This window comes from Hylobates moloch, unplaced genomic scaffold (genome assembly GCF_009828535.3).
Source record: "Hylobates moloch isolate HMO894 unplaced genomic scaffold, HMol_V3 SCAFFOLD_1, whole genome shotgun sequence".
Classification (NCBI taxonomy): domain Eukaryota; kingdom Metazoa; phylum Chordata; class Mammalia; order Primates; family Hylobatidae; genus Hylobates; species Hylobates moloch.
This window is the reverse complement of record NW_026652276.1, coordinates 113415222-113487116: the sequence shown is the minus strand read 5'-3', so window position 1 is coordinate 113487116 and position 71895 is coordinate 113415222. Positions and strand designations below refer to the sequence as shown.

The following is a 71895-nucleotide window of genomic DNA, read 5'->3' as shown; positions in this document are numbered from 1 at the left end:
CCCTTTCCACCCCTGGTCAGCTTGGGCTCTTCAACACATGAAGGCTGGAATGGCTAAGTTGCCCAAGAAGCAAAGATGGCGGCCCACTCCTCTTTCTGGTAGCTCCATCCCAGGGAGGTGCAGTACTGCTACCAGTGGTTGGCTGGAATTCTAAGCCAGTAGTTTTTACCCTGTGGGGCACTGTGGAAGTGGGTCCTACAGACCATCACTGCTCAGCCCCCTGGATTTTGCCTCTTTCCTATGGGTATGCACAGGGTTATAACCTCCTGTTTGCTGAGTTGCAGCTACTTTTTCTGGGAAGCCTGGAAAGCCAGAGTATCTGAGGCTCTTGAATCTCTGTGCAGGCCTCAGTGGCTGCTCTGCTGAGACTCCACGTAGCTCTGTGTGTTAAATTGAAGGCCTTGATGAAGTGGGTTCATGAGAGTATCTCCTCACCTGAAGGTTGCAGAGATCTGTGGGAGAATCATGGGTTCCTAGGGTCACACAGGCACTCACTGTTTTACTGGGTGAGGAGGTTCCCTTGGCTCCATGTTGTTCCCAAGTGGCCCATTGTCCTGCCTTGCTTTACTCCATTCTCCGTAAGTTAAGTTGTTTCTTTCATTAGTTCCAGTGCAAGTACCTGGATGTTTCAGTTGAAGGTGCTGTATCTATGCACACCTTGCATTCTTCTCTATGAGAGCTACACAGTCTAGCTCTTTCTACTTTTTTATATTAAAATAATTTACTGTATTTTCAAAAGCAAATATTGATGTAATTTAACTCTTACATTTGATGCTATGTCTTCATTCTAGAATTTATGTGAAAGAACATGGTCAATGGTTGCTGCACCAGAGTTAGGAGAAGTTCTTCCGTATCAGATAAAAAGATTTATATACTTACCCATGGAAGATTAAGAGAACTGAAATCTAAGATACATGAAGAAATTCTAAGTGGAAAGGCCACTTAGTGGTTGATTTACAACAGCATTATAAGTGACAGGGTGATAGAAGTGTGGCAAGTGATTAGGATAATATTCTGCATAGTAAGAGAAACAATTTGAATTTTAGAAGGAAATTGCTTTACCATTTGCAAACTAAGGTAATTAAAATACAGTGAATTTCAAAATGCCTTTTAATGACAATGTATGAACTTAATTTATTTTAATAAACCAAAATTATTGTTATTGGGTTAAGGCTGTTTTACATTGAATGTGTATCTTGCCACTGATGTTGACTTATCCCATCTTACCCAAGGTTGTAGGTCAACAGATGGTAACAATATACTATTGTGTGACCGTGGAATAACATCTCTAGTGATTTCTTTGTCAGTCATCTTTAACTTAATTTGGGGAATATGATTCCTACAAATTAACATTTTTGTTTTTCTTGTAACTACAGGTTATTATGATGTTTGTAATGAAGATTATATGAGTATAATGGAGCTATATGTTTCTGAATTCTGAACAACTTTACAAAATTTTATCCTACTTTTTCTGTTGAAAATATGACTTCTCTGGTCCGCTAAACACGTACAGACCTTTAGTTTTGATTTACACCAATTTAAATATACAAATGTATCACTGTAAAATAAACTTCAGGTGTAACAGATTTATAGAGAAAGTATTCATATTTGTTTATGGTTGTGTACCTATTTTGAGAAGAAAAGAAAAATATTAGAATGAAACATAATTTTACATGTGTTGATATCTTACCAGCTTTACTGGTAATTTCAAAGATTTTGAAAGCAAATCTGTTTTCTCTGCTTTGTATTAAATTCATTTATTTAAAATGTTATTGCTCCTAGCTTAGAATCATCCTTTGTAAATTCTTTTTTTGTTTGTCTGTTTTCTTGTTGTTCACCATAGGCATAATATATCATTTTCTCTTCATCTAATTTCATAAAACATTATTTGTATTATCCCCTCAGAGATTATGAAAGTGACTGATAAAATTTAATGGTGTTCATAAAATAATTTTCACATGGAATTTCACACTGAGTGTATTATTGTATGTTATTTATTTAGTACATTTTACATTTTGTTTCAATTAGAGAATGCTATTTAATCCAATTTTCATTTAGTTATTGATCATTTTACTTTATAAAACTGATATAATTGATTTTATTAAATTTATTGGGTCAATTTATTGAAGTAAAGAATTGAACGTTTTATTTTGGCATATATGTGAAATAAACCAACAAAAGCAATACTAGCTATGCAATAGAAGCTACATAATTAGAAATAACTTCTTTTTGAAATCAGCCTGTTGTCTCAGGTGAAAAATTGAAAGTATCTATAGTGGTGACATTCTGCATATGAAGAGAGTATAATCATATCCATGCTGCACAATTGACTCTCACAATTGAAACAAGATGAAGAGATGGACATTTTAGCAAAACTAAGTGAAAACCTTGTAAAATTTTCGGATTATGTTTCTACATTTAAACATCTACTGGGGGAGGTAGAGGGCAATTCTATGCAGTCAAACCTGGAATTGCTGACAGATGTTAAGGGTATTCTCCACATGTATTGATGCCTAAAATGCCCTGAACTCTTTTCATTTAGATTAACAAAAATATGGTTTTAGTTTTCCTCCTCTATATTCTGGCTTAGACAGAATTATCAAGCTATTTCGAGTGGATTTGATTCTAGATCTTTTTTTTTCCTGAAATGGAGTCTCACTCTGTTGCCCAGGCTGGAGTGCAGTGGCACAATCTTGGCTCACTGGAACCTACACCTCCTAGGTTCAAGCAATTCTTTTGCCTCAGTCTCCCGATTAGCTGGGACTACAGGCGCCCACCACCACACCTGGCTAATTGTTTGCATTTTTAGTAGGGACGGGGTTTCACCGTGTTGACCAGGATGGTCTCAATCTCCTAACCTCATGATCTGCCCGCCTCAACCTCCCAAAGTGCTGGGATTTCAGGTGTGAGCCACTGCACCCGACCTTGGTTCTAGATCTTGACACAGCACATCCTCAACTTACTGTCTCCGAGAATAGAAAAGCTGTGTGATACAGAAGAACAAAACCAAACATTTGTTATAGCTCAAGGAGATTTTATTTCTGCCCTGCTCTCCTGGGCTCTCAGAAGTGTAGTTCCGGCAGAAATTACTAGAAGGTAGAAGTGGGAAACGATCCTAAATGAAAATTGGGTGTGTATTAAGACTGTCTTCTTAGGAACTGGCAGAATCAGCCTTCAGTTCTGGGTAGATTTTGGGCAATTGGGTGATATATAGAGTGGTTATGTTTCATCAGGTCCTAAGGCAACCCAGCTTCTGCTAGTAGTAAAACTCAGTAAGATTGGTATTTTTTTGCACTATGAATTGGGTGATTTTTTAAAATAATAATTTTTAAAATATGTCAATTTTGAATTGCATACCTAGCTAAAAAATTTTAAGTTGAAGATGTAAAAATAATTCATACAAGTAATATAAACTATGTTTTCTTATATTATTTACTTATTTAACAAATCTAATTACATTTTAAATAAATTGCTGTCACCTGTTAGCATAAATATTTTTAAGATTTTGCCTCTAAAACAGGTAACAATTTGAACAAAGAGGAAAACAAAAATTCAATGATTGGCATGAAAATAAATCTCAGGAAAATAAAAGGTTTGTATGATGACCTAATTAAAATAATGTAAAGGATAAAAATCTTAATATTTGTTTTTACACATTTTTGCACAAAAGTAGCACTGAGATAGTAATGTGCAGAAAGTACTATTAATTATATTCTTGAGACTTTCTTATTGACTTTGGCACTTAGAGAACCTCCAGCACAGACCCAGGATTCCCTAGGCATTTCTTCCAGGAGAACATCAATGGAAATGAAGCAGAAGGCCATGTCCACAAAGATAAATGGATGCCCATCTCCTAGAGACCAGTGGGTGCAGGTTGCAGAAAGAGTGGGCCCTTCTTGGAGGTCCAGGAAGGGGCCATGGGAACCATCCTAGAAAAGGGGCCTGGAGCTCCACTGAGCCCTCCTGCTGCATGGGACCTCAGAGGGCCCTGGGTGAGGCCAGCCTAGGTGCTCTGTCCTGTCCCTGGCCCTTAAGTCCTGCCTCACCTGCTAGCTTTTTCCACAAAGAAATCAGGATGGCAATCCCCAGTGCAGCCCCACTAGAGAAAGGAGATCAAGAGTGTCAAGGCCCACACCCATCTTGGCACATTAAGTGACTTACTGATTAACTAGTCAATAAGTAAGAGCAGAATGTGTCGCTGTGACCCCCTGAGATCACATTCTAGGAGGTACCCTGGGTGGCACCTGCCTGAGGCTGTGCATTGGAAGAAGGATGGACAGGTTAGCTGGGCTTCAGTGAGCATGTGCCCCAAGCCAGTCTGGGGAGACATGGACTTCGCAAGAGTAGGCAATAAGGGTGGCATACAGCAGACATGCTGAGCTGTCTGGTAAGCACAGAGGGGTAGGCATGAGCAGTCCCTGAAGGGGAGAATGCTCTCAGGGCCCCGAGCTCAGCCCAGAGATCCCCCAGCCTTTTGAAGCACAGGCTGTACCTGGAGCTGCACAAGTCAAGAGGGGCAAAAGCACTGGGCTGAGGCATCACCTTTTTTCTTCACTGGCTCCCATAAGCCTCAGGCTTCCCTAGGCATGCCTTGAGGAAGAAGATCCCTCTTCCTTGGGAGTTTAGGCACAGAAGCAGCCAATCGTGTGGTAAGCCCACCCACAGCCACTTTTGTGGGCCCACCAGGGCAACCTCACTCCAGTGGCCTGTGAAACCCAGCTGGAATTCCAGGATCCAGAATTCACATTTGGTTCTAGAACCAAAGAGTTCAGCACCCAGGCCAGAACAGAAGTGGGCCTGTTAACTCCATGGCACAAGGCCCAAGTCAAAACTGGCTTAACTGTTCAGCTGCACCCAGGCAGTGTGTGTACTGTTCCAAGCAGGTCCGATTCTCTTCCTGGCTCCAATTATTTCACCCGCTACTTGCTGTTTGTACCAGCTCTTTCTCTACCCCCCACATCCAGTGGTTTTTTAAATTCCTCTGAAGACTTCATGAGCTAAGCTTTAAGGGTCACAGTGCTCTAGCCTACTCAGGCTGTGCCAGGAAGAGAGATTCTCTCAACCTACCTTGAGTCTTAAGAGTCACGTATAAATAGTACCAAGTCTAGCAGGAGGGCTGTCACATACTCAGCCTCTTTTTCTGGTCTCCATACCAAAAGATACATTAGAATGACAAGGCAAATAAGACATAGACCTGGCAGTTCTGTCTTTTAAAGGGCAGCCTCAGCCTGGTCACCCTGAACCACAATTTCAGGGTCTGTTTCAGCCTCCCAAAGAGCTGGGATTACAGGCGTGAGCACTCACACCTGCTCAGTGGTAATTTTGGATTTGCTAAATTTCAAAGATTAATCAGGGAGATGTGAGAAGGTGCCAAGACCAGCTCAGTTGGGGAGACTCTAACTCAGCTGTGCTAGAGGAATTAAAGACACATACACAGAAATATAGCGTATGGAGTGGGGAATCGGGGGACTCACAGCCTTCGTAGCTGAGAGCCCCGAATAGAGATTTGCCCACATATAAGCCAGTGATAAGCATTGTTTCTACAGATTATAGATTAACTAAAAGAATTCCTTACGGGAAACAAAGGGATATCCCACTGGAAATGTCCTTAAGGGGTCCTTCATGTTTTGTGTGTGGTTTAGAATCCTTAAAGGGTTCACCTTCTAGGTTTTTTTGAGACGGAGTCTCGCTCTGTTGCCCAGGCTGGAATGCAGTGGCGCGATCTCGGCTCAGTGCAACCTCTGCCTCCCAGGTTCAAGAAATTCTCCTGCCTCAGCATCCTGAGTAGCTGGGACTACAGATGTGCACCACCACACCTGGCTGATTTTTATATTTTTAGTAGACACGGGGTTTCACAATGTAGTCCAGGGGTGGTTTCGATCTCCTGACCTCAGGTGATCAGCCTGCCTCGGCCTCCCAAAGTGCTGGGATTACAGGCACAAGCCACTGCAGCGGCCTAGGGAGTTTTTTTGTTGATTTGTTTGTGTTTTTATATTGAGACAGGGTCTCACTGTATTGCTTAGCCTGGAGTGCAATGGCTCTGCCTCAACTCACTACAGCCTTCCTGGACCTGAGCCTAAGTGATCCTTCCACCTCAGCCTCCCAAGTAGCTGGGACCACGGGCCTTTGCCAACATGCTTGGCTAAATTTTTAAATATTCTTTGTAGACATGATATGTGACTATATTGCCCAGGCTGGTCTGGAACTCCTGGGGTCAACAATGCTCCCACCTTGGCTTCTCAAAGTGTTGGGAGTATAGGCGTGAGCCATTGCACCTTGTAAAAATTTCTGTCGCCCCAGGCGGGTGCAGTTTGCACCATAGTGGCTCATGTGATCCTCCTGCCTCAGCCTCCTGAGAAGCTGGGACCACAGGTGCATGCCACCATGCCTGGCGAATTTTTTTTAAAAAATTGCAATCAGGTATCTCCTATGTTGCCCAGGCTGTCCTGGAACTCCTGGCCTCAAGCAGTACTCCCGGTTCAGCCTCCCAAAGTTGGGATTACAGGCATGAGCCACTGCACCCAGTAGAAAGTTCTGTATCTTGATAGTGGCAGTGGGTACTGAGGTATATCCATTTGCTAAGCCTCATCAAACTGTACAAAGTGAGACCCTGTCTCAAAAAAACCTATACACTTAAAATGATGCATTTTATTGTATGTATACTTCAATAAAGTTTATTTTAAATAATAAAACAACAGTCCATGGAAGTATTTATACAAAGGGGAGGGGGGTCTTTGAAGACATTCAGAATTAAGAGATTATTTTTAGACCTTGCCAAAAAAAAACCACCCCAAAACCAAAAAACCTTTAACCTCAAAAACCACGCAGGAGGGTGGCTGAGGCCAGAGGATTGGAAATGCCTGTTATTCTAATTGGATATTGTGCTTGATAATTGTTGTCGTGGTATTGATATTAAAATATTTAAGTACGGCCGCCCCATCTGGGAAGTGAGGAGTGCCTCTGCCCGGCCACCCATCCTCTGGGAAGTGAGGAGCGCCTCTGCCCGGCCACCCATCGTCTGGGAAGTGAGGAGCGCCTCTGCCCGGCCGCCCCGTCCGGGAAGAAGTGAGGAGCGCCTCTGCCCGGCCGCCCCGTCTGGGAAGTGAGGAGCACCTCTGCCCGGCCGCCTCGTCTGGGAGGTCTACCACAGAGGCCAGAAGCAATGTGGGGGCTGGACGTGGTGACTCACGCCTGTGGTCCCGCCACTCTGGGGGGCCGGAGCGGGTTGATCACTTCAGGCTAGGAGCTCGAGACCAGTCTGGCCAACATGGCAAAACATATGAAAAATACAACAGACAAACCAACCAACCAACCCAGTGACAACAAAACAGGTCTACCCTGGAGTCATACTCTAATTTTTTCTATTTTCCTCCCTTTCTGATCCTTTATCCCACTTTCTTTTTCTTCCTCTTCCTTCTCCTTCTTCTTTGTCAAATAGAGGATTTAGTTATTATCACTGATCCATATAAAGCCCCTCTCTCATTTATTTTCTTTAATTCCCACTCCCCATTTCTATTCCCTGTCTTCCCATTTGCAACCTTCCTAATATGTTTGATACGCATCTTTTTGTTTGTATGTATTTTTAGAAAATGTTTATTGTTTTGTGTGCAAAAAAATTAATAATAAAATAAAATAAAATAAATAAGTAGCAATTAAAATATCAAGTGACATCTCTGTAGATATAAACATTTGTGCGTGTGTGTATGTATATATATTTATTATATATGGGCTGAGCGTGGTGGCTCACACCTGTAATCCTAGCACTTTGAGAGGCAAAGACGGGAGGATCTCTTGAGGCCAGGAGTTCGAGAGCAGCCTGGTCAATATAGCAACACCACATCTCTATTAAAAAAAAATCTGCGGTGAAACCCCGTCTCTACTAAAAATACAAAAAATTAGCCGGACGTGGTGGCGGGTGCCTGTAGTCCCAGCTACTCGGGAGGCGGAGCTTGCAGTGAGCCAAGACCGTGCCACTCCACTTCAGCCTGGGCGACAGAGCGAGACTTCGTCTAAAAAAAAAAAAAAAAAAATCTGGCCCGGTACAGTGGCTCACACCGGTTTACCCAGCACTTTGGGAGGCTGAGGCAGGCAGATCATGAGGTTAGGAGATTGAGCCCATGCTGGCTAACTCGGTGAAACCCTGTCTCTACTAAAAATACAAAAAATTAGCCAGGCATGGTGGCACACGTCTAGTCCACCTGCCTCGTCCTCCCAAAGTGCTAGGATTACAGGCATGAGCCACCGCACCTGGCCCTATATCCAGATAATTTTTAAAACATTTTGTTTTAAAACAAGGCAGGCAGGTCACCTGAGCTCAGGAGTTTGAGACCAGCCTGGCCAACATGGTGAAACCCCATCTCTACTAAAAATACAAAAATCAGCCAGGCATGGTGGCGTGTACCTGTAATCCCAGCTATTCAGGAAGCTGAGGCAGGAAAATCGCTTGAATTTGGGAGGCGGAGGTTGCAGTGAGCTGAGATTGTGCCAATGCACTCCAGCTTGGGCGAAAGAGCGAGACTCTGTCTCAAAAAAAAAAAAAAAACTAGCTGGAAGTGATGGCATGTGCTTTTAGTCCCAGCTACTTGGGAGGCTAAGGCAGGAGAATCACCTGAGCCCAGGTGGTTGAGGCTACAGTGAACTGTGATCCAGCCTGGGTGACAGAGCATGACACTATCTCAAGAAAAGTCTTTTTATTATTTATTTATTATACTTTAAGTTCTAGGGTACATGTGCATAACATGCAGGTTTGTTACATATGTATACATGTGCCTGCCATATTGGTTTGCTGCACCCACTAACTCGTCATTTACATTAGGTATTTCTCCTAATGGTGGCACATATACACCATGGAATACTATGCAGCCATAAAAAAGGATGAGTTCATGTCCTTTGTAGTGACATGGATGAAGCTGGAAACCATTATTCTGAGCAAACTATTGCAAGGATGGAATACCAAACACTGCATGTTCTCACTCATAGGTGGGAATTGAACAATGAGAACACCTGGACACAGGGCAGAGAGCATCACACACCAGGGCCTGTTGTGCAGTAGGGGGATGGGGGAGGGATAGCATTAGGATAGCATTAGTAGAAGAAAAGTTTCGAGTTAGTATGGCAGAGTGATTTAGAGTGACAGCATAAACACTTGGAAACAGATGATTAGGTCAAATTCCCAGTTCTGCATCTTACCAGCTCTGTGGTGTCAGAAAAGTTCCTGAACCTTCATGTGTCTCAGTTTCCACATTTGAGAAATGGGAATAGTAATAGTCCCTATCCTGTGGTTTGGTTATGGTTTGTCCCAGCCAAGTGTTGTGTTGAAATTTGGTTCTCAGTGTTGGAGGTGGGGCTTGGTGGGAGGTGTTTAGGTCATAGGGGCGGATCCCTCATGAACGGCTTGGTGTCATTCTTGTGGCATTTAGTAATTCTCACTCTTTTTTTCTTTTAATTTTTTGAGATGGAATCTTGCTCTGTCGTCCAGGCTGGAGTGCAGTGGTATGATCTCGGCTCACTGCAACCTCCACCTCCCAGGTTCAAGCAATTCTCCTGCCACAGCCTCCCAAGTAGCTGGGATTACAGGTGCCTGCCACCACGCCTGGCTAATTTTTTTATTTTTATTTATTTATTTTGTTTGTTTGTTTTGTTTTTTGAGACGGAGTTTTGCTCTTGTTCCCCAGGGTGGAGTGCAATGGCACAATCGCAGCTCACTGCAACCTCCACCTCCTGGGTTCAAGCAATTCTCCTGCCTCAGCCTCCCGAGTAGCTAGGATTACAGGCATGCACCACCAAGCCCGGCTTTTTGAGCCAAGGCATTTGAGACAAGAGCCAAGGAGTTTGAGACAGACCAGCCTGAACAACATAGTGAGACTCCAAAATGTCACAAAAAAATTTAAAAATGAGCAGGGTATGGTGGTGCATGCTTGTGGTCCTACCTGGGAGGCTGAGATGGGAGGATCACTTGAGCCTAGAAGGTCGAGGCTGCAGTGAGACATGATGGTGCCACTGTACTCCAGTCAGGGCACAGGATGAGATCCTGTCTCCAAAAAACAAAAACAAAAAATTAGGCTGGATGTGGTGGTTCATGCCTGTAATCCCACCATTGTGGGAGGGTGGATCACTTGAGGTCAGGAGTTCGAGACGAGCCTGGCCAAAGTGGTGAAACATGGTCCCTACTAAAAATACAAAAATCAGCCGAGCATGATGGTGTGCACTTGTGGTCCCAGCTACTCTGATGGCTGATGCAGGAGAGTCACTTGAGCCCAGGAGGTCAAGGCTGCAGTAAGCTTTGATGATGCCAGTGCACGCCAGCCTGGGCAACAGATGAGACCCTGTCTCAAAAAGCTGCTACACTGGCACTAAACTACATAATTATGTAATCAAATTATTCTTTCTCAACACACATTGATATATTGATGAATATATGTGGGAGTTTTATTACTGAAGCATTTGTTTCTTTAGTCTGTTTGCTGTGGAATCACATAGCCTTCCTGGTGTGCTAAGATGTGAACTGAAGGCTGCGCGCAGTGGCTCATGCCTGTAATCCCACCTACTCAGGAGGCTGAGACAGGAGAATCACTTGAACCCAGGAGGCGGAGGGTGAAGTGAGCTGAGATCGCGCGATTGCACTCCAGCCCGGGAGAAAAAGTGGGACCCTGTCTCAAAAAAACCAAACCAAACAAAACAAAATGAACAAACGAAAACGCGAACTGATACATTGGGCTGTGACTTCATGAAAAGATATTATCATTGTTTATAAACACAACAATTGTAATAACTTCTAGTGCATATAATTCTCATAAAAATGCAAACTCTATTTTTAAAAAGTTAGCCAGGTGTGGTGGCACGCACCTGTGTCTAACTATTCAGGAGGCTGTGGCAGGAGGGTTGCCTGAGTCCAGGAGGTCTAGGCTGCGGTGAGCTAAGATCGTGCCACTGCACTCCAGCCTGGGTGCCAGAGCACATCCCTGTCTCTAAAACAAGCAAACAAAAAAAATGCGTATAACAAATGATTGAGGCCATTCTGTTAGGAGTGATGCTACATTATGACTAGGTATCAACAAGAATGGAATTATATGCTTATAATTGCACTTCTCTGATGACTGGAATTACTTTACACACATTAGCTTCTGGGTCCATACATATCAAATGTTGTTTCTCTTTTCTCTTTTTCTTTTCTTTTCTTTTTTTTGAGACAGAGTCTTGCTCTGTCACCCAGGCTAGAGTGCAGTGGTGCAATCTCAGTTCACGGCAACCTCTGCCTCTGGGGTTCAAGCAATTCCCCTGCTTCAGCCTCCCCAGTAGCCAGGATTAGGTGCATGCCACCACGCCTGGCTAATTTTTTCTATTTTTAGTAGAGACAGGGTTTCGCCATGTTGACCAGGTTGGTCTCAAACTCCTGACCTCAGGTGATCTGCCTGCCTCAGTCTCCCAAAGTGCTGGGATTACGGGTGTGAGCCACTGCACCCGGACTTCAAACGTTATTTCTCCTCTACTACCCACATTTTTTTTTTTGAGACAAGGTCTTGCTCTGTCCCCCAGGCTGCATGCAGTGGTGTGATGACAGCTCACTGCAGCCTCAGCCTCTCATGCTCAAGCGATGCTCCCACATCAGCCTCTCCTGAGTAGCTGGGACTACAGGAATGTGCCACCACGCCTGGCTAATTTTTGTATTTTTTGTAGAGATAGGGTTTGCTGTGTTGCCTAGGTTGGTTTAGAATTCCTGAGCTCAAGAAATTTGCCCGCCTTGTCCTCCCAAAATGCTGAGATTACGAATGTGAGCCACTACACCTGGCAAAAAAAAAAAAAAGGTAATTAAAAAAACAAAAAGAAAGTATTCTGCTTACCGTGATCCTGGGAACTGGGACCTCTAAGTCCATCAGACCCTTATGTTATAAAGACTGGGAACACATTACAAAACTTAGCCAGGTGTGGTGGCACATGCTGGGAGTCCCAGCTACTTGGGAGACTGAGGTAGAAAGATCATTTGAGAGCTCGGTGTGGTGGCTCACGCCTGTAATTTCAGCACTTTGGGAGGCCAAGGCAGGTGGATCACCTGAGGTCAGGAGTTCGAGACCACCCTGATCAACATAGTGAAGCCTTGTCTCTACTAAGAATACAAAAATTAGCTGGGCATTGTGGCACGTGCCTGTAATCCCAGCTACTCAGGAGGCTGAGGCAGGATAATCACTTGAACCTAGGAGGCGGGGGTTGCAGTGAGCAGAGATCAAGCCATTGCATTCCAGCCTGGGCGACAGAGCAAGACTCCATCTCAAAAAAACAAAAAACAAAAAACCATTTGAGCCCAGAAGTTTGAGACCAGACTGAGTAATATAGTGAGACCCCATTTCTAAAATAAGTGTTTTCAAAAATTAGCTGGGCATGGCAGGAGGATTACTTGAACCCAGGAGTTCAAGGTTATAGTGAGCTATGATTGTGCCACTACACTCCAGCCTGAGCAGGAGACCATAACTCTGAAAATGGTTCACCAGAAGAGATGCTCAGAGGACACCTTTCCAGTTTTTTTTTTTTTTTCTTGGAGACAGAGTCTTGCTCTGTCACCCAGGTTGGAGTGCAGTGGCACAATCTCGGCTCACTGCAACCTTCCACCTCCTGGGTTCAAGCAATTCTAGTGCCTCAGACTCCCAAGTAGGTGGGACTCCAGGCACGCATCACCATGCCCGCCTAATTCTGTATTTTTAGTAGAGATGGGGTTTCACCATGTTGTCTAGGCTAGTGTTGAACTCCTGGCCTCAAGTGATATGCACACCTCGGCCTCCCAAAATGCTGGGATTCTAGGCATGAGCCACCACTCCTGGCCTCTACTTTTCTATTTCTACTCTCTTTGATTATGGGTCTGTGTGATCCAGCTACCAGGGACACCAGTTGTCAGTGTGTACCACATCTTGGAGGGCAGCATCCCAGATCTGCAGAGTGTTAGCTTCAGGCTGGTGCATTCACCAAGCCTTTCAGGGCTGCCCCATCTTCCTACCAGGCTGCCCACTTCTTTTTCTTTTTTTTTTTTTTGAGACAGAGTAACCTCTGTGGCCCAGGCTGGAGTGCAGTGGTGCGATCTTGGCTCACTGCAACCTCTGCCTCCTGGGTTCAAGCGATTCTCCTCTCTCAGCTTCCCGAGTAACTGGGATTACAGGTACACGCCACCATGTCCGGCTAATTTTTTGTATTTTTAGTAGAGACAGGCTTTCACCATATTGATCAGGCTGGTCTCGAACTCCTGACCTTGTGATCTGCCTGTCTTGGCCTCCCAAAGTGCTGGGATTACAGGCGTGACCCACTGTGCCCGGCCTTAATTTTATTTTTTGTAGAGATGGAATCTCACTATGTTTCCCAGGTTGGTCTCAAATTCCTGTCTTTAAGTGATCCTCCCAGCTTGGCCTCCCAAAGTGCTGAGATTACCCATGCTCAGCCTTAATTTTTGTATTTTGGTATTTAGTATTTTTGTATTTTTAGTAGAGACAGGGTTTCGCCATGGTCTCGAACTCCTGGCCTCATGCAAAATGCCTGCCTCGGCCTCCCAAAGTGCTGGGATTGCAGGCGCGAGCCACTGTGCCTGGCCAAATAAAGGGAAATCTTGAGTCTCTTCGTATTAGTCCTTTCTTTATTGCACTCAAAGAATACCTGGAATTGGGTAATTTATAAAGGAAAGAGATGTATTTGCTCATGGTTCTGCAGGCTGTACAGGAAGCATAGTGTTGGCATTTGTTTCTGGTGAGGCTTCAGGAAGCTTCTAATCATAGCAGAAGGTATAACCAAAAAGTATCTGAGACAGGTCTTGATCAATTTAGACAATTTATTTTGGGCTGGGCGCTATGGCTCATGCCTGTAATTCCAGCACTGGGAGGCTGAGGCAGGTGGATCACTTGAGGCCAGGAGTTTGAGACTGGCCTGGCCAACGTTGTGAAACCCTGTCTCTACAAAAAACACAAAAATTAGCTGTCATCCCAGCTACTCAGGAGGCTGAGGCAGGAGAACTGCTTGATCCTGGGAGGCGAGATTGCAGTGAGGCAAGATCACACCATTGCACTCCAGTCTGGGCGACAGAGTGAGACTCCATCTTAAAAAAAAAAGTTTATTTTGCCAACATTAAGGATGCATGCCTGGGAGGCAGGTCTGTGTCTTTCTCCAAAGATTACTTTGAGGGGTTCAATATTTAAAGGAGAAAAGACAGATATTGGGGAAGGAAGAAGACATTTTAAAAAGGTGTGGGTAGATAAGAGACAAATGGTCGCATTCTTTTAAGTCTTCCATCAGCCTTTCTTTTTTTTGTTGTTTTTTTGTTTTTTTTTGAGGCGGAGTTTTGCTGTTATTGCCCAGGCTGGATTGCAATGGCGCCATTTCAGCTTACTGCAACCTTGGACTCCTGGGTTCAAGCGATTCTCTTGTCTCAGCCTCCCGAGTAGCTGGGATTATGGGTGCCTGCCACCACACCCGGCTAATTTTTGTATTTTTAGTAGAAATGGGATTTCGCCGGGCGTGGTGGCTCACGCCTGTAATCCTAACACTTTTGGAGGCTGAGGCAGGCAGATCACCTGAGGTCAGGAGTTTGAGACCAGCCTGGCCAACATGGTGAAACCCCGTCTCTACTAAAAATACAAAAATTAGCCGGGCAGTAGTGGCCTGTGCCTATACTCCCAGCTACTTGGGAGGCTGAGGCAGGAGAATTGCTTGAACTCGTGAGGCAGAGGTTGCAGTGTGCGGAGGTCGCATCACCGCACCCAGCCTGGGTGACAGAGCAAGACTCCGTCTCAAAAAAAAAAAAAAAAATTTGCTCGGGGTTTCACCATGTTGGTGAGGCCAGTCGTGAACTCCTGACCTCAGGTGATCCGCCTCGCCTCCCGAAGTGCTGGGATTTCAGTCGTGAGCCACTGCCCCCAGCCGTCACTTTTGCCTTTGTCTAGTTCAGGGAATCTGAATTTTTCCAGCAGAGGAAACAATCAAATACGCATTTGTTTTAGGTGAGCAGAGGGATGACTTAAGAGGTCAGTAAAGTTCTTGGTGCTCACAAGGAATTTCCTAGCAGGCAAACTGGGTGACAGGTATGTAGCTTTATTTATTTATTTTTTTTTGAGACAGTCTAACTCTGTTGCCCAGACTGGAGTGCAGTGGCATGATCTCGGCTCATTGCAACTTCCTCCTCCAGGGTTCAGACGATTCTCCTGCCTCAGCCTCCTGAGCAGCTAGGATTACAGGCGTGCACCACCACGCCCAGTTAATCTTTTGTATTTTCAGTAGAGACGGGTGTATCACCAGGTTGGCCAGCCTGGTCTCCAACTCTCGACTTCAAGTGATCCGCCCACCTCAGCCTCCCAAAGTGTTGGGATCACAGGCGTGAGCCACTTGGCCTCTCTCCTTGCGCATTAATGTGCCTGCAACCCCAAGAGGGAGCTCCTTGCCCCTTGGTTAGGGTCGGGGCCCCAGAGGCCCAGGGTCAAGGCTATGGCCCCATCCAAAGGACGTGCATCCATGCAAGAGGCTGCATCCGACAGGAACGGAAGAGGCTTCGCTGTGGCCTGCTCGAATTCCTGCTGTGGAAAGCAAGAGGAGGTGCTCCTTGAAGAAACGGGGATACCACGATCTCAGGGGTTCTGTCCTGGCCTGCGTCCCTGGATCATCCGGCCTGTGTTGGGGTGAGGAGCCGACCTCGCCCTTCTTGGCGGGGGCTGAGGGTGAGCGTCCCGCTTCCCCAAAGGCCTAACCCACGGTTCTAGCCGCAGGCGCCACTGGGCAGTGCGGGGCCCCGCCCGCCCCTCCAGGCCTGGCACTCGCCCTCAGCAAAGATGGCGCGGACGGTCTCAGGCGCCTCACGCGACCCGTCCGCCGGGCTCCTCCCGCGCTGCTCTTAGCCCCGCAGACGGCGGCCGAGCGGTGGAGCGGAAAGTGTGATCCGCGACACGGCGGTGGCTGCGCGCAGGCGCTGCGGGGCTGGATGCTGTATCCCCGGGAGAGCCCGTCGCGGGAGTCCAAGGAGCTGGATGGCCTCTGGAGCTTCCGCGCCGACTTGGACAACTGACGCCAGGGCTTCGACGGGCAGTGGTACCCGCGGCCGCTGCGGGAGCTGCGGGACAGGGCCAGGAGGCGCCCGGAAGCCCGGCGGTGGGAGCGGGGAGCCCCGGTCCCCTGCAGGCTTCTTCCCCTGGGCGCCCCGGAGCTGGCGCCCTAGAGGAGGTTTTTTTTTTTTTTTTTTTTTGAGACGGAGTCTTGCTCTGTCACCCAGGCTGGAGTGCAGTGGCGCGATCTCGGCTCACTGCAAGCTCCGCCTCCCGGGTTCACGCCATTCTCCTGCCTCAGCCTCTCCAAGTAGCTGGGACTACAGGCGCCCGCCACCACGCCCGGCTAATTTTTTTTGTATTTTTAGTAGAGACGGGGTTTCACCGTGGTCTCGATCTCCTGACCTTGTGATCCGCCCGCCTCGGCCTCCCAAAGTGCTGGGATTACAAGCGTGAGCCACCGCGCCCGGCCAACTCTAGAGGAGGTTAAAGGTCAATGGGCTTGGGGGCGCAGGCTTGGGGGACGGGGAGACCGGGGGAACTGGGGAGGGCTGAGGCGGGAGAAGAAGGAAGCACTGCTGCCGAACCCCCTCCCGAGACGAACAGTGAGCCCGGGCAGTGTCTTTCCTTTTAATGTTTATTTTTAATTTTAAAAATTGTTTTGAGACTGGGTTTGGCCCTGTCGCCCAAGCTGGAGCAGAGTGGTGCATTACTAACTTCTGAGCTCAAGGGATTCTCCCGCCTCAGCCTTGCAAGTTAGCTGGGGCCACCACGCCTGGCTATTAAAAAAAAAAAACAAATCTTGACCAGGCTTGGTGGCTCACGCCTGTAATTCCAGCACTTTGGGAGGCCGAGACAGGTGGATCAATTGAGGCCAGGAGTTCGAGACCAGACTGGTGAAACCCTGTCTCTATTAAAAATACGAAAATTGCTGGGCATGGTGGTACACACCTGTAATTCCAGCTACTCGGGAGTCAGAGGCAGGAGAAGTGCTTGAACCCGGGAGGGGGAGGTTGCAATGAGCTGAGATCACAGAGCCACTGGACTGCACTTCAGCCTGGGTGACAGAGTGAGACTCCATCTCAGAAAAAAAAAAAAAAAAACTTTTTTCTTTTTTTAAGATATAGGTCTCACTGCATTGCCCATGCTGGTCTCGAACTCCTGGCCTCAAGCCATCCTCCCACGTTGACCTCCCAAAGCACTGATTACAGGCATGAGCTACACAGACACTGGTCTGGCCAGAGTGGCATGCGCTGCACAGAGCTGGGAGGAGGGAAACAGTTTAGACGTCCTGAGGTCAGCTCTGCTGAGGCAGGAAGGTCCCTTGGTTTTCAAGGTTCAGATTGAGGACAGGACATGACATCAGGCCAAGGACACCACCCCTGTTTTCCTCCTGACTTGGATATAGTCATCAGAGAAGTGGGACTGGGTGAGGTCTGGGCGGCGTTTGCCTGGCTTGCATCCGCTTAGAAAAACTTGGCAGCATTCAGTACAGGAGGAAGAGAGAAGAGGGCTGGGTGCCAGCGTGCGTCCCACTCACAGTGTCCTAAGCAAAGCCCTGCATCCCCCCAGACAGCCTTCCTCCCTGTGACAGGCAGTGGGTCATCTGTCTCGGGAGATATTGGGTCCCATCCACTCCGAAGAGGAACTCTTGGCCCCACTAGTCCAGGTGCACAAACTGCCTTGGTGATTGATCTGTCCTCAGCAAGTTATCTGTCTGTTCCGCCAAGAGTCCCCGCTATGTGTCAGGACTTGCATTAGGCCTGGGGGCACAGCTGTGCAGCACACTGGCCCTGGATCTTTTTTGGGGACCTAGAGGTGAGCCCGGCCCTTCTCTCCACAGTCAGGCCCCACCCTGGACGTGCCGGTTCCCTCCAGCTTCAACGACATCTGTCAGGACTGGTGGCTGCGGCAGTTTGTTGGCTGGGTGTTGTACGAACAGGAGGTGACCCTGCTGGACCAATGGACCCAGGACCTGCGCACAAGAGTGGTGCTGAGGATTGCCAGTGCCCACTCCTATGCCACTGTGGTCAGTGCAGCCAGGAGCAGGCAGGGTAGGTGGGTGGGTGTGGCTGCTGAACAGCATGGGACCCCCAGCAGCCACCCACAGCCTGTCTCCTGGGGTGGGATGGTGGGGGGCCCTGCCCTGCCCTGGGGGCTGTGCCCTGTGTAGGGGGATAGGTGGCCTGATCTACCCTCCTGGGATGCCATTCTTCCCGTCTGGCTGGCAGGCCCCTGAGCCCCATGCTGCAGGTTATGTGAGGGAGTGCCTGATAGCAGGGCCCCTCCTCATGCCCCAACCTGCTGCCCCCTCCTCATATCTCCTGTGTCTGCAGTGGGCGAATGGGGTCGACACGCTAGAACATGAGGGGCCAACAGCAGCAGCCTGGTCCAGGTGGGGCCCCTGTCCTCCTGCCCCCGCATCACTATCACCATCAATAATACGCTCACCCCCTCCACCCTGCCACGAGGGACTATCTGCTACATGACCAACACCTCCAAGTGGGTACCATCCTGTCTCCACCGCACACACCTACCTTCCCATCCCACCCTGTGGTCTTCCTGCTAGGGACAGGGTGGCCTTGGCAGAGCGGAGGCCCTGGATCTGAGGAGGCCTGTGAGCTGAGGTCAAGGGCCTCAGGGCAAGGGCCCAGCGAACCACAGTCCTCCCACCCTAGGTATCCCAAGGGTTACTTTGTCCAGATCACAGACTTTGACTTCTTCAACTACGTGGGACTGCAGCGGTCTGTGCTTCTGTATATGACACCCACCACCTACATCGATGACGTCACCATCACCACTGGCATGGAGCATGACAGTGGTGAGGGCTTCTGGTAGGATCCTCCCTCAGTGGGGCCCAGGGTGGCTCTGTTTGTTTTCTGTTTGGAAAGCTTTCCCAGGGAAAAGGTTCTCCCAGCATCTCTGAACCCTCACAGTTTCCCATCCACCTATGAAGCTAAAATCCAGGCTGATTGGGCACGGGCTCCTGAAATCACCTGTGCGGTTGACCTCACTTGGAGAAGAGGGGTCTGGCCTAATATCACACAGCTCAGGGTGGCAATCCTGTCCCTTCCCCACGGTGCTACTGTCACTCCAGCTCCGCTTGCTACACATCGTGCTCAAGGAACAGGCAGCTTCGGAGGGCCGGGCATGGTGGCTCATGCCTGTCCTCTCAGCTCTTTGCAAGGAGGCCCTGGTAGGAGGATCACTTGAGGCCCGGAGTTCAAGACCAGCCTGGGCAACATAGCGAGACCATCACCACAAAAAATAAAAAAATTAGCCAGGCATGGTGATGCATGCTGGTAGTCCCAGCTGCTGAGACAGGAGAATCACTTGAGCCTGGGAGGTCAAGGGTGCAGTGAGCTATGACTATGCCACTGCACTCCAGTCTGGGCAACAGAGGGAGATGCTGTCTTTTTTTTTTTTTTTTTTTTTTTTGAGACAGTCTTGCTCTCTCGCCCAGGCTGGAGGACAGTGGTATGATATCAGCTCACTGCAACCTGTGCCTCCTGGGTTCAAAGGATTCTCCTGTCTCAGCCTCCTGAGTAGCTGGGATTACGGGCACCTGCCACCATGCCTGGTTAATTTTTGTATTTTTTTAATAGAGGCAGGGTTTCACCATGTTGGCCTGGCTGGACTTGAACTCCTGACCTGAGGTGATCCACCCGCCTTGGCCTCCCAGAGTGTAAGGATTTTTTAAGTTTTTTTTTCATTTTTAAAATATATCTTTTTCTTTTTTTGAGATGAGGCCTTGCACTGTCACCTAGGCTGGAGTGCAGTGGCGAGATTATTGACAGTGTTTTGTGGCTGCAGTTCCAAGTTTAAAAGAATTTAGGCTGGGTGCGGTGGTTAATGCCTGTCATTCCAGCACTTTGGAAGGCCGAGGTGGACAGACTGCTTGAGCTCAAAAGTTCGAGACCCACCTGGGCAACATAGTGAGACCCTGTCTCTAAATAAATAAATAAATGAATAAATAAATAAATAAGAACTTAAACAAGAATCCCCCAGCAAAGGTGATGCAGCATAGAGCAGTTTATTGCAAAGAGAAAAGTATTTTGGAAGTTAAGTGCAGAGTAGCCTGGGCACGGTGGCTCATGCCTGTAATCCCAGCACTTTTGGAGGCCGAGGCAGGTGGATCCCTTGAGCTTAGGAGTTCAGACCAGCCTGGCCAACATTAGTTTCGCGTGGTGGTGTGTGTCTGTAATACCAGCTACTCAGGTGGTTGAGATGGGAGTATTACTTGAACCTGGGAGGTGGAGGTTGCAGTGAGCTGCACTCCAGCCTGGGTGACAGAGTGAGACCCCGTCTCAAAAAAAAATAAAGTGGAGTGCAAAGTAACACGGTTCACCCTGAGAGAATTCAGGGCAGGCTGCTCGTAAGGATGAGACAGCACCGGTTATTACTGGGGAAACTCCCTTTCTGGGAGTCTTCCATGATGAATTCCTAAGGAGCTGGGAAGAGGTGTTACTCTAAGCATGGTCTGGGTCGTCCTCTTGGTAGACATGCTCGGTAGCTGTACTTGCTTGTTCACACGTCACGTGTCTCAGCGCCATGATTGGCACGTCCCAAGGACATGGTCACTTTCTTGACCACCTACCCTGCCTCAAGATCGTGGCTCACTGCAGCCCAGAACTCCTGGCTCCAGCAATCCTCCCACTTCAGTGTCCCAAACTGATTAATGTTAGGATCTGATTTTACATATCATATTGAGAATTCTCTAATAAATCAGGTGACGAATAGTGCTACTGGGATAAATTTTATGGAGAAGTAGTCTAGTTTGAAGCTGAGTGAGAGTTTAAGGGTTTGGATTGTTATTCAATGTCAGTTTGAGATGATGGCTTCTTGGTCTATATTCACAAGCATTGTGGGAATGAGACTCATGGTGAAGGTGCATGCGATAGATATTTTTATGTAATATGGATACGAGTTCTTGTGAGGGTTGATTAAGGTAGTAATAATTGGTAAGGTTAAGGAGATTAAGGTTATTATAGTAATGGAAGAATACATGATTATTACTTTTATTTGGAGTTGCACCAATATTTTTGGTCCCTAAGACCAATGGATAGCTCTTATCCTCTAAAACTTGAGAAAGCCATGTTGTTAGGCATTGGGGCATGAGTTAGCAGTTCTTGCATACTTTCTCAGTAAATAAGTTGCAGACTTCTATTAGTAGACCCATAATCTAATGTTTTGATTAAACTATATTTACAGGGTATAAAACCTCTACTAATTTTAGGGTTTAGGGTTAATAGGAGAATAGGTGAAAGGTATATAAGTATTAGTATATTTTCTCATGTAAAGGAAGGTTTAATACTGTTAATGTAATATGTAAGTGTTCCTTGTTGTGTTGTGATAAGCATGTATAGGGAATAAAGGGCTGTGATTAATCTATTAAGTCCTATAAGCATATGGTGATGTTTGATCAGGAGAATGAAGCCGCCATTACAAAGAGTTCTATTAATGGGGGGGGGGGGGGGGTAAGGCAAGGTTAGTAAGATTTGCCGTAAGTCATCAAAAGGTTATTAGTGGGAGTAGTGTTTGAAGCTCTGGAGAGAGTAATATGATTCGGCTATGGATTTGCTCATAGTTTGAATCTGCTAGGCAGAATAGTAAGGACAAGGTAAGTCCATGGGCAATTATGAGGGTAATTGCACCAGTAAAGCTTCAGGGGGTTTGAATGAGGATAGCCATAGTAACAAGTGCTGTATGACTTACGGAGGAATATGCAATAAGTGATTTTAGATCAGTTTGTTGTAGACAAATAGAGCTTATCATAATTATCCCTCATAAGGATGACATGTGGAAGGGGTAGGCTATATATTCTGTCAGGGGGCTGAGGATAAGGGTAAGCCGTATTATGCTGTAGCCACCTGGTTTTAGGAGAACCGCTGCAAGTACTACTGAGCCAGCAATAGGGGCTTCTACGTGGGCTTTAGGAAGTCATAGGTGAAGTCCATATAGGGGTATTTTTACTATAAAAGCCATAATACATGCTAATCATATAAGGTTATTGGATCAGAAAATTAATAGTTCTTGGGTGTTAAATATTATTATTATATTCAGTGAATCTAAGGTATTTTGAGTATAAATAAGTATAATAGGTAGGGGGAGAGATCCCATTAGTGTATAAAATAAGAAATACGAGCTTGCATTGAGGCGCTCTGGTTGGGTTCCCCAGGGGGTGATAATAATTAAGGTAGGGATAAGTGTAGCTTCAAAGAGTATATAAAATATAATTAGTTCTGTGACTGTGAATGCCATAATTTAAAAAAATTATAGGGAAGTCAATATGGAAATATAGAGCTTTTTCCATAGGTGTGACTCATTGGAGAGGTGGTACTGGCTTGCTATAATTATAAGAGGTAGTAGTCAGGCTGTTAAGATTAGAAAGGGTGGTATCAGCGATCAGAAGAGAAAGTTAATGAGAAGTTGAATAGATTGTTGTTGAATTGATTAAAAAATAATAGGGCAATGAAGCTGATGATTAGTCATATTGATTCGGATTATAGAGTTTTTAGAGAGTCATGTTATTGATAGCAGTATAATTGTTGGAATAGTAATTTTTAGCATTGAAGTAAATTTAGGTTATGTACATAATCTAGGCCATACGTATTGGAGATTGAAACTAGTAAGGCGAGGCCCACTGCAGCTTTGCAGGCAGCAAATACTAGGAGGGTAATGCATATTATGAATGCTAGGGTGAAATGTATATTTAAAGTTATAAGGGTATTTATGATGAATAATGACAATAATATTTCTTCTAGGCGTATTAGGGATGCTATCAGGTGGGATCGATAGATTAATATCCCCAGAAGTGATATGGTATATGCTAATATGATATTGATATAAATAGAGGGCATTTGGTAAATATGTTCAATTATAATCTAATGAGTCAGAATCATTTATTTTGGCTTAAACTATCTACCAATTCGGTTCAATCTAATCCTTTTTGAGTTCATTCATAAGTTAACCCTAGGACTAAAATGATAACTAGTATAAGGGCTGTGCTGATTATTAGTGTCAGGTTGCTTGTTTGAAGAGCTCATGGCAAGGGTAATAGGGCGATTTCTAAGTCAAATAGGAGGAATGTGGTAGCTACTAGAAAAAATATTATGGGGGAGGGAATGCGGGCGGAGGATAATGGGTCAAATCTGCATTTGTAGGGGCTGGATTTTTCTATATAAATATTAAGTTGTGGGAGCCATAATGTAATAACTATTAGTGATAAGGCTAATAGGGTGTTGATTACTAGGGCTAGTATTAAGTTAATTACTCTTTTTCAGATGTTGTCGAAACTGATTGATTGGAAGTCAGTAGTACTCTTTATACTAAAAGAGTAAGATCCTCATCAGTAAATAGAAATATACAAGAATAGTCATACCACATCTACAGAGTGTCAATATCAGGCAGCGGCTTCGAAGCCAAAGTGATGGCTAGATGTAAAGTGATATTTTAATTGGCAGAGGAGACAGATAGTGAGGAATGTTGATCCAATAATGACGTGAAGTCCGTGAAAGCCTATAGCTATGAAGAATGTTGAGCCATAAATTCCATCAGAAATAGCAAAGGGAGCGTCAAAGTATTCTGAGACTTGTAGGAGGGTGAAGTAAATACCTAAGGTAATTGTGATAAGTAGTGCTTCAATTATTTGTTTTTGATTATTTTCTATTAGGCTATGATGGGCTCAAGTAATTGAAACCCCTGATGCAAGAGGGGTACTTCCAGAGGGTTGAGGGGAGAAATGCCTGTTGGGGGTCAATGTCCTCCTAGTTCTGGAGTTGGGGCTAGACTGGAATGGTAGAATGCCCAGAAGAATCCAGCAAAGAAAAGTTCTTTTGAGATAATAAATAAATTCCATATCAGAGGCCTTTTGGACAATTGTTGTATGGTGGCCTTGAAATGTACTTTCTTGGATAATATCATGTCACCATTGATATATAGTCAGCGTATTGGTTAGTAGGCCTAAGGTTAAAAGAGTAATAGAGTTAAAGTGAGATCATATAGCTAGGCCGGATGTTATTAGGAGAGCTGAGAGAGCCCCTGTTAACGGCCAAGGGCTGAGTTTGACTAAATGAGAGGTGTGTGTTTGGTGGGTCATTATGTGTTGTCATATAAATAAAGGCTTACTAAAAGCATAAAGACATAAGCTTGGATAAGGGCCACAGCGAATTCGAGAGTGGTCAATAGAATTAGAATAATAAGGGTAATTGAAGCTGTGGGAAGGTTAATAGGTGATAATACTAGTGTGGCTCCTCCAATTAAGTGTATGAGTAAGTGACTGGCTGTAATGTTGGCTGTTAAATGTACAACTAGTGCCATTGGTTGAATAAGTAGACTAATGGTTTCGATGATTACTAGTATAGGGGTAAGTGGTATGGGTGTGCCTTGCAGGAAGAGAGCTAAGGAGTTTTTAGTTTTAAAGTGGAACCTGTGATCACTGTGCCTGCTCATAAGAGGATTGCTATACCGAGATTTATTGATAGTTGGGTAGTTGGTGTAAATGAGTGGGGTAGAAGCCCAAGGAGATTGGTTAAGGCAATAAAGAGAATTAGGGATATTAGTATAAGGGATCAGGTTTGTCCTTTAATATTATGTGTGATTATTATTTGTTTTAGAACAAGTTGAACTAGTCATTGTTGAATAGAAGTCAATCTTATATTAATTATATTAATAGTAGATAGTTATTAGATAATACTAATTAGATAATATTAATTAGATAGTATATTAATTAAATAGTTGGAGGTTGGAAGGAGTGTGGTGGGAAACAAGATTATTAGTGCTGCTGTGGGTAACGAGGATTGTCGGGGCAGTAAATGAGGTGAACAGATTTTCGTTCATTTTAGTTCTCAAGGGTTGTTACGTTTTTGTGTTTCAATTGTTTTTGGTGTATGGGGTGTATGGTAAATGAAATTTGATAGTTTTAATTGAATAATCAACAATAAAGTTATGATTGTTGATATAATAATAGGTCATGTGGAAGTATCTCGTTGAGGCATTCACTGTAGAGAGGTGTGATTTCTGTCAGAAGTAGTCTTTAAAAGGTTAATGCTGGGGTAGCTTTACAGTGAGATTATAGTGTGGATATAGACCAAGTTTTGAAAGTTTTTAATGGGACTAATTCTAAAACAATAGATATAAAACTGTGGTTAGATCCACACATTTCTGAGCGTTGTACATAGTAGAGGCCTGGTCGTGTAGTGGTTAAGGCAAATTGGTTTAAGCGTCCAGGGATTGCATCTGTTTTTAACCCTAATGGGGGAATAGTGCATGAGTGCAGGACATCTTTGGATGAGATTAACATGCGGATGGGAATTTCTACTGAGAGGATTGTTTGGTTATCGAATTCGAGGAGTTGAAGTTCTTCTGGTTTTAAGTTGGCTGTTGGAAGTATATAAGAATTGAAGCTTAATTCTTCATAATCTATATACTCGTAGCTTCAATGCCATTGACGTCCAATTGTTTTAATGGTGAGAGAAGGATTATTGATTTCATCTGTTATGTACAGGATACATAGCGATGGGATGGCAATTAAGATGATGGCAGGCAAGATAGTTGAGACAGTCTTTATTTCTTGGGCATCTATAGTGCTAGTATGAATCAGTTTTGTTGTATTAGAGAAATAATGTATAGAACCAGGAAACTAATTAGGAAAATAATTATAAGAGTGTGGTCATGGAAGGTAAGTAGTTCTTCTATAGTAGGGGATGAAGCGTCTTGAAGACCTAATTGAACTGGATGGGCCATTAAGATATATAGGGCTTAACCTATAACTTAACTTTGACAAAGTTATGAAATAATTTTATTAATATCTTATCGAGAAAGTCATAGAGGTTATGGGATTGACTTGAAACAGTCTCTGGAGGTTCGATTCCTTCCTTTTTCACTTAGGTCTTCATGTAGGTTGGTTCTTCGAATGTGTGATAGGGTGGTGGACAGCCATATAGTCATTCTAAGTTGGTAGATGGTTGCACAATTGTTAGAACTTTTCGTTTTGAAGCGAAGCCTTCTCAGATCATGAAAATTATTAGCGTTACTGCTGTTAGGGAAATAAATGAGCCTATGAATGAAATAGTATTTCATGTGGTGTGTGCATCGGGATAATTGGAGTAATGGTGAGGCATACTGGATAGGCTGCGGAAATGCTGTGGGGAAAAAAGTTAAATTGACACCTATAAATATGATGGCAAAGTGAGTTTTAGCATAGATTTGATTGAGTGTATAACCTGAAAATAGGGGGAATCAGTGGACAAAGCCTCCTATAACAGCAAATATGGCTGTTATTGATAAGACATAATGGAAATGGGCTACAACATAATATGTATCATGTAAAACAATATCTAGTGATGAATTGGCTAGTACAATGCCGGTTAGACCTCCTACTGTAAAAAGGAAAATAAATCCCAGGGCTCAGAATATTGCGGGAGATCATTTGATGTTACCGCCGAGTAGTGTAGCTAATCAGCTAAAGACTTTGACATCAGCAGGAATAGCAATAATTATAGTAGCAGAGGTGAAGTATGCTTGTGTATCTACATCTGTTCCTACTGTAAATATGTGGTGAACCCATATGATAAACCCTAAGAAGCCAATTGATATTATGGCTTACACTATGCCCGTATACCCAAATGACTCTTTTTTCCCAGAGTAGTATGTTACGATATGGGAAATTATCCTGAATCCCGGTAGGATGAGGATATAGACTTCAGGGTGATCAAAGAATCAGAATAAGTGCTGATATAAGATAGGATCACCTCCACTAGCTGGGTTGAAAAAAGTAGTATTAAGATTGCAGTCAGTTAATAGTATAATAATGCTGGTGGCTAGGACTGGGAGAGAAAGGAGTAGGAGAACTGCTGTAATTAGGACTGATCAGACAAAAAGGGGTATGTGATATTGGGACATGGCTGGAGGTTTTATGTTAATAATTGTGGTAATAAAGTTAATGGCCCCTAAAATAGAAGAGACACCTGCCAAATGGAGTGAGAAGATGGATAAATCTACAGAGGCTCCCGCATGTGTTAGGTTTCCTGCTAAGGCGGGGTAGACTGTTAGCCGGTTCCAGCGCCGGCCTCTACTACAGTGGATGCAAGCAATAGCAGGAAAGAGGATGGGAGGAGTCAGAAACTCATATTATTTATCCGGGGAAATGCTATGTCAGGGGCGCCAATTATCAGAGGGATTAACCTCCAGTTATAATTGGTATTACTATAAAGAAAATTATGACAAATGCATGAGTGATAATGATGACATTGTAAATTTGATCATCACCTAGTAGAGTACCTGGTTGGCCCAGTTCCTCTCGAATAAGGAGGCTTAAGGCTGTACCCACTGTCCCTGCTCATGCACCGAATAGCAGGTATGATGTCCCGATATCTTTATGGTTGGTTGAGAACGATCAATGGTTGGTGAACGTAAGTGAAGTGAGAAAAGGTAAAAAGGCTGAGTAAGCATTAGACTGTAAATCTAAAGACAGAGGTCAAGGCCTCTTTTTAGCAGTCCCGAGGTGATTTTCATGTTGCATTGCAAATTCAAAGGAGCAGCTTCAATTCTTGTATTGTATGCCATTTTTCCCCCAACGGTGGGAGAAGTAGATTGAGGCCAGTTGATTAGGGTGTTTAGCTGTTAACTAAATTTTCGTGGTTTAAGTCCCACCAATCTAGCAAGGGCTTAGCTTAATTAAAGTGATTGATTTGCATTCAACTGATACAGAATAGAGTTTTTCAGTCCTTAGGGTTTTTTTTAGAAATTAAGTATAATTTATTTGCTAAGAGCTTTGAAGGCTCTTGGTCTTACTTACTAAATTTCTAGATTATAGATAGTGTTAGTGGAGAGATTGGTAGGAGGATGGTAGAGAAGATGATAAGTGGGAGGAGAAGTAATATGAAATATTTTCGAACTGTCATTTTATTTTTATATTATTGGATGTGGGGAATATTGTCACTGAAGTGGAGTAAACTAAGCATATGTAAATACACAGATTGAGTAGAGTTATGATAGCTATAATGGTTGGGATAATAAGACTTATTTTTTGTAAACTCTTGAATGGTGATTCATTTAGGCAGGAATCCTGTTCATGGAGGTAAACCTCCTAGGGATAATAACATTGATAGAATTATAGATACTGACCATGTTAATTTGTTTCAGGCATGGGATAGTGATAGGGTTGTAATGCTTGAATTCAGGCTGAGTGCTAGGAATGCAGTGGTTGTTAGGTTAAAAATGGTAATGTTTGGTTATATATTAGTACTGCTGTTATTCAACCTATATGAATAATTGAGGAGTAGGCTAGAATTTTACATAGTTGTGTTTGGTTAAGTCCTCCTCAACTGCCCGCTATAATAGATAAGATTGAGAGAGATAGGAGGATGTTCGTCTTTACTGATGGAAAAATTGGATATATAATTGAAATAGGGCCAGTTTTTGTCATGTGAGGAGTAGTATACCGAATGTTAGGGAAGTTCCTTGGGTTACTTCTGGAACTCAGAAGTGAAAAGGGGCTATCCCTAGTTTTATTACTAAGCTGTTATTATTATTAAGGGTGAAAGTTGATTAATAGTATTTATTGTTCACTGGAGAACAGGTTATTGAAGAGAATACTTACTATGAGGACTATAGATGCGGTTGCCTGTATAAGGAAATATTTAGTGACTGCTTCTGTAGAGCGGGGTTTTTTTTAAATTAAGATTGGGATGAGGGCTACTATATTTATTTCTAAGCCTGTTCAGATGAAAAACCAGTGTGAGCCTAACATCGTGATAAGTACCTGTAAAAACAGTAAGGTAAATAATAAGTTGAGCTAATGGGTTAATTAGGACGGGAAGGGTGTAACCAACATTTTTGGGGTATAGGCCAGATAGCTTATTTAGCTGACCTTACTTCAGGACATGGTGTGATAGGTAGCGTGGAGAATTTTGGATACTCAGGGGTGGGTTCAATTCCTATAGTTCTAGAAATAAGAGGATTTCAACCTCTATTGTTTACTCTATCAAAGTAATTCTTTTGTCAGACATATTTCTTTTTTTTTTTTTTTTTTGAGACGGAGTCTCGCTCTGTCGCCCAGGCTGGAATGCAGTGGCGCGATCTCGGCTCACTGCAAGCTCCGCCTCCTGGGTTCATGCCATTCTTCTGCCTCAGCCTCTCCGAGTATCTGGGACTACAGGCGCCCGCCACCACGCCCGGCTAATTTTTTTTTGTATTTTTAGTAGAGACGGGGTTTCACCGTGGTCTCGATCTCCTGACCTCGTGATCTGCCCGCCTCGGCCTCCCGAAGTGCTGGGATTACAAGCGTGAGCCACCGCGCCCGGCCTTGTCAGACATATTTCTTATGTTTGGGGTGGGATGCTGGAAATTAGGATGGGTATTGAGATATGTCATATACAGAATACTAGTGTAAGTGGTAGAAAGTTTTTTCGTAGGAGGTGTATGAGTTGATCGTAGCGGAAACGGGGATATGCTGTTCGAATTCATAAAAATAGATTAAGAGGAGGGTCTTGGTAATGAAATATGTAGTATAGAGTTTGGTGAATATATAGTGTGTAGTGGTCCTAGAAAAAATGTAGTAGTTAGGGCATTTATTACGATAATATTAATATATTCTGCTCTGAAGAAGAGGGCAAATGGACCTGCGGTATATTCGATGTTGAAACCTGAGACTAACTCTGATTCTCCTTCTGTTAGGTCAAAAGGGGCTCAGTTAGTTTCTGCTAATGTGGAGATAAATCATATTATGGCTAGGGGTCATGATGGTAGGAGCAGTCAGAGGGACTCTTGTGTTGTGATGAGTGTATATAAATTGAATGAGCCACTTCTCAGTAGGACTGATAACAGGATGATGGCTAGGGTGACTTCATATGAAATTGTTTGGGTGACAGCTTGTAATGAGCCGATTAGTGCATAGTTTGAATTGGATGCCCATCCTGATCATCAAATAAAGTAGATGGCTAGGCTTGATGTGGCTAGAATAAATAGGAGGTCTATATTAAAATTAATTAAAGGGTCTGGTTTAGGGAGGGGAGTTCACAAAAGAAGGGCGATAGAAAGGGCTAGGGTTGGAGCAGTAATATAGAGGGCAATAGTAGATGTTGAGGGTCGTAAGGGTTCTTTGGTGAAAAGTTATATTGCATCAGCAGATGGTTGAAATAAATAGTCCGTAGGGACCTACAATGTTAGATTGCGATTAACATCATCTATAGTGCAAGGGCACTTTATGAAGTAGGCCCTATTTCTCTTGTTCTTTTGTACAGGGAGAAAAACAAAATTGATAGAAACCTGTTGGAGACCAGCCTGGCCAACATGGCAAAACCCCGACTCTATTAAAAATACAAAAATTCACCAGATGTGGTGGTACACACCTATAATCCCAGGTACTCGGAAGGCTGAGGCAGGAGAATCACCTGAACCCCGGAGGTGGAGGTTGCAGTGGGCCAAAATCACGCCACTGCACTCCAGCCTGGGGGACAGAGTGAGACTTTGTCTCAAAAAATATATATGTGTGTGTGTGTGTGTGTGTGTGTTCATATATATATTATAAAAATATATAAATATATATATAAATATATATAAATATATATAAATATATATAAACATATATAAATATATATATAAATATGTATATAAATATATATATAAATAAATATATAAATAATAATATATAATATATATATATATATAATATATATAATATGTATATAATATACATATATGTAATATATATAATATATAAATATATATATAATATATATAATATATAATATATATATAATATATATAATATATATGTAATATATATATAATATATATAATATATATAAATATATAATATATATAAAATATATATAATATATATATATAATATATATATATAAAATATATAATATATATATATATATATAATATATATTATATATAATATAATTTAAAATAAAAAACCGAGTGGTGGCTGCGGGGCACTCCCGTTTGTGTGGCCCAGGTCATGTCCCTCCCTCAGCCCTGGTCTCTCTTGTCTCCTGCAGGGCTGGTGAATTACCAGATCTCCTCAAGTGCAGCAACCAGATCCAGTTGGAAGTGCACCTTTTGGAGGCAGAAAACAAAGCCGTGGCCACCGGCGCCTGGACTCAGAGCCAACTGAAGGTACCAGGTGCAGGCAGGAGCCTCTGGTGGCCGTACCTGATGCATAAACACCCCCCCATCTGTACTCGTTGGAGGTAATGGTGGTTTGGAACTTGGTTAAGGGAGGTCTTTTGCCCCCATCTGGTCTTCAGCAGGAGCCCAGGACAGGTGAATGGGCAGGCGTGGTCCTCTGAGCTTTCTGATATTTCCCGTCCTTGGTGGGAGGCCCAGTTTTTTTTTTTTTTTTTTTTTTTTCTTTTGAGATGGTCTCACTGTGTCACCCAGGCTGAAGCGCAATGGCCTGTTCACAGCTCACTGCAGCTTTGAGCTCCCAGGCTGCAGCAATCCTCCTACCTTGGCCTCCTTAGTAGCTGGGACTACAGGCACATGCCACCATGCCTGGCTAATTTAAAAAAATGTTTTTGTAAGCCAGGTGTGGTGGCTTACACCTGTGATCCCAGGACTTTGGGAGGCTGAGGTGGGTGGATCACATGAGGCCAGGAATTTGAGACCAGCCCATCCACATGGTGAAACCCTGTATCTACTAAAAATACAATAATTTGCTGGGCATGGTGGTGCATGCCTGTAATCCCAGCTACTCGGGAGGCTAAGGCAAGAATTGCTTGAACTTGGGAGGCAGAGGCTGCAATGAGTTGAGATCATGCCACTGCACTCCAGCCTGGGCAACAGAGTGAGACTGTCTCAAAAAAAAAAAAAAAAAATTTTTTTTTTTATAGAGATGGGGTGTCTCACTCTGTTGCCAGGCTGGTCTTGAACTTCTGGACTCAAGTGATCCTCCTGCCTTAGCCTCCCAAAGCATGGGAACTCCAGGCATGAGCCACCTCGTCTGGTCAAGGGGAAGGCCCAGTTTTGAAGGGCAGGTCCCAGGGTCAGCCAGGGAAGGGCAGAGCCTCTGATTGCCGCATCTCTGCTTGCAGGCCTGAGGCGGCTGCTGGGGTGCATGAGGGGCCTTCTTGCCAGAGGGAGGGGCTCAGGCTGTCGGGGTGCTCACACCTGGTGCTTTGGCTGTCGTAGGTGCAGCTGACTGCACAGACGTCACTGGGGCCTGTGTCTGACTTCTACACACTCCCTGTAAGGATCTGCACTGTGGCTGTCACTGAGAGCCAGTTCCTCATCAATGGGAAACCTTTCCATTTCCACAGCATCAACAAGCACGAGGATGCGGACCTGCGTTTGTGCTCCTGGGTCCTCGTGGGGGCTGCTGGTCACCTTCCACTTTTGCCTTCCGTATGTCCGACAGTTGAGGGCAGCTCAGGGCAATAAGGCAAGTGGCTCCAAACTGCCCCACAGTGGAGCCGGTGCTTGGGCTGGAGAGGGGGCTCCTGGGGTGGCTTTCCAGGGTCCTGGCTCTCGGAGGAAGTGCAGCTTCAACAGGGACAGGGTTCACTCCGCTCTGCTGTCTCCTAGATCCTAAGGAAGGACTTTGACTGGCTGCTGCTGGTGAAGGACTTCAACCTGCTTCACTGACTTGGTGCCAACGCCTTCTGCACCAGCCACTACCCCTACGCGGAGGAAGTGCTGCAGATGTGTGACCGCTATGGGATTGTGGTCATTGATGAGTGTCCCGCCGTGGGCCTGGTGCTGGTGTGAGTCCCTGCCACGCACCTGCTCTGCCTGCCCAGCCCGCGGACCGCACCGTGACCCTCTGTCCCTTCCCTCCTGGCCCACAGGCAGCTTTTCAACAATGTGTCTGTGCATCAACACATGCAGATGATGGAGGAACTGGTGTGCAGGGACAAGAACCACCCCGCCGTGGTGATGTGGTCTGTGGCCAACAAGCCTGCGTCCTACCTGGAATCTGCCGGCTACTACTTCAGGTGAGTGCCCCCTGGCTGCCCTGGGCTGGATCGGGAAGGAGACCCTGGCAGGTGGCAGGCTGGGGTGGGTGTGTGCTGTTTGAGACCAGCCTCCTGTCCCAGCCTGATGGAAGGGCCGTCCATACCCAGACTGTTCAGGGGACCAAATATCTACCCACCCTAGTTGTGGTTTTCTTTTTCTTTCTTTTCTTTTTTTTTCTGAGACAGGGTCTCGCTGTGTCGCCTAGGCTGAAGATCAGTGACGTGATCTTGGCTCTCTACAACCTCCGCTTCCCAGGTTTAAGTGATTTTTTGCCTCAGGCTCCTGAGTACCTGGGATTACAGGCATGCGTGAGCCACTGCACCTGGCCTGTTTTTTTTTTTTTTTTTTTTTTTTTTTCGAAACGGGGTCTCACTTTGGTCTCCCAGGCTAGAGTGCAGTGGTGTGATCTCGGATCACTGCAGCCTCGACTTCCCAGGCTTAGGTGATCTTCCTGCTTCAGCCTCCCAAGCAGCTGGGATTATAGATGTGTGTCATCACACCCAGCTACTTTTTACTTCTTATTTTTTATTTTTTTGAGATGGAGTCTCACTCTGTCGCCAGGCTGGAGTACAGGGGCACAATCTCGGCTCACTGCAACCTCTGCCTCCCGGGTTCAAGTGATTCTCCAGCCTCAGCCTCCCGAATAGCCAGGATTATAGGTGTGTGCCACCACATCCAGCTAACTTGCATTTTTATTTGTTTGTTTGTTTGTTTGTTTTGAGATGGAGTCTCACTCTGTTGCCAGGCTGGAGTGCAGTGGTGCAATCTCAGCTCACTGCAGCCTTCACCTCCCAGGTTCAAGTGATTCTCCTGCCTCAGCCTCCTGAATAGCTGGGACTACAGGCTTGAGCCACCACACCTGGCTAATTATTTTTTTTTTTTGAGATGGAGACTCACACCCGGCTAATTTTTGTATTTTCAGTAGAGACAGGGTTTCACTATGTTGGCCAGGATGGTCTCAATCTCTTGGCCTCATGATCCGCCCGCCTTGGCCTCCCAAGTGCTGGGATTACAGGCGTGAGCCACTGTGCCTGGCCAACTTTTGTGTTTTTTAGTAGAGACAGGGTTTCACCATGTTGGCAAGGCTGGTCTTGGACTGCTGACCTCAGGTGATCCGCCTGCCTTAGCCTCCCAGAGTGCTGGGATTACAGGAATGAGCCATCGTACCCAGCTAATTTTTGTATTTTTAGTAGAGACAGTGTTTCACCATGTTGGCCAAGCTGGCCTCGAACTTCTGACCTTAAGTGATCCACCTGCCTCAGCCTCCGAAAGCGCGGGATTATGGGTGTGAGCCACTGCGCCCGGCCCCCTTTTCTTCCTTATAATCGTGCAGTTCTAACAGCGTTCAGAGGTGGATTTTTCACTTGTGGTAGAGGCAGCAGAGGTTGTAGAAATTTTCTTGAGGCAGACACCACACCCCAATTTTATGGAGTGCTTTGGGCTGAGCCAAGTCTACAGCAGGCAGAAGGCTCTGAGAAGTCGTCCCAGCCTGGGCAAAGGACAATTCAGAGCTCGGGGGCATGGGGTGTGCTCAGCAGGACTGGGTGGACAACGTTTTTTGCAAAAGTGAAGAGTTCAGGCTTTCAGGAGCAGATGCCTGAGGCTTCCAGACAGGCTTCTTTGGGAGGTGGCCAGAGGAGATGCCTGTTTTTCAGGGTAAGAATTGAAGGGAGCTGCCCAGGCTGGAGTGCTTCAGCTAGGCTGTCATAAGGCTTTGAAGCTTCCCATCTGAGAGCCTGGCTGTTGGATAGTGCAGGTTTGGAACTTGAGGCTGGGAGATTCTATTCCGTCATGTGCCAGCCACAGCCTTTGGATGGGCAGAGCAATGATGGGGGAGGGTGTAAAAGAAGAAATAAACTGAGGAAAGAGAAGAGGAAAACAGGCTTCAACAACAGTCTAGGCCGGGCACGGTGGCTCACGCCTTTAATCCCAGCACTTTGAGAGGCCAAGGCAGGTGGATCACCTGAGGTCAGGAGTTCAAGACCAGCCTGGCCAACAGATAGTGAAACCCTGTCTCTGCTAAAAATACAAAAATAAGCCAGGCGTAGTGGCGATTGCCTGTAATCCCAGCTACTTGGGAGGCTGAGGCAGGAGAATCACTTGAACCTGGGAGATGGAGGTTGTTGTGAGCCGAGATCGTGCCATTGCACTACAGCCTGGGCTACAGAGTGAGACTCTTTCAAAAAAAAAAAAAAAAAAAAAAATCTGTACTGTGCAGGCCTCGGGTGGGTGCCAGGAGCTCTGAGCAGGGACTGATCCCTCTGTTGGGTTTTTCTTCCCTTTATCCCTCCTGGTTAACTTGACTCAGCATAAGGGCCATTTCTTCTAAGAGTCTCTCCCTGACTCTCCAATCCAAGTTATGTTTATTGTCTTGTAGACACCAATTCCTGCCACCACTTGTCATTTCCATTTGCAACATTTCTTTCATTGTTTGTTTTTCAGAGTTGGTCTTGCTTTGTTGCCCAGGCTGGAGAGCGGTGGTGTGATCTCGGCTCACTGCAACCTCTACCTCCTGGGTTTAAGCAATTCTGCCTCAGCCTCTTGAGTAGCTGGGACTACAGGCATGCACCACCACGTGCAGCCTGTTTTTAAAATTTTTTATTGAGATGGAGTCTCGCTTTCAGGCTGGCCTTGAACTCCTGTCCTCAAGTGATTCTCCCGCCTCGGACTCCCAAAGTACTGGGAATACAGGCATGAGTCACACAACGCATGGCTGACAAGATTCCTATTCAGCATCCGAGTCTCCTCATAGCTGTCCCCTCTATGAGGAGGTTTACCTCACCTGCCCCAGGCCAAGGGAGCCTTCTCCGTGCTCTGCCCCTGTTGCAGCCTGAACCTGGCTCTCCCAGAGTTCTCACCAGGCACTGTCGTTATTTCTTTGGCTCTCTTTTTGATCGGACTGTGGGCTCAGGAGCGAGAAGGAGTTCTATTTAGTGTTGCTTCCGAGGTACTCTGCAATATCTGACACAGCACGCGCTATATAATACCTATTGAGGGCTTGAGGGCATGGGTGAGATCATAGAGCCATGTTTAATCACTCATTTTGTCCTCTTTTTTTATGTATTTATTTATTTTTATTTTTGAGATGGAGTCTTGCACTGTCACCCAGGCTGGAGTGCAATAGCGTGATCTCAGCTCACTGCAACTTCCACCTCCTGGGCTCAAGCAGTTGTTCTGCCTCAGCCTTCAAAGTAGCTGGGATTACAGGCACCCGCCACCACGCCTATCTAATTTTGTATTTTTGGTAGACATGAGGTTTCACCATGTTGGTCAGGCTGGTCTTGAACTCCTGACCTCAAGTGATCTGCCTGCCTTGGCCTCCCAAAGTGCTGGGATTACAGACATGAGCCACCATGCCCTGCCTCAGCTCTGAATTCTTAAGAAACTCTTGAGAGGGTCTAGGTCAGTGCTGATAGAACCTCTGCAGTGCTGGGCATGGTGGCTCACACCTGGAATGCTAGCACTTTGGGAGCCCGAGGTCAGAGGATCTCTTGAGCCCAGGAGTTTGAGACCAGTCTGCGCAACATAGACGCCATCTCTATACAAAAAATTTAAAATTAATTGGGCATGGTTATGAGTGCTTGTAGTCCAAGCTACTTGGGAGGCTGAGGTGGGAGGATTGTTTGAGCCCAGTAGGTTGAGGCTGCAGTCAGCCATGACTGCATTGCTGTACTCTCACCTGGGTGACAGAGTGAGACCTTGTTTAAAAAACAAAACAAACAAAAAAAACCCTTGCAGTGATGGAAATGTTCTGTATTTGCACTGTCTGAAATGGTAGCCATTAGCTACACGTGGCTATTGAGGTCTTGATATATGACTAGGATACCTGAATTGATTTAGTTTAATTAAAAAAAATTTTTTTTGAGACAGTCTCACTCTGTTGCCCAGTCTGGAGTGCAGTGGCATAACCACAGCTCACTGCTTGACCTCCTGGGCTCAACTAGTCCTTTCTCCTCAGCCCCCTAAGTAGCTGGAACCACAGGCATGCACCCCCATGCCTGGCTAATATTTTGACTTTTTGTAGGACTGGGTCTCACTGTGTTGCCTAGGCTGTTCTTGAACTCCTGGTCTCAAGTGATCCTCCTGCCTCGACGTCCCAAAGTGCTGGGATACCAGACCTGAGCTACCATGCCCAGCCTGGTTTAGTTTAATTTTACATGTATGTATGTATGTATGTATGTATGTATATACGTATGTATGTATGAATGACAGGGTCTCGCTCTGTCACCCAGGCTGGAATGCAGTGGTGTAAACACAGCTCACTGCAGCTTCGGCCTCTGGGGCTCAAGCAGTCCTCCCACCTCTGCCTCCCAAGTAGCTGGGACCACAGGTATGTGCCACCATGCTTGGCTAATTTTTGTGTTTTTTGTACAGATGGGGTGTTGCTGTGTGTTACCCAGGCTGGTCTTGAACACCTGGGCTCAAGCAGTCCTCCCACCTCGGCCTCCCGAAGTGCTAGGATGACAGGCACGAGCCAGTGCACCTGGCCCAAAGACGTATTTTTACCTGTAGTGTAGTTCAGCCTTTAGACTGTATCAGCAGATAGAGGTGGAAAAGTAATGTAAAGCGAATATCAAATTACGTTTATAAATAAAGCAGTTGCTCATTAAGGTTGTTTTTTTTTTTTTTAAACCTCCTTTTTTATTCTGGGTTACATCCTTCCCTGGCTGTCTTTACCCCAGCATCAGTGAGTCCTGCAGTCACTATAGCCCCCTGCGAGGACAGATATTTTGGTCACCATCAAGTGGATCTTTATTTTTATCTAACATTTACAATTCTGCCATTTCTGACTCTTAGATTCTCTTTGCCTTGAATACCAGGATCCACCTCTGATGTTCAGTGAAGAGTACCAGAAGAGTCTGCCAGAGCAGTACCATCTGGGTCTAGATCAAAAACGCAGAAAGTACGTGGCTGGAGAGCTCATCGGGAATTCTGCTGATTTCATGACTATCCAGTGTAAGTGGCAGTTTGGCTCATGGGATAACGTACCCATCCTCATTTTTTCAGGTTGCCTTGCCAATTCTGGCCATTTTGATTATAAGAATATTGGAAACAAAGGAAGGAAGCTGGCTTACTCCATGTAGGTTGCATTGAGAATTTTCTAGGAAAAGTAAGTTGTGCTTAGGAAGTAGGAAAGCAGTCAGGCCCCCGCCTCCCAAATACGGTCAAAAAGCAAACAGGAGAGTCTGCTATAGTGAGATGGAAATGACTAGCTTGCCTTTTTCTTGTCTGTTTCATAGCCAAGGAGGAAGGAAAAATGGGACCTCATTATGGATTTACTTTTGGGACACACACATTATTCCACAGTAGGGTACAAAGCCTAAGAGGCTTAAGGTATTTCAGTCTGTTTTATATTACTTGCAAAAAGCAGGCTGATCGAATACAGGTGAGTTTCAACACGTCTTGAATGTGGTAGCATTTAAAAGTCTTCAGGCTAGGCATGGTGGCTCATGCCTATAATCCTAGCACTTTGGGAGGCCAAAACGGGAGGATCACTTGAGGCCAGGAGTTTGAGACCAGTCTGTTCAGCGTAGCAAGACCCCATCATCTACAAAAAAATAAACGAATTAGCTAGGCGTGGTGGTGTGTGCCTGTAGTTCCAGCTGCTTGCAAGGCTGAGGTGGGCAGATCGCCTGAGCACAGGAGTTGGAGACAGCAGTGAGGTATGATTGCACTACTGCACGTGAGCCTGGGTGACAGAGCAAGACCTGTCTTTAAAACAAAAATTGGTCTTCAAAGAATAAGATCTGTGCTTTCACGTGCAGATGGATGAGGGGCTGCCAAGATAAAATCTTCCAGAGTAGTTGTTCTCAGACTGTCATTCTTTCCCATTATAATTACCACCCAGGAACTTGCTAGAAATGCTAACTTTCGGCCAGGCGCGGTAGCTCACGCCTGTAATTCCAGCACTTTGGGAGGCCGAGGCAGGCAGATCACCTGAGTTTGGGAGTTCGAGACCAGCCTGGCCAACATGGAGAAACCCTGTCTCTACTAAAAATACAAAATTAGCTGGGCATGGTGGTGCATGCCTGTAATCTCAGCTACTCAGGAGGCTGAGGCAAGAGACTCACTTGAACCCAGGAGGTGGAGGTTGCAGTGAGCTGAGAACGCACCACTGCATTTTGGCCTGGGCAACAACAGCAAAACTCTGTCTCAAGAAAAAAAAAATTAATAATAATAATAATAATAATATAATAATAATATAATAATAATAATAATGCCTGGTGCAGTGGCTCACGCCTATGATCCCAGCACTTCGGGAGGTGGCGGCAGTAAGATTGCTGGAAACCCAGGAGTTTGAGATCAGCCCGAACAACATAGACCCCATTTCTACAAAAAAAATTAAAAATTAGCCAGGAATGGTGACACAAGCAAGTCGTCCCAGCTAAGGCTGAGGGAGGAGGATCATTTGAGCCCAGGAGGTCGAGGCTGCAGTGAGCTATGGTCAAAGCACTGCACTTGAGCCTGGGCAATGCAGTAAGACTCTGTCTCAAAAAAATAATAAAGTTTGAAATACTGTAAGAATTACTGAAATGTGACACAAAGACACCAAGTGAGCACGTGCTGTTAGAAAAACGGCACCACTACCCTAGCTCAACACAGGTTGCCCCAGTCCTCTCACATGTTAAGTAATGGTCCAGACATGGTGACTCATGCCTATAATTCCAGAACTTTGGGAGGCTGAGATGGGAGGATTGCTTGAGGGCAGGAGTTTGAGACCAGCCTGGTCAACATAGCGAGACTCCATCTCAGTAGTTTTAACTATTATTTGTATTTTTAAATAAAACAAAACTATGTTAAGAAATGCAATGTCTGTGAAGCACAATCAAGTGAAGTAAAAGAAAATGAGGCCGGGCACGGTGGCTCACGCCTGTAATTCCAGCACTCTGGGAGGCCAAGGTTGGTGGATAGCCTGAGGTCAGGAGTTTGAGACCAGCCTGGCCAACATGGTGAAACTTCGTCTCTACGAAAAATACAAAAATTAGCAGGGCGTTCTGGTGCATGCCTGTAGTCCCAGCTACTCTGGAGGGTGAGGCAGGAGGATCTGTTGAGCCCCAGAGTTTGAGGCTTTATTAAGAGTTACTATGTCACTGTATTCCAGCCTGGCTGACAGAATGAGACCCTAAGAAAAAATTATAAAATGGTGTATTAAGGCTGGGTGCAGTGTGCGGTGGCTCATACCTGTAATCCCAGCACTTTGGGAGGCTGAGGTGGGTGGATCACGAGGTCAGGAGTTCAAGACCAGCCTGGCCAACATGGTGAAAACGCCATCTCTACTAAAAATACAAAAATTAGCCGGACATGTTGGTGCACGTCTGTAATCCCAGCCACTCGGGAGGCTGAGGCAGAAGAATCACTTGAACCTGGGAGGCGGAAGTGGCAGTGAGCCAAGATTGTGCCATTACACTCCATCTAGCCTGGGTAATATATTGGGTGAGACTCCATCTGAAAAAAAAAAATGGTGTATTAATAAGTATGCTAATCTACTAGAGAATGCTGTTAAATGACAAGTAGTCCACAATTCCCACAACCTCATTTTCACTGGAAATTAAAGTTAGGAAGGGTTAAGAATTCTAATCAGTGTACATAACTGACCAATATAATCCAATATAATAAGGGTGAAAGGAAACGACTGTATGAAAAGTATGCAGAGAAAATATGTTTTTAATAAGTAACGGTATGAGGTACGAGGGACATGTTTCCATTAATGAAAAAGAGATGGCCAGGCACGGTGGCTAACGCCTGTAATCCCAGCACTTTGGGAGGCTGAGGCAGGTGGATCACGAGGTCAGAAGTCAAAACCAGCCTGGCCAAGATGGTAAAACCCCATCTCTACAAAAAATACAAAAATTAGGCAGATATGGTGGCAGGGGCCTGTAGTTCCAGCTACTCAGCAGGCTGAGGAAGGAGAATCGCTTGATCCCGCAAGGCAGAGGTTGCAGTGAGCCGAGACCTAGCTACTGCATTCCAGCCTGGGCAGCAAGAGTGAAACTCTGTCTCAAAAACTCCCCCCCAAAAAATAAAACAAAATCCCTCTGGACTTTTCTTCAGGGAAGGCGGGAGAAAATTGTAACTTTTAGTTTTGCTATAATGTTCAGCTAATTTTGAAAAGAAAATAAAATCACAGAGCTAAAGAGATTGTTTCTGATGAATTCTAGTACAAAGCAGAATTACAGTTTAAATGTTTGTTCATGAAACATTGGGCCAAGTGTGGTGGCTCACGCCTGGTATCCCAGCATTTTGGGAGGCTGAGGCAGGCAGATCACCTGAGGTCGAGAACTCAAGACCAACCTGGCCAACATGGAGAAACCCTGTCTCTACTAAAAATAAAAAATTAGCTGGGCATGGTGGCACATGCCTGTAATTCCAGCTACTCTGGAGGCTGAGGCAGGAGAATCACTTGAACCCAAGAGGTGGAGGTTGTAGTGAGTCTGAGGTCCTAAGATTTTATTTTCCTTTTATAATACAAATATGAAATAATAAAAAATATATATTTGTAAGATCTGAGAGCTACAGTGTAAAAGAAAAAAGAACACACAAAAAAATACACACACATATATACACAAACCCACATATATGGTCTCTGCCACTGTTTCCTGGTGCACAGCTCCTGAAACCCTTGGAATCTCTGAAGTAATAAGTGTCTTTGTGGATGCTAATGAGACGACTGATTTCTGGTGACTCCTGAATAGTCTCAAAATGAAAAGTAGTTGCCAGGGGAACCAACCTCGTGATTAGAGGGTAGGAACTTTCAGCCCCCTGCCCCCAGATTTCCAGGGATGGAGAAGAGCTGAAGGTTTTAATTGATCACCAGTGGCCACTGATTTTTTTTTTTTTTTTTTTGAGACGGAGTCTCGCTCTGTCGCCCAGGCTGGAGTGCAGTGGCGCAATCTCGGCTCACTGCAAGCTCCGCCTCCCGGGTTCACGCCATTCTCCTGCCTCAGCCTCTCTGAGTAGCTGGGACTACAGGCGCCCGCCACCACGCCCGGCTAATTTTTTTGTATTTTTAGTAGAGACGGGGTTTCACCGTGGTCTCGATCTCCTGACCTCGTGATCCGCCCGCCTCGGCCTCCCCAGGTGCTGGGATTACAAGCGTGAGCCACCGCGCCCGGTGGCCACTGATTTAATCAGTCATGCCTATGTGGCCATCGTGGGTGGTTCATGCCTGAAATCCCAGCACTTTGGGAGGCCAAGGCAGGAAGATCGCTTGAGGCCAGGAATTTGAGACCAGCCTGGGCAACATAGTGAGAATTCATCTCTACAGATAAAAACATTGGCCAGGCATGGTAGTGCATGCCTGTGGTCCAGCTACTCAGGAGGCAGAGGTGGGAAGATCACTTGAGTCCAGGAGATCAAGGCTGTAGCCAGCTGTGATTGCACCACTGCATGCCAGCCTGGGTGGCATAGACCCCTGTCTCAAAACCAAACCAAAACAAAAAGCAAACTAAAAACCAAATCATGCCTATGTCTTGAAGTCTCCATGAAACTCAAGACAGCAGCTGGGCTCAGTGGCTCATGCCTGTAATCCCAGCACTTTGGGAGGCTGAGGTGGGTGGATCGGTTGAGGTCAGGAGTTCAAGACCACCCTGGGCAACATAGCAAGACCCTGTCTCTATTTTTTTAATTAAAAAAAAAGTAAACATGGGGAAGAGGAAACAGTCAGATATGCATTTGTCTCAGGTGAGCAGAGGGATGACCTTGGGGTCTATCCTTTGTCCTGCAAGCATAAGCTATCAATTTACATTTTCAGGGTGAAATGCAACAGAACTGTTCTAAGGTCAAAATCTTGAGGCCCATAAGGAATTTCCTTGTGGGTAAATTTTGAGGGAGGTATGTAGCTTTTAAAAAAAAATCTTTGTAGCTATCTATTTAGGAACAGAATGGGAGAGGCAGGTTTGTATGGTCCAGTTTCCAGCTTGACTTTTGCCTTTCATTTAGTGAGTTGGTGGTCCTGAGATTTCTTTTCCTTTCACAGTCATTATGCAGGGAAGAGGGTATGGTCTTGACATTCAAAATTTCTTGGGTGAGAAATCTACCAGGGTTTGGTTGAGGCCAGACATTGCTCATTCAGTATCTCAAACCCAGAAAGATGAGTTACTGACATTGAATATGCAAAAGGAAAACAAACAGTTCTGTTGAATTTCTTGAATTTCATCTAAAACAGTTAGGGTTTTTTGTTTTTGTTTTTGTTTTCGAGATAGGATCTTGCTCTGTTGCCCAGGCTTGAGTGCAGTGGTGTGATCTTGGCTTACTGCAACCTCTACCTCCTGGTTCAAGCGATTCTCCTCCCTCAGCCTCCTGAGTAGCTAGGATTACAAGTGTGCACTACCATACCCGGCTAATTTTTGTATTCGTAGTAGATACAGGATTTCACCATGTTGGCCAGGCTGGTCTCCAACTCCTGGCCTCATGCAATCCACCTACCTCGGCCTCCTAAAGTGTTGGGATTGAAAGCGTGAGCCACCATGCCCAGCCAAAAGAGTTCTGTTGAATTTCACCCTGACAACATAAATGAAAAACTTGTCTTCACAGGTAAGGGACAGAGGACAGAACTAAAAGTCATCCCTCTGCGCACCGGAGACAAAAGCATATCTGACTGCTTCCTGTACTTTGTGTTTATTTACCTTATGTAAAAATGCAGATTCACCAAGTGCAAGATGAATGCATAATTGACTATTCTTCCACCCTTTCCTTTCCACATGTAAAATGTGAATTCTGTAAATGCTGATCAAAGACTCAAAAGAACACAATTGCTTTTCTCTTCAGTTTGCTTTCCCTCCCTGCTTTTGTTTTTTACCTTCCCCTACTGCCCACTCTTTCCCTTTATTTATTTATTTATTTATTTAAGACCAAGTCTTGCTCTGTTGCCCAGGCTGGAGTGCAGTGGTGCAATCTCGGCTCACTGCAACCTCTGCCTCCTGGATTCAAACAATTCTCCTGCCTCAGCCTCCCGAGTAGCTGGGATTACAGGCACGCCCCACCATGCCCAGCTAATTTTTATGTTTTTAGTAGAGATGGGGTTTCACCGTGTTGGTCAGTCTGGTCTCAAACTCCTGACCTCAGGTGATCTGCCTGCCTCGGCTTCCTAAAGTACTGGGATTGCAGGCACTAGCCACCAAGCCTGGCCTCTTTTTTCCTTCAAATATTTAAGTCTCCAAGACCCTCTTTGGAAGAAAAGCATCCATCACAAATGTTTCCTGTGGTTTTTATTCCTTTTTCCCTCCCATTGCGCCCTCAACGTTGGCAAAATGACCTCTAAAAATGACTGAGACACGCCTCAGAAATTTTCTTTGATTTACAAATGTTTACCAAATTTGCTTTGATTCAGCAAAACACAATACCTAAAAACAAGGATATCAGAAAAATGTTGAATGACTGGCTGGGTGTGTCTTCTCACACCTGTAATCTCAACACTTTGGGAGGCCGAGGCGGGAGGATCACCTGAGGTCAGGAGTTTGAGACCAGCCTGGCCAACATGGTGAAACCCCATCTCTACTAAAAATACAAAAATTTTCCGGGCTTAGTGGCGAGCACCTGTAGTCCCCAGCTACTCGGGAGGCTGAGGCAGGAGAATTGCTTGAACCTGGGAGGTGGATGTTTCAGTGAGCTGAGATCATGCCACTGCATTCTAGCTTGGGTAACAGAGCGAGGCTCCATCTCAAAAAAAAAAAAAAAAAAAAAAGTTGGATAATGTCTATGTCTCTGAAAAACCAACAGATTAGGAGGCTGATGTATAAGATCGAAGAGTCTATGAATGGGGGGGGAGTGGGGAAGCAAATCTTTATTTCTGCATTGCTTTTTGCGTTTTGGGTGATTTCTGCATTGCCTTTTGCGTTTTGAGTGATTGTGATTGAGAAATGTGGAATGGGTAGAATTAGTCCCATTTGGCAGATGGGTAGACTGAGGCCCAGATAGCTGCATATGGCTTACCACTCATCACACATCGAGTTACGCCTTACAAAAAAGGGATGTTGTTTCTTTCCCTGTGCTGTGCCCTCTTCTCATTTGGTAAATCTGTTTTGATTTTTTTTTTTTTTTTTGAGACAGCGTCTCGCTCTGTCGCCAAGCCTGGAGTGCAGTGGTGTGATCATAGCTCACGGCAGCTTCCAACTCCTGGGCTCAAGCAATCCTCCCACCTTGGCCTCCCAAAGTCCAGGGATTATAAGCAGGAGCCACTGTGCCCAGCCTTCATTCAGTAGGGAGTGAAGGGACCAAGTGTTTGCAGAAGAGAAAGAAAAAGGAAAGAAATTTGTGATGAGACAAATCACACGAAACTACACAGGGGACTCTCAGCTGCTGGGATGAGATATTCTGCCTCCCTCCTGGTCTCAGGATCCCTTATGTTAACCATGTTTCTTGGCAATATTTTACCTGGGAACAGTTCTCTCGAAAGGTCCTCCCAGAGGCAAGGACTAACTAATTTGATGGAATTTGTTACCCTGCATTATGACTCGGTGGGAGATCAGGCCCCTGAGGATAGGGAGAGAGAAAAGCTCTTCCAACTCTTTCCTGATGAGACTCTTCTAACTCTTATGTGAAATTCCTTTGCATACAAATAAAACACCTCTGCATGTCAGGGACCTTCAGACCCCCACTGGACCAGGATGTCCACTGCAGCCCTTCAGCCCTGGGACCCTTCCATATGCCTAAACTTTGACCTCTGGGGAGACATAATAGTTGGGGGGGTTGTTGGTATGCAGGGAAGTTGCACACAAGAGTTGGAAGAGTCTCATCAGGAAATTTCTGGGAATGAGGCTTTCCAAGAGAAGGAGAACTGTGTGATCTGAAAAGGGACCACAGGAAGGAGATAGGTGATGGACTTCAAGAGCACAGAAGCTGACCAGGCCTGCTGGCTCATGCCTGTAATCCCAGTGCTTTGGGAGGCTGAGGCAGGAAGATCCTTTGAGTCCAGGAGTTCAAGACCAGCCTGGGCAACATAGTGAGAGCCCTCCAGCTCTAAAAATAAATAAAAAAATCATGTGGGTATGGTGGTGTACTCCTGTGGTCCCAGCTCCTTGGGAGGCTAAGGTGGAGGATTACTTGAGCCTGGGGAGGTGGAGGCTGTGATTGTGCCACTGTGATTGTACCACTGCATTCCCAGCCTGGATGACAGATCAGGACCCTGTCAAAAAAAAAAAAAAAAAAAAAAAGAAATATCTGGACTTCTGATAACAACTCAGTGCAAGTTTAAGCAATTAGAGGATGAACATCTACCAGGCTTCTTTGTGCCAGCAATATTTTGAGAGCCCCTGTTTATTTCCTGTAATCTTTAGTGAAGTGATATGTGCTGTGTGTAATTGTGCCCCCCTGCAAAAAAATTTATCTGTTGAAGTCCTAACCACTAGTATTTCAGAATGTGACCTTATTTGGAGATAGTTTCTTTTCTGAGGTTATCAACTTAAAATGACATCAGTCGGGTAACCCCTAATCCAGTATGACTGGTGTCCCTGTGCCAAAGTGAAATTTGGACTCACGCACATAGTGTGAAGATGTTGAGAAGAGACACAGGGAAAAGATGGCCGTCTACAAGCCAAAGAGAGAAGTCTCAGAAGGACCCAACCCTGCTGACATCTTGATCCTGGACTTCTGGTCTTCAGAACTGTGAGATCATACATTTTTGTTGTTCAAGCCATCCAGTCTGTAGTCCTGTTATGGCAGTCTGAGCAAATTAATATAATAAGTCAAAATAAAAATGACTGCTGCGGCTGGGTGCAGTGGCTCACGCCTGTAATCCCAGCACTTTGGGAGTCTGAGGCAGGCGGATCATGAGGTCAGGAGATTGAGACTATCCTGGCTAGCACAGTGAAACCCTGTCTCTACTAAAAATACAAAACTTAGCTGAGCATGGTGGCGGGCGCCTGTAGTCCCAGCTCCTCAGGAGGCTAAGGCAGGAGAATTGCTTGAACCCAGGAAGAGGATTTTGCAGTGAGCCGAGATCGTGCCACTGCACTCCAGCCTGGACAACAGAGCAAGACTCTGTCTCAGAAAAAAAACAAAAAACAAAAAATTGCTTCAACATGAATGAACCTCAAAAACATACATGAAGTGCAAGAAGCCAATGTGAAAGGCCACATTTTGTGTGAGACCATTTATATGAAGTATCCAGAATTCATAGATCCACAGGGACAGAAAGCAGACTGATGGTGGCCAGGGACTGGGAGAAGGAGGGAATGAGATGTGACTGCTTAATGGGTACAGGGTCTCCTTTGAGAGTGATGCAGATGTTCTGTAACCAGCTGGCAAGGACGGTTGCACAACTCTCTGAATGTACTAAAGGCCCCTGCATTGTACACTTTATTTTTTCATTATACTCTAAGTTCTGGGATACATGTGCAGAACATGTAGGTTTGTTAACATCGGTATACATGTGCCGTGGTGGTTTGCTGCACCCATCAAACCATCATCTACATTAGGTATTTTTCTTAATGCTATCCCTTCCCTAGCCCCCCCACCCCTTGACAGGCCCCAGTGTGTGATGTTACCCTCCCTGTGTCCATGTGTTCTCGTTGTTCAACTCCCACTTATAAGTGAGAATATATGGTGTTTGGTTTTCTGTTCTTGTGATAGTTTGCTGAGAATGATGGTTTCCAGCTTCATCTGTGTTCCTGCAAAGGACATGAACTCGTCCTTTTTAATGGCTGCATAGTGTTCCATGGTGTATATATGCCACATTTTCTTTATCCAGTCTATCATTGATGGGCGTTTGGGTTGGTTCCAAGTCTTTCCTATTGTCAACAGTGCTGCAGTAAACATATGTGTGCATGTGTCCATTGTACACTTTAAATTGAGTCATTTTCTGTTATATAGATTTCACCTCAGTTAAAACAAAAGAAGAAGATGGGTGGTGTGCACCACTTGCAGATAAGAGCTGTTGGTGGGAAGGGGGTGACCTGAAGAGTCCATGTTCCATTTTGTAGCTTACCTTTATCGAGTAGATAGAGGCTGCCTTTGAAAGGAAGCAGAAGTACATAAAATCCCTGGGACCAGTGGGAAAGAAGAAAAGGTACTAGAAACTAGTTTTTTTTTTTTTTTAAATTTAATCTTTTTAGATGAGGTCTGGCTCTGTCACCCAGGCTAGAGTGCAATGGCATGATCTCAGCTCACTGCAACCTCTGCCTCCCTGGTCCAAGTGATTCTCCTGCCTCAGCCTCCCAAGTAGTTGGGATTACAGGCACCCACCACACCTGGCTAATTTTTTTGTGTGTGTATTTTTAGTAGAGACAGGGTTTCACCATGTTGGCCAGGCTGGTCTCGAACTCCTGACCTCAGGTGATCCGCCTGGCTCGGCCTCCCGAAGTGCTGGGATTACAGGCATGAGCCAACGTGCTTGTCTGAAACTAGTCTTTTTGAAGTGGCCATAGGTGTTGGATACGCCATTGCTGAATTCAGTGGACAGGAAACCACTCGACCACTTCTTCTGTTGTTGCTGACTTAAGATAGTTCCATTTATGATTGTTTGACTTACAATGGTTTGACTTAAGATGGTTCAACTTACGATTTTTCAACTTTAGGATTGTGCAAATGTGATATTTCTTTAATACAAGCCATACTTTGAATTTTGATTCAAAATGATTTATAATAACTTTATTATAAAATAGGCCTGGTGTTAGATGATTTTACTGTAGGCTAATATAAGCGTTCTGAGCTAGGCAGAATGCTAGGCTAAGGCAGGCTAGGCTAAGTTATGATGTTTGGTAGGTCTGGCGTACTGAATGCACTTTAAAAGTAGGATATTTTTGGTTTGTGATGGATTTATCAAGATGTAACTCCTTTGTAACTCAAAGAGCGTCTGTAATTGTGCCCGGCCTCATGTAAGAAAACACCTGCCCCAGTGACCTTCTCAGAATCTGGATGAATCTCTGCAGCAGATGTATTTCTTGGACTGCTTTGGCATTTTTTGAATCCCTTTTCTATGTTGGAAAATTTCCAAGCTTTTGGGACTTGCCTCTTCAAGACGAAAGCCAAGAACTCGTTTCCAGGCATCCTTGTAACTAGGGCACAGTGACACAGATCCAATGTGAATAGCTGAGAACAATTTAGCAGGCAGTGACATGAGGAAGAGGGTTCTTTGCAGAATTGATTCCTGGTGAGGGTGAGAAAGGGTGTCCAGCATTCAGGGGCAGCTGAACAGGGCTCAGGATTGAGGTCGCATACCCCACCACGGGGGAGGGCTTTTTGTGCTGTGAAAGGGGTTCTGGAATTCAATATGGCATGGACATTTGGCCTAGGAGCCTCTAGCCTTGCTTCTGTGAGCCCTCATGGTGAGTCTCAGGCTGCCTCTTTTTTTGACACGGAGTCTCACTCTGTTGCCCAGGCTGGAGTGCAGTGGCGTGATCTTGGCTCATGGCAACCTCCGCTTCCCGGGTTCAAGTGATTTTCCTGTCTCAGCCTTCTGAGTAGCTGGGGTTACAGATCCATGCCACCACACCCGGCTAATTTTTGTATTTTTAATAGAGATGGGGTTTTACCATGTTGGCCAGACAGGTCTCGAACTCCTGACCTCAGGTGATCTACCTGCCTTGGCCTCAGGCTGCCTTTTATGCCTGAACTAGGTGGGGTTTTGCCAATAAGAACCTCTACTGAGACAGCCCACCCAGGCAATGCTGGACAACCTGCTTGCTTTGAAGGCAGTGTTGTGCCAAGACAGGCAGCAACTGGAGGCTCCAGGGTGGCCTTGGAGTGGTCTGTGGTTGGGCCATTTGCAGGAGAGGAGGAGTTTTGTCAGTTGATGAGAACACCCTGTACTCTACTTGGGCAATCTGTCCACCCTTTTCCTACTGTTTTTTTGTTTGTTTGTTTGAGAAAGGTATCCTCTGTCACTTAGGCTGAAGTGCAGTGGTATGATCTTGGCTCACTGTAACCTCTACCTCTCTGGCTCAAGCAATCCTCCTGCCTCAGCCCCTGAGGAGCTGGAACCACAAGTGTATACCACCATGGCCAGCTAATTTTTATTTTTTGTAGAGATGGGGGTCTTCCTGTGTTGCCCAGGCTGGTCTCGAACTCCTGAGCTCAAGTGATCTGCCTACCTCGGCCTCCCAAAGTGCTGGGATTACAAGCATGGGCTACGTTGACTGGCTCTCCTACCTTTTTTTCCCCTGACTTTCCTTTTGCTTCAGACTACATCTAAACCAGATTCCACCTGGACATAGCTTTCAAGACTGGAAAGAATTGATCACCTAGAGCAGGAATGGTAAACACTTTCCATTTCTTCCATGAACTGTCACATTAATCAGGCAGAGAATGTTATCCTGCCAAGCCTGAATATGGTCATGTGGTCTGCTCAACACTGCACTCCTAGCATCAACCTCTAATAGTTTGTCAACACAGACAATCAAATATCCTCACCATCTCTGCGCCACAGCCTTACCTTAAACACCTAACAGTTTGGGCACGGTGGCTCACATCTGTAAACTCAGCACTTTGGGAGGCTGAGGTGGGAGGATCGCTTGAGCCCAGGAGCTCGAGGCTGTAATGAGCCATGATAGCACTACTTCACTCCAGCCTGGGTGACCAAGCAAGACCCTGTTTCCAAAAAAAATAAAAATAAACAAGAAAAACAAAGCAAAACAAAACACCTAATATATTATGATGGGGAGAGAGAAAGGCCTTTACAGTACTGTAGTGAAAAGTCAAATGGACTGGAACCTGCATCCGCCCCTTGGGGCACTATCCAGAACTTCTTGCCATTGTCATTTCAGCAGTAACAACACAGATTTTTATAGAAACTAAATTTATAAAATTTACATAATTAGGGAATGGCAAAGGAAGCACGTGTTCCATGGGATCTGCAGTCCTTATTAAGACAGAGGAGAACAGAGAGGGAGCCAGTTGAGGTGAGGGTTGGCTTGAAATTGGCAGCTCTCTGCAGAAGCCAGAACTGAGTAGATCTGAGGGGCTGGCACTGAAGGGCACAGTTGGGAGGACCCCAATAAGATTTCTCTTGAGACGCCATGGGCCTGTTGGACACTCTGCCCTCTCCTAGTGGAAGGCTCCTCTGCTCTGACCTTTGAGAAAGACATAGAAGCATTGTCCTTGTTTTCTCCAGCATGGAGACAACTTAAGGGCCATCAGGTGGTGGTTCTCAATCTGGGCACAATCATCAATGGGGGCAAGAAAATCCCCCATTACCTGTTGCTGCACAACTGGCATCCTTGACCCATTCAATGTCCTTAGCGCTCCTTTTCCCTTCCCTAAAGTTATAGGAGCAACTCAATGCCTCCTCATGCATTTCCAAATGTCCCTGTTTGAGGCTAACTCATTGACTGGGTGAAGGAAAGAGATGTGTCTGAACTCACCCATGCAGAGACAGGGATGGAATGAGATCTTGAACTCCTTAATCCAAGGCTCTTTCCATTGAGATGTTCAGGTAGAAAAAAAATAAAGTTATTTCTATAGAAAACTATATGTGTTTGTGCACCTATGTGTGTTAAGGAGACATATGTATGCATGACCCAACACAGTGTCAGCCTGAGAAACTCAAGCATTTCCCAAGAAGCTAGACTTTGTACATTTGAAATGGGATGGAAGTCATGCCCTGTACCGTAAGATTAGCTTCTCACAAACACCTAAGCTCACCCACTCCCAAAGTGCCTTTCTCTTCTCTATATAAAGTTAGTTTATATTACAGCAAGGTGTTACCGACATGTTGGGTTCAGTCTAGGTTCTGCTGTACACTGCACAGAAAGCCAATCACTGAGACAATGAGTAGTGCCAAGGAAGAAGGCTTTAATTGGGTGCTGCAGTCAAGGAGATGGAAGATCAGCCTCAAATCCATCTCCCTGACCAACTAAAATTAGAGGTTTATACAGCAGAGAAGAAATGTAATCGTGTGGAAAACAGGAATTAGGGAGAGGAAAGGAAGAGAAGTTGGCCAACAGGAAGCAGGTAATTGCATAGGCAATTATGATGGATGAGGGGTCTGACATCTCATTATCCAGATGTGGTGGTCTCGTGAGTTTCAGCTACTTGATTCTATCTGGGAGGACTGATGGTTGGTTTCCTGAGAAAGGAACTCAGATAAGACAAACATAACTTTCTTGAGTTTTAAGACTGGGAGGGCCAATTTTTATCTTTATTCAAAAGAAACTATAAACATCATTTCTAGGGGACAATTGGGATGGTTTTATAGGGACATTTTTGTTGAAGAATGTCTTTTGTTCTTATCTTTTTATCCATGGTAGTTACAGCTGTTTACACTCAGGACACGCAAACACTCAAGATACTGCCTCTCTGGCTTGTAAGGGACATCAAGTGATATGGTTTGACTGTGCCCCTACCCAAATTTCATCATGAATTGTAGTTCCATAATTTCCACGTGTCATGAGAGGGACTCAGTGGAAGTAATTGAATCATGGGGACAGGTTTTTCCGTACTGTTCTCATGATAATGAGTAATTCTCATGAGATCTGATGGTTTCATAAAGGGGAGTTCCTCTCCACATGCTTTCTTGCCTCCTGCCATGTAAGATGTGCCTTTGCTTCTCCTTTGTCTTCTGCCATGATCGTGAGGTCTCCTCAGCCATGTGGATGTGTGAGCCCTTTAAACCTCTTTCCTTTATAAATTACCCAGTTTCACGTATGTCTTTATTAGCAGCGTGAGAACAGACTAATACACCAAGGCAGCAAGTGCTTGGCCCTATCTAAGGGTTGGAGGATGACAACCATGCAGGGGAAGCAGAGACTGGGCCTTGCAGTGGAGCTCTATCAGAATTTCCTCTTGGGCAATAACTACCCTCTCCCATCCCTAATGGAGCTGCCATGTTCATTTATGACATTATTCATCCCTCTCCTCTCTCTCATGCTACAGCTTATTCATCTGGGGCTGAGCACTTCACCCAAACAAGGTTATAATTTCCTTCCTTGAAATACTTGAATGCATGATGCCTTTACCACCACATTGGAACTATGGTACCACTTGACTGTAGTTCCTTAATAGTAACTAAAACTTTGATGTTTGGGGAGCTGTTGGCATCTATATTTTAACCACGTGTGGAAATCCAGGCATCTGGGAGCCTGGGGGAAGTAAAAATGCGGAGAAAAGCAAGGACAAGAGAGGGGAAGCCCAGTCTCTGGTTCTGGAGGATTTGGAGGTCCATTTCCATCCTGCCTATTTCAAGGCTGTTTCTGAAACTTCCTTTGCAATAATTATGACAGTGAGAGAAATCTGACTGTCTTTGTTAGCTTTAAAACAGAGGTGATAACAGTCCCTTCCCGAAACTAACCCCCTCTTTGCTGGGGGACTGAAACCACCTTTGTAAGACTAATGAAAGGCTGCAAGGTTAGGATAATGGAAGGGGCTGGAATTCTGCTAAAATGTAGGCATAGTTAACGTTAATCAACCATTGTTATCTAGTTTGATTTTCTATAAGCCCTGTTTTGCTCAAGTCTTTTTAATCAGAGACACAAGACTTGTAACTTCCCCAATTGCTCCCATAGATAACATCACTACTGTCAAAATCTAAGATTAGTTTTTTTTTTTTTTTTTTTTTGAGACAGAATCTTGTTCTGTTGGGCAGGCTGGAGTGCAGTGGCACCATCTTGGCTTATGCAACCTCCACCTCCTGGGCTGAAGTCATTCTCCTGCCTCAGCCTCCAAAGTAGCTGGGACTACAGGCACATGCCATCATGCCCTGCTAATTTTTGTATTTTTAATAAGAGTGGGGTTTCGCCATATTGGCCAGGCGGGTCTCGAAGTCCTGGCCTCAAGTGATCCACTGCCTTGGCCTCCAAAAATGCTGGGATTACAGGTGTGAGCCACTGCACTTGGCCCTTAGATTAGTCTTTGAGTTGTTTTTCAGACTTTTGCTTTCTGGAGACTGACTGACTTCACCGGGAGCTGCGATTCACACCCAGGAACTAACTCCCACCAGAAACGGCCACCCAGAAATTGATGAGTGTGTGAAGACAGTTTGATTGGACTCCTATGATTTCATCCCCAGCCAATCAGCAGTTTCCATTCCCTAGCCCCTTGCTTACCAAATTATCCTTAAAAATCTTAGCCGCTGAGCTTTCAGGGAGGCAGATTTGAGAAACATCTCCCATCACTCTACTCAGCTGCCTTGCAGAAATTAAACTCTTTCTTTGCTGTTTTCAGTGTGTTAGGATTTCTGGACAGTGGGTAAGATGAATCTTGCAGGGCTATTACCATTTATACAACTGTTCCTTGGACCCCATGGACCAATGAATTTCTTCCTTTGTCTACACTAGTTCACAGTGAGTTTCTGTCATTTGCAATCAAGTTCCCCTAAGTAGGTCCTGAGTCTGCAGGGTGGACATCTGTCTCTCCTTGAGTGTTGCGGGAAGTCAGGGACCCCAAATGGAGGGACCGGCTAAAGCCATGGCAGAAGAACATAAATTGTGAAGATTTCATGGATGTTTATTAGTTCCCCAAATTAATACTTTTATAATTTCTTATGCCTGTCTTTACTGTAATCTCTGAACATAAATTGTGAAGATTTCATGGACACTTATCACTTCCCCAGTCAATACCCTTGTGATATCCTATGTCTGTCTTTAATCTCTTAATCCCATCATCTTCATAAGCTGAGGAGGATGTATGTCACCTCAGGACCCTGTGATGATTGTGTTAACTGCACAAATCGTAGAGCATGTGTGTTTGAACAGTATGAAATCTGGGCACCTTAAAAAAAGAACAGGATAACAGCAGTGTTCAGGGAACAAAGGACATAACCTTAAACTCTCACTGGGAACAAGGGACATAACCTTAAACTCTCACTGCCAGTGAGCCAGGGGGAACAGAGCCATATTTCTCTTCTTTCAAAAGCAAATAGGAGAAATATTGCTGAATTCTTTTCTCAGCAGGGAACATCCCTGAGAAAGAGAAGGCATCTCTGAGGGTCGGCCTCTGAAATGGTCACTTTGGGAGCAGCTGTCTTTTACGGTCATGCTGTGGGATGAAATAAGCCCCGGTCTCCTGTAGCACTCCCAGGCTTATTAGGATGAGGAAATTCCCGCCTAATAAATTTTGGTCAGATCAGTTGTCTGCTCTCAAACCCTGTCTCCTGATAAGAAGTTATCAATGACAATGTGTGCCCGAAACTTCATTAGCAATTTTAATTTCGCCCCAGTCCTGTGGTCCTGTGGTCCTGTGATCTCGCCCTGCCTCCATTTACCTTGTGATATCTTATTACCTTGTGAAGCATGTGATCTTTGTGACCCACACCCTATTCGTACACTCCCTCCCCTTTTGAAAATCACTAATAAAACTTGCTGGTTTTACAGCTCAGGGGGCATGATGGAACCTCCCGACATGTGATGTCTTCCCTGGACACCCAGCTTTAAAATTTCTCTCTTTTGTACTCTGTCCCTTTATTTCTCAGACCGGTTGACACTTAGGGAAAATAGAAAAGAACCTATGTGAAATATAGGGAGTGAATTTTGCCTGATAGAGTGCTACCCAGAGGGAGCTCATAATGAGGGCATCTGAGTGACAAGGGCCCTTTAGGCCAAGCTTCAAGAGGGTAATGCAGTGTTTCTACTAGAAAGGCAGTGGCAGCCCCGCAGCAGACTCTGGGAAGTTTTCACAGTAGCTTTCTGCTGTGTAGGAACTCTGCTGTTAACCTTTCCACTTCAGCCTGAAGCTACCCCAAAAATTTCTGGACACCCCCCGCAACCCCAGTCTTGAATGAGAGGCTCTACAACCTTATCGTAGACCCACCCATGACTCACAGGCAGACCTGCTGCCTAGACACACTCTTTTCAGTGGAGTGAACTTCATCTCCCTGAGACTTTTTGAAAATCTCAGGGAGATGAGATTATTATTTTAGTTGGTCCATCTCGCCATATAGAATACATGACTCAAATATTGTCTCTTCCAACCCATCCCTCTCTACCTGAGAATATTTTTGCAAATCCCATTGCGTGTGGGGAACAACTATCTTTTCAATAAATAATCCCAAAGCACCAGAAGGCCTGGGACTATCCCTGTAGTCCCAGCTACTTGGGAGGCTGAGGTGGGATGATTGCTTGAACCCAGGAGGCGGAGGTTGCAGTGAGCCATGATTGCACCACTGCACTCCAACTTGGGCAACAGAGACAGACCCTGTCTCAAAAAAAAAAAAAAAGCACCAGAAAACTGTTCTCAGCAGAGGTGCTCAGATTGATTTAAGGATGGATCTTGGAAGAGAACCTGCCATGTTAAACGTAGCTGGGCCTCCCTTAGAGATGTTGAATATTTAATGTATCCTGAACACCCTTCAGGTGCCACTAAATTTTTTTTTTTTTTGAGACGGGGTCTCGCTCTGTCAGCCAGGCTGGAGTGCAGTGGTGCGATCTCAGCTCACTGCAACCTCCAACTCCTGGGTTCAAGCGATTCTCCTGCCTCAGCCTCCCGAGTAGCTGGGACTACAGGTGCATGCCACCACACAATTATTTTGTGTTTTTAGTAGAGATGGGGTTTCACCATGTTAGCCAGGATGGTCTCGAGCTCCTGACCTCGTGATCCACCCGCCTTGGCCTCCCAAAGTGCTGGGATTACAGGTGTGAGCCACTGTAAATTATTTTAACTTTTCCACGAGATGAACAGGAAATGTCAGTGATGGACCGAAGAAAGCATTCCAAAAACTATTTCCTTTTGTCACTAGGGTTTGCTAAGCCTAGTTAGCCTCAGACTCAGCCTCGAAGAGGACAGAGGAGCACTTGTAAAGGTAAATGTTTTACTGCATACAGTTAATCTATTAGAGTTATGCTTGTCACTTAATTTGTGAGTGCAAATTATTTCAAGACAGTGTAGGTTTTACGTACTCTCCTGTTAAAAGCACTGATATTCTGCAGAGTAACAAATTCCTTCCTGGCTTAGCAAAGGATGATAATGAGTTATTGGTAGTATCACCATCAAGCTCTTATTTGCATAAGTAAAATGAAGTTAATATGTGGATAAAATAAAACTGAAAAATGAAATATTGTTAAAATAATGAATTTAGACACATTATTGAGCAGGTATGTTTGGCAACTGATTGGAATAGAGCATTTTAATTAGTCTCGTTGAATCAGAAATCAATATTGAACATTGTACAGCACATCAGAATTATATTAATTTCCTTTTCTGTTAATATTTGCATCATTTCTAGCATGAATCTCAAGCCCTTTCTTCTGGGGGTCAAACTCCATGCATCAGGAGGGAGATTGGGTGTCAGATCACCCTTTGTTCTTGCAGAGCGGGTGACTAACCAATCCTGAAACCCAGGAGTACCCCACTTAATCTTCTTAAAATAAACTCTCCAGAGATGTATTGCAAAATCTGAGTGCTAACCTTATTCTGCACCAAATTCAGCTTAGGGAGGGAAGTTAAGAACCTCAGTTGTGGGCAGGGTGAGGTGGCTCATGCCTGTAATCCCAGCACCTTGGGAGGCCAGTGCAGGCAAATCACTTGAGGCCAGGAGTTCGAGACCAGCCCTGCCAACATGGCAACAAGGCCAGGAATTCGAGACCAGCCCTGCCAACATGGCAAAAAAAATTCAAAAATTAGCTGGGCGAGTGGCTCATGCCTGTAGTCCCAGCTACTTGGGAGGCTGAGGCACGATAATCGCTTGAACCCAGGAGGTGGATGGTTGCAGTGAGCCGAGATCACACCACTGCACTCCAGCCTTGGTGACAGAGCCAGACTGTGTCTTAAAAAAGAAAGAAAAGAAAAGAAACCCGATTGTGGACTGAAGTCAGGCAGGACTTTCCATGGGGTTCCTCAGGTTTTGTGGTGTTAGTGGCTGGGAAGCACCTGCTTCCATTCTTCCCATCAATCCTGATCTCAGATATCCTGTGGATGCTTAATTCTATTAGTTCTGTTAATTATTATTTATAATAATTCTATCAGTGTTATATATCACCTCTGATATATAATTGGCTAGGCCAGGGGACTCAAGTACCAGATAGAGTTGACTCCAGTCAAGTCTATCTGAGTGTTGCTGTGAAGGCTTTTGTTTGTTTTTTAAACATGAGATTGACATTTTAATTAGTAGACGTTGAACAAAACAGATTAATCTCAATAATGTGGGTGGGCCTTTTCCAATCAGTTGAAGGATATTGAAGCAGGGTCTCACTCTATCATCCAAGCTGGAGAGCAGTGATGCAGTCATAGCTCACTGCAGCCTTAAAGTCCTGGGTTCAAGCAATCCTCCCACCTTTGCCTCCTGAGTAGCTGGGACTACAGGTACATGCCACCACGCCTAATTTTTTAATTTTTGTAGAGATGAAGCCTCACTATGTTCCCAAGCTGGTCTGGAGCTCTTGGTCTTTAGTGATCCTCCTACTTTGGCGGCCTTAACTTCAGGTAAAGATTGACTTGCCCTGAGGAAAAAGGGAATTCTGCCTGTACACTGCTTTTGGACTCACACTACAACATCAACTCTTCCCTGGGTCTCCATCCTACCAAGTTACTCTGCAGATTTTGAACTGGCCTCTGTAATTGCATGAGCCAATTTCTTAAAGTCTTTCTTTCTTTCCTCCACCCCCAACATGTGTGTGTATGAATGAAATAGGAAGGAAACAGAATGAAATAGAACCTCCTATTGGTTCTGTTTCTCGGGAGACCTTGATTAATACTCTACTTAAGATATTGGGCCGTCATTTGTCCTCACTGTGTCTCAGGGGAGGCCCATGAGGTTCCATCTCCTGAGGCCACCAGCCAGGAGACTCTGAGACCACTTTCAGTTACAAGAAAAATGACAGTAGTGCCTGGGTCAATGACTTCCTTAATCAATAGGTCAATGGATTCCATAGTCAACTTGAGAGTAATCCCTTTCGTAGTTGTCTTGAGAGTAGTGGCTTCCATAGTCATCTTGAGAGTAGAGTAATCCCTTCTATTCCCATGTCAGTAGGCCACTGGCTTTCATTGTCATCTTCATTATATAGTCTATATAATCCATATATAGTCTTGACTATATAGTCAAGATGACAATGAAAGCCAGTGGCCTGCTGACTTGGGAATAGAAGGGGGATTATTCTCTAACCTACAATGGACACTGTAGATTCTCCCTTGAGTGTGACCGGGTCCCCTTAGGTCGTATGTCTCCCCTGACCTTGCCAGGAGGACACCATGCAACTAAGTAGCTTAGATCAGAAATTGGAAAAGTATAGCCTGTGGGAGAACATCCAACTTGCCATCTGTTTTTTTATGGCCAGTGAGCAAAAAATGGTTTTTACGTTTTAAATGGTTGGAAAAAAATTGAAAGGAGAATAATATTTTATGATGTGAAATTATATCAAATTAATTTTCAGGGCTCATATATACATTTTATTGGAACACAATCACACCCATTGGCTTGTGTATCCTCTGTGGCTGCTTTCTTGATACAATGGCAGAGTTGAATAGTTGCAACAGTGTCTTTTTTTTTGTAGTTAGCTATTTAATTAGGTTCTTAAGACATTTAGAACACCAATTTGTGAGGATAAATTCCATTTGTCAGGGCAAACACAGATCACAGGTAGCCCTGGAGCTGAGAAATAGCTTTGACTTTTGGTAAAATTTGTGAGTCCACAGCTTTCTGATCAATCTTGCACTGCTCTGTAATCTCATATTTCTCTTTTTCTGTGTCAAAGATCTCACCTTCCTGGTGTCTGGGCTGCCGCAGCTGCTGCTTCTTGAAGTAAGCATCAGTAAGATGTTTTGGGATTTTTACATTGCTGATATCGATTTTGGTTGAGGTGGCAATGACAAATTTCTGGTGTGTTCCTCGTAGAGGAACTCATTTGAGGACCAGAGGTCCAGTCACAAGTAACAAGCCACTAGCCAGCTGCTTCAGGAAGACTACCCTCTTGCCCCTGTGGCATCCAGTGAGGATGATCAGAATGATCCCAGGGGTAATGCTGGCTCGCAGTTTTCTCACATGCTGACTGAAGGGGTTTTTTGCTGTGGCTCAACAGCTTTCGAGGTACATCTTCAGTAGGATAGCATCTAGGCATTTTGTGAAGTTTAACCACCTGGGTACCACCGTTCTTGTCACCACCAACTGGTTTTGTAACAGTTGCAAGAACCTTCTCCTTTTTCTTTTCAACCTTTGATTTAGCGGCTGAGTACTTCCTCTTGTACGTGGCCTTTATAGAATACATGGCAGATCGGGAATACCTGCCAATTCCTCTGACAAGGACAGGGTTGTGGCTGCAATAGGGCTTCCCTTCTTGGGCTTTTTAGCTTTAAGGTTACCCTTGTGCACCTTGCCACCAGCATCAGCCTTCTTGGCTTCGGGTTTCTTCTCTTTAGTGTCTGGCTTTTCAACTTTTTCACCCGCCATCTTGTGAGATGGGAAAGAGCATCTTAGTCCCTTTTTGTGCTGATACTGAGTAATTTGTAATGAATGTATATATTTTTTCTTTTATTTAGAGATGGACTCTTGCTTTGTCACCCAGGCTGAAGTGCAGTGGCGTGATCACAGCTCATTGCAGCCTTTAACTCCTAGGTGCAAGGGAACCTCCCACCTTGGCCTTCCTAGTAGCTGGAACTACAGGCATGCATCACCACACCAAGCTAATTTTTAAATTTTATTTAGAGGTGGGGTCTCCCTCTGTTGCCCAGACTGGTCTGAAAAACCCTGGCCTCAAATTATTCTCCTGCCTCAACTTCCTGAGTCACTGGGATTATAGGCATGAGTTACTGCACCTGGAAATTTATTGGCTCAGAGTTCCAGAGACTGGGAAGTCCAAGATCAAGGGGCTGGCATCTGGCAAGGAGGCTCTTCTTGCCACATCTTCCCATGGCAAAGGGGCAAAAAGTGTGAGAGAGAGCAGAGCCTCAAGCCCTTTCATAATCAGCATTAATCCATTCATGAGAGTAGAGCCTTCAAAACTTAAACACCTCCCATTAGGCCTTACCTCCCATCACTGTTGCATTGGGGATTAACTTTCCAACACATACTTTTTAGGATACACATTAAAACCATAGCAAACAGAGACCATATGGCTCACAAATTAAAATATTTACTGTCTGTTGCTTTACAGAAAATGTTTGTCTATGCTTGGTTTAGATTTGTTGCTGTCCATGTATACCTAAAGCTGGGAATGAGGGCTGTGTGGATGAGGGGCAGACATTTTAACATGATCAGGATTTTATTAAGAAGGAAGAAAGAGGGAATTAATACAGTATAGGAAGTCAGTGCTGTTCACCACACACGAGACTTCTCAGACTCAGTTTTCCCATCTACAGTTGTGAGGTATAGCAAAATATATATCATGGATATTATGGGGAATTGTTGAGAATTCAGGAGAAGGCATGTAGACGTAACTGACTGACAGATTCATGAAATAACTGCCTGGATGATTGCGTGGATAGATGGATGGATTGATGGATGGATGAATAAATGGATGGATGGATGGTTAGGTGGGTGGATGGATGGATGGATGGATGGATGAATAGATGGGTGGATGGGTGAATGGATGGATGGGTGAATGGATGGCTGCCTGGATGGATGGATGGATGGGTGAATGGATGGATGGATGGATGGATGGATGGATGGATGGATGGATGGATGCAGGGAGGGAGGGAGGGATTGATGGATAGATGGATGGGTGGAGGGATGGATGGATGGATGGATGCATGGATGCATGGATGGTTGGATGGATGACTGGTTGGATGGGTGTGTGGATGGATGGATGGATAGATAGGTGGATGGATAGGGAATGGTTAAAGTGAAGCTGGGAAGGTAAACCAGCCCATATTATGCCAAATAGATATGGCTTTATTCTGCAAACATGGGGAGCCTTTTAAGTACTTTAAGCAGAGAATGACAAGGTGATATTTGCATTTGAAAGAGATAACATGGCATTTTGTAGCTGGCTAGAGCAGAGAGGTCATTTGATTGAAGAGCAAAAGGAACAAAATTATTGCGGGATCTGGCCAGCAGCCTGCAATGCAACAGGCCTCTCTCTTTGTTCCCAGGTGGATCGGCAGGTTGAGAAATAATAGACACACACAAGATAGTGAAAGCTGGGTCCAGGGGGGTCACCGCCTTCTGGTCCCGTGGTGCCAACAATGCACTGGATATGCCAGCATTTATTATTAAGTTTAGTGAGGGTGGGGGTAGGTTAGTGAGGGATTTAGGGTCATTTGATTATGAGGTGAGATGGTCATATGGGGATGAAGTAATTCTTTAACATAACATTTGTATGTAGAAGTACAGTACATTTGTATGTAGAGGTATGGTATAGAGAGATAAGAATTTACAATATAGTGTGTGCATCAGTAATTTCTAACAGAGCCTTAAAACAGAAACACAATCTTTCCATAACCTATGATTAGCAAGATATTAATCAGCAGTAACAATTGCAACAAAAGCTGGTTACAAACAATCCATGGAAACAGGAGGTGAAGCTAGACATCTGGTTAGACCAGAAATTCTCAGAAGGGAGTATGCCTTAACCCTAAAGAGGCCTAGAAGAGCCGCGGCAAGATGAGGGTGTTTGTAGCCCTATCTTATCCATGTGGACAGGCACCCCCCCATGCATCCGTTTATAGGCTCTCCATGAGGGTCGTATTCCATTCCCAGAGCCATGAACATCTGCTTTTCTGGGATAGGAATCTTGGTGATGTGAAACCTCCCTGACTGCACGTCCATTCATAGGCTCTCTGCAGGGGGAAGCACATCATGTGCTGTTGGCTTGTTCTGGCAGTCCAGCCTGGCATTGTCTTTACACAATCCTGCATGCAATTTTGTATTTACAATAATCAGGAGCATTTCATCTTTTATTCAGTAGCAATAGTTTCAGAGGGTCTCCCTACAGGTTAAGAAATGTGTAGTTTATTGTCACCTTTGTTCAGTTCTTGAGAGATGAATGGGTGATTTGGGGCTAGTGGATGTGGGAAGGGTGGAATGACAAGAGCATTCCAGGACTTGAAGCAAGGCTGCTTGAAATAGCATTTGGCAAGGCTCCAGACCTAAGGAAATCATGTGGAGGCTGTGGTTTTCTAAAAGCCCCCTAGGTAATGTTGATGTTTAGCCAGGTGCAGAATGCAGCCTGAAGGAATGAGAGTTTCATATTAGAAGGAGCCCCTTAAAATTGCACTGTCTAATATTTGAAATTTGGGCAGGGCAACTAAGAAACTGACTTTGTGATTTCATTTCAATTAATTTACATTTGAAAACTGAAGCAATACAAAATATTTTTCCCTGGGAGGCTTAAGCAGGAGAATCGCTTGAACCTGGGAGACAGAGTTTGCAATGAGCTGAGAGAGCACCACTGCACTCCAGTCTGGGTGACAGAGAAAGACCTTGTCTTAAAAAATACCCCAAAAATTAAATAAATAAAAATTTGGCATCTGGCCAGGCATGGTGGCTCATGCCTGTAATCCCAGCACTTTGGGAGGCTGAGGTGGGTGGATCACCTGAGGATGGGAGTTTGAGACCAGCCTGACCAACATGGAGAAACCCTGTCTCTACAAAAAAAAAAAAAAAAAAAAAAAAATTAGCTGGGCGTGGTGGTGCATGCCTGTAATCCCAGCTACTCAGGAAGTTGAGGCAGGAGAATCGCTTGAACCTGGGAGGTGGAGGTTGTGGTGAGCTGAGATTGTGCCATTGCACTCCAGCCTGGGCAACAAGAGCAAAACTCCATCACCCCCACCAAAAAAAAAAAAAAAAAAGCATCTAAATTGAGATGTATTAATTGTAACTTATGCTTTGTATTTCATAGATATATTTTTAAAAATCAAGTAGTTTGTAAATATTTTTGAAATGTTGAGATAATATTTTTGATATTGCCTTAAATCAAATTATATTATTATTATTATTTTTCTTTTTTTTTTTTTTGAGATAGAGTCTCGCTCTGTCACCAGGCTGGAGTGCAGTGGCGTGATCTCAGCTCGCTGCAATCTCTGCCTTCCAGGTTCATATGATTCTTCTGCCTCAGCCTCCCATGTAGCTGGGACTACAGGTGCCTGCCACCATGCCCGGCTAATTTTTTATATTTTAGTAGGGACTAGGTTTCACCATGTTGGCCAGGATGGTCTCGATCTCCTGACCTCGTGATCCCCCGCCTTGGCCTCCCGAAGTGCTGGGATTATAGGCATGAACCACTGTGCCTGGCCAAAAGTATATTATTAATATTAATTCCATCTGATTCTGTTGGACAGTGCTTACTTAGAACAATATGAAAGATTTGAAGTGCTACATACTTAAAGCCACCCTCAATTCTTTTTTTTTTTTTTTTTTGAGACGGAATCTTGCTCTGTCACACAGGCTGGAGTGCAGTGGTGCGATCTCGGCTCACTGCAACCTCTACCTCCCAGGTTCAAGTGATTCTCCTGCCTCAGCCTCCCAAGTAGCTGGGATTACAGGCATGTGCCACCATGTCTGGCTAATTTTTGTGTTTTTCGTAGAGATGAGGTTTCACCATCCAGGCTGGTCTTGAACTCCTGACCTCAGGAAGCCACCCTCAATTCTGATACTAATTCTGGAAGGGTGTGAGTTGATACAAGATTAGTTCTGAAAATGTTAGTCAGAACAACCATTAGAGTGTAATCTCCATAAATCTGGTATCTTTTTTATTTTCTTAACCATTCCTAGAGCACGTTTTAGGTACTCTATAAGTATTTGTTGCATGAAGACACTGAGGCAGAAGGAGTATGAGTAGAGGACATGGGCTGGATGGAAGACGTGCTAAGTAGATCGACTCTGCTGAACTTGGTGGCTGAATTTGGGTCTTGAACACAGGGATATATATATATTTTTTTTATTATACTTTAGGTTTTAGGGTACATGTGCACAATGTGCAGGTTTGTTACATATGTATCCATGTGCCATGTTGATTTCCTGCACCCATTAGCTCGTCATTTAGCATTAGGTATATCTCCTAATGCTGTCCCTGCCCCCCCACCCCCCACCCCACAACAGTACCCGGAACGTGATGTTCCCCTTCCTGTGTCCATGAGTTCTCATTGTTCAATTCCCACCTATGAGTGAGAACATGCGGGAACACAGGGATATTTTGAGAGGAGTCTTGGGTTATTATTAAGTGGATTTTGGGATTAAAGCAGCTATGGGGAAGAGGTTACTCATAACTTTTAGATATGGTTGAGTTTTGTTGTTTTTTTTGACACTGAGTGTTGCTCTGTTGCCTAGGCTGGAGGGCCGTGGTGCTGCCTTGGCTCACTGCAACTTCTGCCCCCCATGTTCAAGATATTCTCCTGCCTCACCCTCCTGAGTAGCTGGGATTATAGGCACCTGCCACCACGTCCAGCTCATTTTTGTGATGGGGTTTCACCATGTTGGCCAGGCTGGTCTCAAACTCGTGACCTCAGGTGATTCGTTCACCTCGGCCTCCCAAAGTGCTGGGATTACTGGCATGAACCACCGTGCCTGGCCAAGATGTGGTTGACTTTTGTCTGGTGAAGATATCCAGTTGGTGGTTGACTAAGTTTGGAATTCAGGAGAAAGATCTTGTCTTGATAGGGGAGTTATCAGCAAATAAGTGTAGGTTGATACCAAGCATGTGGACAAGTGGAGAGATTGGACAGAGCACAAAAGGGAACACCATCATTTATAGGTGGGCATGGGAACCAGCAAAGGTAAGTGAAATAAAGAGTGGAGAATTGAAGCGAGTATCCTAAAGAAGTGAGTAATAGTATCAAAAGATATTCTAGTCAGGTGTGGGGGCTCCTAACACTTTGGGAGACTGAGCCAGGAGGATCCCTGGAGCCCAGGAGTTTGAGACCAGCATGGGCAACATAATGAGACCTTGTCTCTATAAAAAAAAATTAAAAATTAGCCAGGCATGATGGTGCATGCCTGCATTCCCAGCTACTTTGGAGGCTGAGGCAGGAGGAGGCTCGAACCCAAGAATTCGATGGTGCAGTCAGTTGTGATCCTGCCGCTGACCTGTAGCCTGGGCAACAAACCCTGTCTCCAATATATATGTATGTATGTATATATAAACACACACATATATGATATATATGATTCTGGAATTCCATTGAATTTGCCATTGGGGACTACGTTGGGTTGGTGAATCTTGAATAGTTTCAATGTAATGGTGGAAACAAAAACCTAAATTGTAGTAGATTGAAGAGCGCATTTTAGACACAGTGATTGCAGACAATTATTTGGAGGACTTTGGTTGTAAAATGGTGCAGTGTGTTAGGGTAGGAGCTAACTACCCCTAGAAGGTTTGGTTTGGTTTTCTTTCTTCTTTTCTTTTCCCTTCCTTCCTTCCTTCCTTCCTTCCTTCCTTCCTTCCTTCCTTCCTTCCTCTTTCCTTCCTTCCCTCCCTTCTTTTTCTTTCTTTCCTTTTTTCTTTCTTTTCTTTTTTTTCTATCTTTTTTCTTTCCCTTCCTTCCTTTCTTCTCTCTCTCTCTTCTCTCTCTCTCTCCCCTTCCCTCCCCCTCTCTCTCTCCTTCCTGCCTGCTTGCTTGCTTTTCTCTTCTCTTCTTTTCTCTTTTCTTTTCTTTCATTTTTAGTAGAGCTGTGATTTTGCCATGTTAGCCAGGATGGTCTCGATCTGATCTCGTGATCCACCCGCTTCAACCTCCAAAAGTGCTAGGATCACAGGCATGAGCCACCACCCAGGTTTTGTTTTCTTAAGATAGGAAAGACTTGCTTGTTGTTGCCTGTGGGGAAAGAGACAGCAGGGGAAGATTTACAGATCTCCAAACTTTGGCTCCAGAAAGCTCTCTAATTTTTCTCTTAGGAATGTGTAAACACTTCTGTGCACATTACCACCAGCTAAGTGCTGATGGTAAATAAATACCACCAGCTAAGTGCTGATGGTAAATAAATTCTTGCAGCTTATGTTCTTAGAAAGCTGAGACAGAAATAGACATTACTTTTTTCTTTGAGGGGTAACATTAGAGGAACTGAGTAGAGACTGAAGACCACAGGGGCAGTAGTGAAAGAACTAAAAGCCTAAACATGGATTGGTGCCTTGTCGCATCATGAATTAACTAGTTATCTGATGGCTTTCTGCTTGGAGTTAGGCAAGGTCCCTGAAAGTTATCTTTGATCATGAGGGAGCATTCCACGAAGGATGACTTGATACTGGCTAACCCCTAGTGGAAAACAAGATTTGTCATAGGAAGAATCTCCTGAACTCTTACGGAGCATTTAAATGGTATTTAAATTAAAAAAAAAGGGAGGGGGAACCGGGTGTGGTGGCTCACCTGTAATCCCAAGACTTTGGGAGGCTGAGGCGGGCAGATCACCTGAGGTTTGGAGTTCGAGAGCAGCCTGGCCAGCATGGTGAAACCCTGTCTCTACTAAAAATAGAAAAATTAGCCAGGTGTGGTGGCAGGTGCCTGTAATTCCAGCTACTCGAGAGGCTGAGGCAGGTGAACTGCTTGAACTCGGGAGGTGGAGGTTGCAGTGAGCAGAAGTCATACCTTTGCACTCCTGCCTGGGCAACAAGAGCAAAACTCTGTCTCAAAAAAAAAAAAAAAAAAAAAAAAGAGAAGAAAGGAAAAATAAATGTTGTCCTGTGTAAAGGTAAAATTAAAATTAAGAAGTGAGAGACATGCTTTGGGAATATTCAGTTATGGGGGACACTCAACTGAGGACACCATATAGTTCATAGCACCAGCAAATTTTAAAAATATTGAGGTAGGCTCTCTGTTTGTCTGTGATTGGTGTACAAGAATGCTTGTGATTTTTGTACATTGATTTTGTATCCTGAGACTTTGCTGAAGTTGCTTATCAGCTTAAGGAGATTTGGGGCTGAGACAATGGGGTTTTCTAGATATACAATCATGTCATCTGCAAACAGGGACAATTTGACTTCCTCTTTTCCTAATTGAATACCCTTTATTTCCTTCTCCTGCCTGATTGCCCTGGCCAGAACTTCCAGCACTATGTTGAATAGGAGTGGTGAGAGAGGGCATCCCTGTCTTGTGCCAGTTTTCAAAGGGAATGCTTCCAGTTTTTGCCCATTCAGTATGATATTGCCTGTGGGTTTGTCATAGATAGCTCTTATTATTTTGAGATACGTCCCATCAATACCTAACGTATTGAGAGTTTTTAGCATGAAGGGTTGTTGAATTTTGTCAAAGGCCTTTTCTGCATCTATTGAGATAATCATGTGGCTTTTGTCTTTGGTTCTGTTTATATGCTGGATTACATTTATTGATTTGCGTTTGTTGAACCAGCCTTGCATCCCAGGGATGAAGCCCACTTGATCATGGTGGATAAGCTTTTTGATGTGCTGCTGGATTTGGTTTGCCAGTATTTTGTCGAAGATTTTTGCATCAATGTTCATCAAGGATATTGGTCTGAAATTCTCTTTTTTGGTTGTGTCTCTGCCAGGCTTTGGTATCAGGATGATGCTGGCCTCATAAAATGTGTTAGGGAGGATTCCCTCTTTTTCTATTGATTGGAATAGTTTCAGAATGAATGGTACCAGTTCCTCCTTTTACCTCTGGTAGAATTCGGCTGTGAATCCATCAGGTCCTGGACTCTTTTTGGTTGGTAAGCTATTGATTATTGCCACAATTTCAGAGCCTGTTATTTAATCACAGACAGAGAGTCAAATCATGAGTGAACTCCCATTCACAATTGCTTTAAAGAGAATAAAATACCTAGGCATCCAACTTACAAGGGATGTGAAGGACCTCTTCAAGGAGAACTACAAACCACTGCTCAATGAAATAAAAGAGGATACAAACAAATGAAAGAACATTCCATGCTCATGGGTTGGAAGAATCAATATCGTGAAAATGGCCATACTGCCCAAGGTAATTTATAGATTCAATGCCATCCCCATCAAGCTACCAATGACTTTCTTCACAGAATTGGAAAAAACTACATATGGAACCAAAAAAGAGCTCACATCACCAAGTCAATCCTAAGCCAAAAGAACAAAGCTGGAGGCATCACGCTACCTGACTTCAAACTATACTACAAGGCTACAGTAACCAAAACAGCATGGTACTGGTACCACAACAGAGACGTAGATCAATGGAACAGAACAGAACCCTCAGAAATAATGCCGCATATCTACAACTATCTGATCTTTGAAAAACCTGACAAAAGCAATGGGGAAAGGATTCCCTATTTAATAAATGGTGCTAAGAAAACTGGCTAGCCATATGTAGAAAGCTGAAACTGGATCCCTTCCTTACACCTTATATAAAAATTTATTCAAGATGGATTAAAGACTTACATGTTAGACCTAAAACCATAAAAACCCTAGAAGAAAACCTAGGCAATACCATTCAGGACATAGGCATGGGCAAGGACTTCATGTCTAAAACACCAAAAGCAATGGCAACAAAAGCCAGAATTGACAGATGGGATCTAATTAGACTAAAGAGCTTCTGCACAGCAAAAGAAACTACCATCAGAGCGAACAGGCAACCTACAAATTGGGAGAAAATTTTTGCAACCTACTCATCTGACAAAGGGCTAATATCCAGAATCTACAATGAACTCAAACAAATTTACAAGAAAAAAACCCCATCAAAAAGTGGGCAAAGGACATGAACAGACACTTCTCAAAAGAAGACATTTATGCAGCCAAAAAACACATGAAAAAATGCTAATCATCACTGGCCATCAGAGAAATGCAAATCAAAATCACAATGAGATACCATCTCACACCAGTTAGAATGGCCATCATTAAAAAGTCAGGAAACAACAGGTGCTGGAGAGGATGTGGAGAAATAGGAACACTTTTACACTGTTGGTGGGACTGTAAACTAGTTCAACCATTGTGGAAGTCAGTGTGGCGATTCCTCAGGGATCTAGAACTAGAAATACCATTTGACCCAGCCATCCCATTACTGGGTATGTACCCAAAGGACTATAAATCATGCTGCTATAAAGACACATGCACACGTATGTTTATTGCGGCACTATTCACAATAGCAAAGACTTGGAACCAACCCAAATGTCCAACAACAATAGACTGGATTAAGAAAATGTGGCACATATACACCATGGAATACTATGCAGCCATAAAAAATGATGAGTTCATGTCCTTTGTAGGGACATGGATGAAACTGGAAACCATCATTCTCAGTAAACTATCGCAAGGACAAAAAACCAAACACTGCATGTTCTCACTCATAGCTGGGAGTTGGACAAGGAGAACACATGGACACAGGAAGGGGAACATCACACTCCGGGGACTGTTGTGGGGTGGGGGGAGTGGGGAGGGACAGCATTAGGAGATATACCTAATGCTAAATGATGAGTTAATGGGTGCAGCACACCAACATGGCACATGGATACATATGTAACAAACCTGCACATTGTGCACATGTACCCTAAAACTTAAGGTATAATAAGAAAAAAAAATTGAGGTAGGCTGGGCACAGTGGCTCACACCTATAATTCCAGCACTTTGGGAGGCTGAAGTGGGCTGATCACTTGAGGTCAGGAGTTCAAGACCAGCCCGGAAAACATGGCGAAACCCTGTTTTACTAAAAACACACACACACACACACAAATCAGCTGAGCATGGTGGCACATGCCCCAGCTACTTGAGAAGTTGAAGCAGAAGAATTGCTTGAACCCGGGAGGCGAGGGCTGCAAGGAGCTGCGATCGCACTACTGCATTCCAGCCTGGGCGAAACAGCGAGACTCCATCTAAAAAAAAAATTAGATATTACAAAAGTGTAATTCCACATGTTTTACTTAAATCAGATAGCAAATTCTGTTTTTGAATAATTTAATTGATGATGACAAAATAATTTTTAGAAAATTTTATCACTCTTGTTAAAAATGGATGGCACTTCCAGTGAACCTTTGGCAGAATACTGGTGATTCTTTTATCAGATCTGATTAGCACTGTAGGACTGACAATGGCATAGGCATTGACCATAAACTTGTGGACACTGTAGATGACAGGACTGAATACCCATAACAACATTGTGGAGGATGAGACAATTAAGTCCAATGAGTACATAACGATGAAGAAACTCACCAGTAGCAAGATGGTCTTGGTGGCCCTTTTCTCTGGGGAGGTTCTTAATAAAAAGCTAGTGCTGTGAAGGTGCTTGGAGTGCCTCTGATGCCTGGACAAGAGAATCACCATGTAGGCACTTGAGAGCAGCATGATTCCTACAAGGAAGACATCGCTGGATAACGACAGAGTAATAAACAGCCTTCTGATGGTGACATTCATTGGGGAAAGTGAGCAGTATTTACTGACATCCAGAATTAGCTGGGTCACATTGGAAAAACCTACAATGTAGATTATCATGTCACTGTTGAAAGACAAATTGAGGGACCAAAAAAGGAGTAAACCCAGGATATGTTATTTTATGTTTAAATCTCACCAACCAGGAGGTGCTGGGGCTGATGGTGATGATCTGAAGCATGCTCAGGAGAGAGGTGGTGCAGATTGAGAGGCCCCTCATTACCTTGTATATGTAGAACACAGCCTTACATCTGAAATTATTCTGAAAATTCTGTGACTCAAACACGTCTAGAGACAATAACTCTGCTGCCATGACTAGCATCACTATGTAGACAAAAGCCAAGTGACAGATGATCAATCAGGTCATGGTTTTTTAGGCTTGTGATCCTTAAAGAATGTAAAAATGTGCCAGAGAAGAAGAAAGATGTTGGCTGAGATTCCAGTGCCAGCTTGAAAACAAAAGGCCTTTTGAAAGGTAACATGTGAAATGTGTGTTCATCCTAATGATGTAGAAGAAACATATTTTGAAGACCTGAAAAAAGTAGATCTGTGTCATCAATGTTCTTTTGTCAGTGTTCAAAATTATTACCATTATTATTTTTATTTTACTCTCATTTCTTGATTAACCCCATCTTACATAAATTCTTGATAATGAATCTCCTGTACTATTTTCTAAGCCAAATAAATATATACATATATAATTATTATGAATCTCTATATATAGTAAATACATTTTTGATTTTGCCTAAGGTGCATACTATCTGTATTCCTCATGTACCTTGGCCTTCATCTCAGTAATCATATCCTTATTCTATGTTCTCATTTTATATTTAGCACTTCAATCAGGCATATAAAATGAATAG

At 44.5% G+C, this 71895-nt stretch overlaps 2 protein-coding genes and 3 pseudogenes across 2 annotated transcripts in view; 2 read left to right on the top strand and 3 right to left on the bottom strand.

Moving 5' to 3' along the window:
• Window positions 1-1586, top strand: part of LOC116812233 (zinc finger protein 736-like) — a gene marked incomplete at its 5' end in the record, with an annotated part of 6062 nt that extends 4476 nt beyond the window's left edge. The window contains one exon of the mRNA XM_032757955.2: window positions 792-1586. The remainder of the gene's footprint in view (window positions 1-791) is intronic.
• A 13788-nt stretch (window positions 1587-15374) lies between these two features.
• On the top strand, window positions 15375-51125 carry LOC116459210 (beta-glucuronidase-like; annotated as a pseudogene).
• On the bottom strand, window positions 24099-24839 carry LOC116812210 (ATP synthase subunit a-like; annotated as a pseudogene).
• An 8224-nt stretch (window positions 51126-59349) lies between the features above and the next one.
• LOC116812201 (large ribosomal subunit protein eL6-like) lies at window positions 59350-60213 on the bottom strand (annotated as a pseudogene).
• Window positions 60214-66845: 6632 nt separating this feature from the next.
• On the bottom strand, window positions 66846-71506 carry LOC116810523 (putative vomeronasal receptor-like protein 4; the record flags this gene model as incomplete). The annotated part of the gene is given in 4 exon segments (XM_058438282.1): window positions 66846-66950; window positions 70604-71147; window positions 71149-71399; window positions 71402-71506. Coding segments are annotated over 4 exon segments (1005 nt in total), but the record flags the coding sequence as incomplete, so codon positions are not given.
• Window positions 71507-71895: the final 389 nt, after the last annotated feature.